General features: G+C 43.7%; 3 protein-coding genes across 4 annotated transcripts; all 3 read left to right on the top strand.

Annotated features, from left to right (window-relative positions):
- The first annotated feature begins 5,693 nt into the window (after positions 1-5,693).
- LOC112570990 (fibrinogen gamma chain-like) lies at positions 5,694-37,055 on the top strand. Of its 2 annotated transcripts, none has more exons than XM_025249759.1 (13): positions 5,694-6,373; positions 16,307-16,482; positions 17,052-17,125; positions 17,499-17,650; positions 19,468-19,620; positions 21,023-21,280; positions 21,863-21,997; positions 22,313-22,465; positions 24,319-24,570; positions 25,318-25,436; positions 26,386-26,482; positions 29,371-29,535; positions 36,385-37,055. In XM_025249759.1, the coding sequence occupies exons 3-13, from the start codon at positions 17,061-17,063 to the stop codon at positions 36,588-36,590; spliced, it is 1,755 nt and encodes a 584-aa protein (XP_025105544.1). In that variant the 5' UTR covers positions 5,694-6,373; positions 16,307-16,482; positions 17,052-17,060; the 3' UTR covers positions 36,591-37,055. The 2 variants fall into 2 exon arrangements, with proteins under 2 accessions (XP_025105544.1, XP_025105543.1); XM_025249758.1 differs by having other exon boundaries at positions 16,307-16,521.
- Positions 37,056-43,929: 6,874 nt separating this feature from the next.
- LOC112571291 (protein dispatched homolog 1-like) lies at positions 43,930-50,903 on the top strand. The gene is made up of 11 exons (XM_025250186.1): positions 43,930-44,063; positions 44,316-44,830; positions 45,042-45,234; positions 45,574-45,798; positions 46,556-46,681; positions 46,841-46,987; positions 47,296-47,425; positions 48,016-48,143; positions 48,403-48,489; positions 48,905-49,074; positions 49,464-50,903. The coding sequence occupies exons 1-10, from the start codon at positions 44,010-44,012 to the stop codon at positions 48,986-48,988; spliced, it is 1,689 nt and encodes a 562-aa protein (XP_025105971.1). The 5' UTR covers positions 43,930-44,009; the 3' UTR covers positions 48,989-49,074; positions 49,464-50,903.
- Positions 50,904-54,328: 3,425 nt separating this feature from the next.
- On the top strand, positions 54,329-57,450 carry LOC112570355. Its single transcript, XM_025248754.1, has 7 exons — positions 54,329-54,440; positions 54,754-54,837; positions 55,013-55,179; positions 55,572-55,688; positions 56,012-56,176; positions 56,629-56,723; positions 57,078-57,450. The coding sequence occupies exons 1-7, from the start codon at positions 54,329-54,331 to the stop codon at positions 57,184-57,186; spliced, it is 849 nt and encodes a 282-aa protein (XP_025104539.1). The 3' UTR covers positions 57,187-57,450.
- The last annotated feature ends 5,014 nt before the right edge of the window (positions 57,451-62,464 follow it).

Here is a 62,464-nt window from a genome sequence, read left to right as displayed (position 1 = left end):
CAACAAAGAAGCCCACACGTGCGTCCACGTGATTCTGCAGCTCCGACCCTTTTCAAAAAAACGATTTGTCAATGTGGGTACAGTCAAAAGCTAAAAAAATAATGCTGGCAGTTAACTTAAACTGGAATTGTTTTCCCTTGTAGGGAATCGAACAGGTTAGGCGCACAGACTGATCTCCTAAAAGGTCTGACCATCTATCGTGGAGCCTCCCCTCGCCCTAGTGGGGTTTCAAGCAGTAGGACAATGAGAAACAGGTTTCTGAGGCTTGTATGAGACAAAACTATTGGTTCTTCCCGGATTTAAATTAAAAAAGGCTATCAGCCAAAATCAAACTAAATTTTCCCTGTCACCTGTGCGTGCGGCAAACAGGAAATCCGGGAGAAGGGGGGAAAGCGACGGGGAGAAGGGGGAACCTTGTGATGATCTATGCGTAGCAGGGACGCGGCCATCTACAAATTGTAAAGTGCAGGAGAAGGGGGAGAAGGAAAACAAAGGGGAATCCACCCGACTTTGCGGCCTCCCGGCTTTGTACTGGGTCCTACCACTTACGAAATAGCGAGGTCTGTAGTAGCAAGGGGGAGAAATAGAAGGTAGAAAGAGTCATATCAATTTCATTAACAGCAGAACTTTCTCGTACCTATTCCTAGAAAGACCGTCACTTCGCGCAAGTCCGTGCCAAGCTCTCACTGTTGCGCTCCTATTCACATTTAAAGTTGGTACTGCCTACTAACCATCCTAGTTTGCATTTTCCAGCCTAAAAGTCAATGATATAAGCCCACCATATGAATTGCAAGTTTAGTAATGCCCGAGAAACTATGTCATTATATAATATAAGATAATATGTAGATCTGTTACCGCATACTCCGTATAGTGGTTAAGGTTTAGGTGATAATTTAGTATATATATTGTATATAGTATGTGTATATAATATTATAATGGGTTAGGGTTTAGGTTAGTAATATTATGTATATAGTATTAAAATAATATTATAATGGTTTAGAGTTAGGGTTAGTAATATTATGTATATAGTATTATAATATTATAATGGATTCCGGTTACGGTTAGGGTTCAGGGCTTCTGCTTACGCAAAAAATTGCGTACAGTACGCATTAAAAGTTTGGAGGACCCCTTCAATTTTTGCCAATGGGGTCCCCTTCAAATTTGGGCAAAGAACAGGGACCCCTTAAAAATCTGAAGAAGGGGTCCTTGGGACCCCAAAGAATTTAGCCTTAGCAGAAGCCCTGGGGTTAGTAATATTTTGTATATACAGTGGAACCTCGGTTAGCGAATATTTCAGATAACGAACTAAAATTTCGTTAAAAATGTGTCTCGGATAGCGAACACCACGTGACCGACCAGCACGTTATTATTCGCGCTCGCGACACATTTCCGATCCTTATTGTGGGCATCCTTCTTACTTAGTGATTTGTGTGCTTTAGTTTAATAAGATAATCCTCAATCACGGCTGCAAAGAAGATTAAGAGCAATGACTAGTAGTGATTAGTAGTGAGGTAGTGATAGACAATAGCAGCCTAAACATGTTCAATGATAATGTGATGTCGTGTAACCCAAGTTTTACAAAAAGACAGAAGCAACAGACACTGCACAAGTTCTTTCCTTCAACCTAAAACCACAGAAAAGGGAAGTCACCCCGATTTTACAGTGTTACGTGTACATGGAGGGGGAATCCAAACAGTCATTTCACTATTTCCTCCCCACACCTCCATTCACCCGCGCCGTCAAAACAAGTTTTCTGATGTTTAAATGCTTTCATTAATGTTTTAATGTTAATTTAACTCCATTTATGTTGTATTATAACTGTTATCATTAAAACCTACTTATATAGCCTGTAACTTTCAAATATTAGCGAGTCAACAGGGGCTGGGAACCAATCAAATCTATTTCCTTTATTTCTTATGGGAAAAATTGTTTCGGATAACAAAGAACTTTCCAGAACGGACTGTGTTCGTTAACCGAGGTTGCAGTGTAGTATTATAATAATATTATAATGTGTAGTCTGTAACCGCATATTCAGTATTCAATGATCTACACTAACAAGGGATTTAACTCTCAGTAAATGTTAACAATAAATGTGAAATTTGTATTGATGAACTAGAGCTGTTTCTGACAACTATTGGTTAGGGGAGACAATCACAAGCTGCGACGTACAAAGGGACGTGAAGATGTAGGGGAGACAATACAGATGTCATCATCTGAGTCATCATCAACACGGTCCATGCAGACGACGACTTTATTTCCAGACCACGAGCAGCCCGTCCATTCGTCACCCACACCACGTCACAGCGGACTGTGACCACGTCCTCGATGACGTCCTCCTTCATCACCCGCACTGGGATACCCGATCCTTCAGCGCCCTCCCCATACCCGAGTTGTCACCGACGTACCCCCCACACACCATCAACACATCTCGCAGGCAGTTGGGGGGAGAGGTGGTTATTGTGCCGCCGACGGTTAGGGGGACGGTTGTTGTTGTCGTCGTGACATCGTCTGTTGGCATTGAAAGCGAAATGTCAAAAATTGAGCGTACACACTGACAAACACAAGGATTAAAACAATGACGACACATCGTTGTAATTAAAAGTTACAGACACACGTGACTAACACACTATCTTCTTCACAAGACTGTTTCTAACGTGTTTATTTATCACACAGATAGTCTCACACACGTTGCCCCGGATACAAGTGACGTCACGACACCCGCTCATCACGACCGTTACACTACGTCACGCTCCAACAGTTTCCAGGATAACAACAAAACGTCGTGTCACACGAAGCGAACACAAGAATACAATTGCTTCACTCGATGGCTCTATTCATTTTCTTTCCTTCACGGGAAACAAAGTTCGGACGTAGAAAGTCAGGGGCAGTAACTCCCCAGTTTATTACATTGTGAAATTGCCTCCCCTGAATGAACTGTAAGAGGTGACAGTGTTTTTCCCTCTCTCCTCTATCATACATATCAAGACATAAGAAGGTGCATGTAGAGAAAGTATCAATATGTTTGGCTATTTTCATTGTACAGAGAAGGAGAAAAAAAATCATAAACAGACAAATGCCCTCCATAAACACACACACACACACAAACACACACAAACACACACACACACACACAAGTACTTCATGCATGGGAGCGTCATGTGTTTGGATCATGTGTATGTAGTGTATGTAGTGTATGTGTGTGTTTAGTCACTGAGTGTGTATCATCACTCAGCGGTCTTGACAATGTACAAAGGCATACTGTGGGAAAAATTGATTAGCCATGGCATAGGCGGGAAAGTGTTAAACATAATAAAAGATATTTACCATAAGGCAGAGTCCTGTGTTAAAACACAGTATGGACTGTCTTCTTTCTTCACCTGTAATGCTGGAGTGCGGCAGGGAGAAAACCTGTCGCCTGTACTTTTCTCATTGTTTTTAAACGACTTAAAAGAATTTCTTTCTCAGTATGTGGATGGACTGGTATTACCTCACACCCTAGCTAATGAACATGATCTTTGCAATGCTGGTCATTATCTGTACTTATTCCTGCTTTTGTATGCTGATGATACTGTTATACTTGCTGAAACTGCCAGCGATATGCAGAAAGCACTAGATGCTTTAAATGTTTACTGCAAACAATATGGCCTTCAACTAAATACTGAAAAAACACAAACTATGATTTTCTCACGTGGAAAGGTTAGAAAAGTTCCACATCTTTCCTTCAATGGAAAAACAATTGAAGTGGTATGGGAGTATAAGTACCTAGGAACAGTTTTTAATTATAACAATAAATTTAATAAAGCTATAAAATTACAGTGTGTACTGGCAAACAAAGCTATGTTTTCATTGATTAAGAAATGTAGAAAACTCGACTTGCCTTTAGACACTCAAATTAACCTATTTGACAGTTGTATAAAACCTATCTTGTTGTATGGAAGTGAAATTTGGGCTTTTGAATCTCTTGATATTTGTGATAGGATGCAACTGAGATTTTTGAAAATGTTATTAAATGTGACAACTAGCACGCCAACATGTATGGTGTTGGGTGAACTGGGCACTTTTCCTGTGTCAATTTTACAAAATGTAGGTTACTGTGTTTTTGGTATAGATTATACATGGAACATAACTCTGGAACCCCTAAACTATCTGTTCTCTTGTTTCATCTGTGCAATTCTCTAGCTGATAGCCCACTATGTAAACCTTCCTGGGTTAGCTATGTACGTTCACTATTAGATTCCTTAGGTCTTTCCACATTTTGGAAATTTGGCTGTAGTTTTTCTCCCTGTAATTTTAAAAACATTGTAATGCAACGTCTAAAGGATCAATTTATTCAAAAATGGAAACAAGAAATATATACAAATGAGATTTGCACCGCTTACCGCATGTTTAAAGAATATTTCAGTTTTGAGAACTATTTAATAGACCTGCCACCAGCTCTTACATCAAACTTAATAAAATTTAGATTAAGCTGTCATAAATTCCTTATTCAGCAATTAAGATATAGCGGTATACCGAGATATTTAAGAACATGTCCACTGTGTAATCTAGATGAGATAGGCGATGAATTTCATTATTTGTTTGTGTGTACCCACCTTTTTTTAACTGCCTCACGGAAAGCGCTACTTCCGGTATATTTTTTATATCATCTAAATGAATTTAAATTTCAGCAGCTAATGAATGTTAAATCCAAGCGTATACTTAATAACTTAAGCAAATTTATCCAAAAGGTATTTTCATTGCTTAAATAATCTCTATATATATTTATATACATAGTGCCATGTATCTATTTACATATATTTGCTATATTGTCACCACCTGTTGTGAGCTTGTTACTGAGATAAAATTGTCAATGTGTTTTTTATAACTGTGATGTTATGGCTAAAAATGCCCCCGGGCTTATAGCCATTAAATAAAATGTTCAAAATGTTCAAATGTTCAAATGGAGAAGACGATGCAATACATACAGTATGTGAGTGAATTCTTGTCACGCTGCCCAGTACCCTTTGACCTCACGTGGTGGTCTGATGTTGTCGGTGCTGTTGTCTCTTGACACCTGGCTAGCTGCCTGACCTCAAAGACTTGTTGACACCGACAAGTCATGTATGTGTGTGGTATGTGAGTGAATTCTTGTCTCGCTGCCAATGCACGTGGTGGTGGGATGTCGGTCCTGTTGTCTGTTGACACCTTGCTCGCTGCCTGACCTCAAAGACTTGTTGACAGACAGGTCATGCACCTGTACATGTACCAGCAAGATGATTTTAAAAATGACAAATGAAGTATTTATGTAAGGTTTGGTGTGAACGAACGAATGAATATTAATTTAACGTCCAAAAAAGTATGTTGTCCTGTATGTTCATTATTTGAACATGGCTCCTCTTGTGATAACAATAAATAAAGAGAGTAAATAAGATGTGTACACAAGCAATGTCTGTAAATATCTAATAACTGTCATACTAAGCTGCCGTACAGTTTGTGTTTCACACCTGAGATACCTGGCTACACAACAACACCATGACCATTGTGTAAACGACAGAAGTAAGGATGAGCTTCATGAGATGTTCTCTGTGCTCACCCACAGCCAGCTGCCAGAGCTCTGTGTCTCAGACACTTGGACACCATTGTCATATCCTGACTGTACCCTGTCTTTGTGTCTTTGTGTGTTTGTGTGTGTGTGAGAGAGAGAGTAACTGAGGGAGGAAATGTGTGTTTATACATTTGTGTGCGTGCTTCTCTATATATGTGTGTCTGTGTGTCCGTACCTTGCGTGTTGCTGGGATGTAAGATATGTATTCAAGCTCATGTTTGTGTGTCTGTGTCAAGGCTTCATGATGTGTGTGTTTGTGTGTTTGTTTGTGTGATTTAGTCGTCAGTACGTGGAGAACGGAATTCACTCCGGTATTTTCTGTTGGCAGGTTGCCAGTTCATTGCGTTCTCCGGTGATGATGTTTTCATTGTCGTCCACGTCTGTTGACACCTGACCCGCTGCCTGACCTCAGTGACCTGTAGACACGTGAGCTTCGTGCATTGGAGCCTCCTGTACTTCATGTATGTGTGGGGGAGGAGCTTGGATACTCATGCATCGTGAGAGCATCGCTGCCTTCATTCCTGTACTTGATGTATGTATGGAGGAGGAGCTTGCATCCTGATGTTGTGAGCATCGCTGCTGTCGTTCCTGTACTTCATGTATGTGTGGGGGAGGGGCTTGCACGCTCATGTGAGCATCGCTGCTGTCGTTGGTTCTTCACTCTCTCCTGGTATATCTCCCTCTCCACACGTGCAGACTACCAGCAGTTGTTAACCTCTCCTCGTCTCAGACGCTGCTTTCCTCGGGATGTACTTCCACTAACAGCTTTCTCACAAAGACCATCTCCGGGTGAGTTACTTTAATCATGATGTGTTTAATCTGCGGTTAATTATTGTACTCACATGGCTTTGATGTAAATGTCAGTTATTTTAGTAACTGTCTCTCGATCTCAAGGTGAATTTACTTAGTCCGCAGGTTTTATGTGAAGAGGATTTATTTTAGAGACTATCGTCGACCTGAAGACATTTTTGTCATTTGATGTTTGACCTATGGGTGAGATATTTAACTCACTGTGTGTTTAAAGTAAAGTAAGTTATTTCTGTCATTATGCTTCTCCAATATTAAGTTCGGTTAGTACATGTACACGGCATATCCCCGTCAAAGGTCGTCTGTTACCTGAGCAAATGGAAATAGTTACAAGAGGTGGCCAGCAAGTCATCCACACCTGAAACCTCGTGTAGACTGTCAGGTGTGGAGATGGCAACTGTTTCTACTGTATTGGTGCAGTCGGAGATGCTCGTCCTGCTGTAAAGACAAATGTCGCAGCCACCCGACCTTGTCAAGCACGCTGACATGGAGGTCTTTGTGCCTACTTGACTATTTATTAATTTACTGTTTCTGTCCAAACTTGCCTCTCTGTCCTCTGTGTACTTGACTCGAGTGCCGTGGCCAGGTAGCACCAGTCACCAATACAGAGAGAAGCAGCTTTACTGGGTTCAGGTCTCGTCTCGGGGTCGCAGCTCTTTTTCTGCATGTGTCATTAGTTTTGCCGCCACGTGGTCTTAGCTGCTGCCTCGGCGTAAACCGCTTTGCCCTCTCACACCTGACAACATCGATGACAGGTAGGAACTGTCAAGCGACGCTTGGTGAGATATCAAAACATTCCAGATCATCAAGAGTCACGTGATCTACATGCTCTCAATATTTACCTCATTTTCATGCCGCAGTCAGCAGCTGTTGACAGGGGAGATAAGAGGTTGTTAGTAGGACAATCAGCGTCACGTGACAAGAATCCTTTGTCCACCATCGCCGCTGTGCTATATTGTTTGTTGTGTTATACATTGCACGTTTACCTGATGATCTGACCCCACCTGGCTGTAGGGTCATGGTCATTGGAGATGTCAGCCACTGTGCATCATCCATTTAGTTTGTCATCGTCTATCTACACACACAGCTAGGGTCAGTTCCAGGATAATCTGTAATAAATATTAATAAGTACACTTGATTGAAGAGCTCTCTGCTCCTTTCTTGCTCGTGTGTGACGGCTTTGTGGACTGTACCTGTTGGACTGAGCTGCAGAAAGATAAAATGTATTTCTTTTCTGTACTTGTTTTAATTCAACATTAGTATTGTTGTTTATTATTTACTAGTTCATATGCTGTCCATGTTTACCTCTTGTTGTTAAGCACTGAGAGCATGGTCCTTAGGAGTGTTCGAACTATTCAGTGACTAGTTGTGATAATAGTTTGGAGTATTTTTGTTATTTGCAAACCCACTGGAAGCTCGTCTGTGTTGAAAGAAGGAAGGCGACAGGTCGTTAGGGCGGTTGGTGAGGATGTAGGAATCCACCAGCAGCAGGAGGCAGCAGCAGTCTTCTCGTTGTTGCTGGGATACAATGTAATCTTAGATTGCAAAGAAATAAAACCAATAGAGATGGAGAGAAAACATAGGAGAATATACAAAACCAAAGAGGCACAAGAAGGCCTCTTCCTCTCTTTATTATTCTTCACAAGATGATCTCCCCTCTAGTCGTTACAACGGTCACAAGCAGACAGTGCGTTGTCTGACGTGCACACGCACGGCATCACGGGAAGATGACAGCAGCGAGCTGACGTCTGATGAAATCATCGGTTATGTCAGACGCCATCTTAGCTCTCTCCTGACAGTTTCTAGATGAAATTAGCCTTATAACTATGTCTTGATATCTTTGTGATTTTCTTCTCAGCATCTGTAACCCACACGTCAAGTGGCTACGTAGAGTGGCTGTCGTACCAGAAATAACACAGAGATTGAATTCCACACTGAAGTTTTCTTTAATTCACTATCTTTTTCTCAGCAGCTGGCCTAACTTCTCTCTCTCTCCAATTCACAAAGGTCCCACACCACTGTCAGCCCTGCTATTTATTCTCCCTACCCTCGAACATTCTAGCACAGACATTCTATTTCGTCGCAATAAAGACGTTTTTGAACATCGCTACATTGTTGAACATCATTTCCTCCCTCACACAAGACATTCTATCTTTTACATTGCTGCCGTGCTGAACATTCTAGAATATAGATGCCAATCTACAACCCAAAGACATTATACTTCGTACACTACGAGTGCTACACTTACCGGGCGAAAGAAAAAAAATGTTTCCTTTCGATTTCCATTCGAAAGAACAGAAACATCAATCTAATACCAAATAAGATTTCCCATTGAACAAGTCTGCAACATTATATACATCAAAGTTTCGTTAACATAACCAGTATTACACCTCCATGTACATCAATTCCATACAAATTTTCAGAACTACCCTTAAAGGTGTCTGTCAAAATAAAGTTATTAAAGAAAAGGATCAACCGATCACACATCAGTTTCCATTACAGGTAAGCTAAACCACCTCTCCAACACCTTCATTACTTCATTTATGGCCAACCATACAGACTGCATCACCTGGTGGGGAGCTTTCTGACTAGAAGATAAAAGACTTGCCATCTCCTGTCGGACACCATGCAACCTCGCCCTGTCCGACTGATTTCCACTGGCACATCGGTGCATTAAGTTCAGTCTGTCCACCGGTCGGCGGATTCTGTCAGAGCGGCGTAGAGGTTGCTGCTCTTCACTGTCGTTCTCTGTTGTCTCCTCTCTTTCATCTTCCCGCTCTACTCCCTCCTGTCGGTTTTCTGTAGGTATCGCTGCTGGGATAAACTCTGGTGCCTCTGGCCTCAACTCAAAACCCCCTTTGATGTCTGGAAATTGCACCAGTTCGTCATCTTCATCATTTCCATCATCGTGAGGTGTGACTGCTGCTTCGTTTGCACGTTGCCTGGGATTGTTGTTTCTGGTGGTTCTTTCCTGGACCAAGGGTGATGCCCAGCCTAATGCACCCACTGGGAGCAATAGATTCCGATGAAGTGTCCATTTTGGTCCAGAGCCATCCTCTCTTTGAACCGCATACACCGGTATATCGTTCAATTTGTCCAATACGACAAAAACTCCTTGCTCCCAGCGATCATCCACTTTGGATGTAATACGTGGCTCCATGTTTTTGACCAGGACTCTGTCTCCCACTTCTAAAGTTGCTGCCAAAGCTCCTGCATCGTACCTTATCTTGTTCTTAAGAGAGGCCTTTTCCATTTGCTCTGTGGCCATTCTGTATGCACTACGGAGTCTTTCTGTCAGGTCCTGCACATCCTGCCTGCAACTCTTCCCTTGTCGCTTCCCTATGTCCAGGCCAAATGCCAGGTCGACTGGCAGTCTTGGGTGTCGTCCGTAGAAGAGGTAGGAGGGTGAGAATCCTGTGCTGCTGTGTATACACGAGTTGTAGGCATGCACCACAGACTTCAAGTGTTTCCTCCAGTCTTTCTTCTGTTCAGTCTCTAAAGTTCGCAGCATACCGATCAGCGTTCTATTCCACCTTTCCACAGGGTTTCCGCAGGGGTGATAGGGCGTGGTCCTGCATTTCTGAATTCCGGCCAGGCTTCACAGTTCTTGGATGAGTTTTGACTCAAAATCCCGACCTTGATCAGACAGAATTCTGCCGGGGAATCCATAAGTCACGAAGAAGTCGTTCCACAGAGTCCTGGCTGTCGTTCTTGCTGTTTGGTCTTTCGTTAGTATTGCTTGCGCGAACTTCGTAAAATGGTCCATGATGACCAGTATGTTCTGCTTTTCACCTTTGACCTCAATGGTAAGAAAATCTATGGTCAGCAGTTCCAGTGGGTGTGATGTCACGATGGTTGACATGGGTGCTTTCTGCGCGTGCGTCCCACTGCCAATACTGGATTTTCCGCTTGAGATCAGCCGCCATGAACGGCCAGAAAAAACGCATTCGTGCGTGTCGATTGGCATCGTCAAAGTGGGTGTGGTAGAGCTCGTCGTGCACACCTCTCATCGCCTCCTGTCGCATGGAGCGGGGTACCACCAGCTGCACCCGGGTTGATGTGGCGTCAGACACACGCCGGTAGAGCACACCATGTTCTAGCACCAGGCTCTTCCTCTCCCTGGCGTATATCCTGGTCTCTGGCCCCGTCACTGTCAGGTCAGTTCCTTCTTTGAGCGCCTGGCAGACAGCGGCTATGTGAGGGTCTTGCTGCTGTAACCTCCGCCAGTCGTCGACTGTCAGGGTGGTGAAGTCTTGCTCCCCGCCCTCCGGCTCTAAGATGCCGTCTGGAATGGTGTTTGGGTCCCTTACGACAGCTTCGACGGCTGGGGTGAAGTTGTCAGTGACGTCATTGTCACGTGACATGGGCGTGGTGTGCCGGGCTGTCTGCTGGATGGACTGTACTGGCCTTCCTGCGCTCTTGGCTGTCAGTATGCTCACAACTGCACTTCGATTTACGACTTGTGGATTGTCGTCTTGAAGTTTCCTCGCTTTCTCCAGGAGGAACCCAACTTTCTCTAAGGTGTCTCTGTATTCTTCATCTGCTTCTGGCGGGTCCTGCGGTCGCCTTGACAACCCGTCCGCATCGGTGTGTGTCGAGCCCTGTTTGTACACGAGGTCGAAGTCGTACAGTGACAGGGATGACAACCATCTGTGGCTAACGGCGTCTAACTTTGCATTCTTCAGCACATGGCAAAGCGGGTTGTTGTCGGTAACCACGGTGACGCGGGAGCCCAAGATGTAGTCGTGAAACTTCTCTGTCATGGCCCATTTCAGAGCGAGAAATTCTCGCTTGTGTGCAGGGTAGTTCACTTCTGTCTTGTTGAGTCCTCTGCTGGCGTATGCAATTATCTTGAGTTCGCCTTGTTGATGTTGGTACAGCACGGCTCCCAGGCCAGTGCCACTGGCATCACAATGCAGGATGAAGGGCTGGGAGTGGTCAGCAATGCCAAGGCCAGTGCCACTGGCATCACAATGCAGGATGAAGGGCTGGGAATGGTCAGCAATGCCAAGGCCAGTGCCACTGGCATCACAATGCAGGATGAAGGGCTGGGAATGGTCAGCAATGCCAAGGCCAGTGCCACTGGCATCACAATGCAGGATGAAGGGCTGGGACTGGTCAGCAATGCCCAGCATCGGCTCTGCAGTCAGTGCTTTGATCAGGGACTCAAATGCACTTTGTTCTCGCTCTCCCCACAGGTGAGATATATCTGACGACAGGTTGAGTGCACCCGCCTTCTTAGTTGTTTTCTTGAGCTTATGTGGTACATATCCAACAGTAAGGTCGTTCACAGGCTTGGCAATTTGCGCGAACTGGGGAACCCAGCGCCTGTAAAATCCTGCAAACCCCAAGAAAGCTTTAACATCTCGAACTGTTTTGGGGACAGGCCAACTGGTCAGAGCCTCGATTTTTTCAGGGTCTGGCCTAATGCCTTCTGCGGAGATGAGGTATCCTAGGTGTCTGACCTCAGTGGTGGCAAAAATACATTTATCGGGGTCAAGTTTCAGCTTAAAACTACGCAACCTCTCCAGAGCTTTAATTGTTCTATCTTCTCACTGCTGGAGGTTAGTGCCATGTATTAAAATGTCATCGAGAAAAATTATCAACTCTGCCAAGTTCATGTCACTCAAGCAACAGTCCATCAAACGCTGAAAGGTCATGGGGGCGTTGACCAACAGGTCCGCTACCACACTTTTCCCTTTGACAGTAACGGGTGAATCAGTGGTGTTTAAAAAAGTCACTCTAATCCGCGGAAGAGTGTTTGTTGCCACTTTACCACTCAGCACACACGCCGTCCGGTAACGCCTCCACTGTCGGCTCCTGGATCAGCACAGCGTCCTTGTTGATGATTGCACCATGACACACAATCCCTCGGACATCGGTCACCGAGCGGGGTGGCAGTGTTATGTCCGGTGTCAGCAGTCGTACCGGGCACAGGCGTCCATTTGGTGCACCTGTCGCCTCCCTGTAGGCGTGAGCGATCATGTCACACAACGGTAGTCTTGTGAAGTTCCGCCCCGCCATACGTTCGCACTGCCGGGCGTATGCTCTCAGGATGTTGGTGCCGGCTATCACTGGCACACGTGACGAATATTCTGTGTCTGGACAGACAAGTAGTAAGGTGTCTACTTTACTGTCCACACCAACGACATCTTTAGGCAGCCACACCGACACACGTACAACACCAATATAGGGCACGGAATGACCGCCTGCTCCTATCACTTGCAGTGTAGAATCCAGGTTTTCCAGCTGTCGATGTCGCATATTTCTGCGGAAAAAAGACTCCGACACAATAGACACCTGCGAGCCGCTGTCTATCAAACAGCGTGACGTCACGCCGTCGATGCGGATGGGTGATTCGCAGCTCGGTCCCACCAACGCCTCGAGGTTCGTGTGATCTGCGCCGGGTGAGTGTAATTCCGAGAGCACCACTCGACTGGTCAGCGTCACAAGTCGTCTGGAAGAGGAGTTTCTCATCGCCACATGACCTCTTGACCCTGTAACACTGGGTGACACTACCGTGATATTTTCCGGTAACCATTCTTGTGAACGCGCGGTGATTGTAACAGGTGCGTTCAGAGTGTTTGTCAGGGTACCACACAGCTCCACAGTTTGCTGCGGAGGAATATCCAGCACTGCACTGTTTAACCGAACTGGCCGTAGTTCTAAAAGGCCCTGTTCGATGGTATTGGCAGCGGTTGAAAGGAGATGATGTTGTTTTCTCACGGTCTCGGCTGGGATCTCACGGTCACCCTCTCGGACCAGCACTCGCCCCTCTGTGGTGTTGCCTTTCACTTCGGGGAGGCCCTGTTTTTTTCGCCACTTGCTTTCCTGTCTCCGCCGCTCTCTCTCTCTCTGCACCACCAGCGCTGCATTCGTCGGATTGTTGCACACACGATAAAAGTGCCCCTCCTCCCCGCACTTGAAACAGTACTTGCTTCTTCTCACCTTACGGGTCGGTCTGTCCTGTTGTACATGGGTGACACGCACCTCTGTACGGGCTTTGGTGCATCTCTCACCCTTCTCACTTGATGAATCACATTTTGAAATTAAACTCTCAATCTGCCGCACATGGCGGTATAACTCTGGGAAGGTGGGTCTACCTTCCCCAGGAATCCCAAACTTATTGCGAACCTCCACGGCGACCATCGGTTCGGAGATTCCCTTGGAGAAAACATAATACAGCCTGCGGTTGCATTCCTCTTCCGCCAGGCTGCCTAATGTTTTTAGCACCGACATCTTTGTGGAGAGTTGCAGAAGGAATTGTGACAGGCACTGCCCTCTGGTCGGTCTTGTCTGGCACAATTCAATGTACATGTCGTCTGCAGATCGTAGCCATCCAAACAGCGCCTGCAAGTCTGCAACCAGTTCGCTGACGGCGCCATACTGTTTGTCTTTGCCCCCGTCAGACTTCGTCTCAGGAAGCCGACCTTCTCCTCCATCAGCGCGTCGTCTTGTACTTCGAGCGCCTGCACTCTCCACTGCTCGAAGGTGACTTCTTGGGGCGATGTAGGTGGAAGTCCTGTGAATGTTCTTAACTCCGGGAGAGGAGCGGGCGGTAGTAATTGCACTTGTGTCGGTCCCGTTGCTTTGTTTCTCGCAATTTCAGACCGGAGCTCTTCCAACTGGCGGAGCAGTTTTTCAACGATGCTTTCTTCTCCTGCTGCTCCGGTGCTGTTTGTGTTGCAGTCAGCCATGGTGTTCTGCTGAGTGATTACAGTTTCTCTAGTACAACTAGTCCCCCATCGGGCGCCAGAAATGTAACCAACACGTCAAGTGGCAACGTAGAGTGGCTGTCGTACCAGAAATAACAGAGATTGAATTCCACACTGAAGTTTTCTTTAATTCAGTATCTTTTTTCTTAGCAGCTGGCCTAACTTCTCTCTCTCTCCAATTCACAAAGGTCCCACACCACTGTCAGCCCTGCTATTTATTCTCCCTACCCTCGAACATTCTGGCACAGACATTCTACTTTGTCGCAATAAAGACATTTTACTGTGAACATCGCTACATTGTTGAACATCATTTCCTCCCTCGCACAAAGACATTCTACCTTTTACATTACTGCCGTGCTGAACATTCTGGAATATAGATGCCAATCTACAACCCAAAGACATTATACTTCGTACACTACTAGAGTGCTACACATCTGCTTGTCATTCAAAAAATACCTGACACCATTTTTTCCCAAGAATACTAATTTTAGTTTGTTAACACCTAGTCTAATAACACATTTCACTGCACTGATTACAGGCTCCATTATTTTCTTGAATACTTTCTGTAAAAGTTTATCACATACTTATCATCAATCTTACCCTTCCTTTTCTCTCTGTGGCCTGTCAGCCATGTTTGTGTTCATGGCCCCTCCCCACCCTGTCCGCAGTTTGGGCGAAAAGCCTTCAGGCGCTGTAGTCACGTGGGTGTTGTGTGCGCTGGCCATTGGTTCCCGCCCCCTGGGGACAATGTAGCGAACCCCACAGCGTAGCGTCCCTTGGGGCATCTACCCGAGACGCTGAGAGGAGCGGGTGGTTGTGACAGGTGAGAGGAAGTCTGGGCAAGGAGTGACCACCAGGCTAGGGGTGGACTGCAAGGCGGGTACTGTGAGTGGACACAGCAGCCAGGAGTGACCACCAGACTAGGGTGGACTGTAAGGCGGGTACTGTTAGTGGACACAACAGCCAGGAGTGACCACCAGGAGCCAGTAGAAATCCGTGGGGCTGGTGCAGGTTCAGTAGCCGGGTGGCGACCACTAGGGTCTGTTGAGACAGGACAGGCTCCCGGTTCTGTTAGTGTGAGCGGATGACCGCCGGACACTATCACAAGCCACGTGGGTCAGTGCGTGATTCTTGGCGACTTTACAATGTTTTCTTGTACAAAGGCCTTGATTTCTGTCTGTGACACTAGGTACATGCTTTTTATTATCGTCTATAATTTACTCTGCATACGTGGTTGTGATAGCTCGGGTAGTAGTATTGCTTGTTGCACATTATTGTGGGCTTTCTGACAGTCTATCAATGCTACTTGTAGCTCCATATTCTGGGATAACTGGTTCTCTACTGCCGCATACAGTGTGAAAATAGGATAAACCAACACAAACCTGCTTCTGTTTCATTGTTCCTGTCAAGGCGTCCTTCCTCTCAGAAACAGACTTAAACTTAACAAATGCAGTTTCATGTACAAAATACTGACAGGTAAACAGTATCATACACTCTCTTTACTATTTTCCTCCAAGAACACTACAACTTCTCCAAAACTTACTCTTTCCATTTCTAGACTCTAGACATTTTTAAATCAAGTTTGAAATACTCTGAAACAGCCTCCCTCTCCATCTTAGGCAATTGAACTTCATGAACTCCTACCTCACATTCAAGAAAATAAGATGAGGCCTCTAGAGATACCTCCTAAGTCTAGGAAATCTTGTAAATATATGTTTTTTTGTAACCACCACTTTTGTACATATTCAGTTTCCACTTACCTTACCTTAATCTCATAATACTTATAATTATTTCAGTTAGTTCTTTCCCTGTAAAGGGCGGAGGCTAAATGGAAAATGCATTTTCTTACTTATTTTACCTCTCATTAATAAGGAATTACCATTGTCATTGTCATTTAATTGGATGCTTTCTGCCCACTTGGTTAATATTTTATTTAGAGAGCATGTAAAGGCTTTACCTAAATGTATTAGTAAGAGAGATACCTCGATAGTTACCTGACTGGTTGTTGTCACCTTTGTTGTATAGTGGGATAGTAATAGACTGAGTTCATTCCTTGGGTCATAGCATTGAACAGTTTAGCAAGGGAGTAATAACCGGGGACAGCGTCTAATATATTATTGACAATACCATCTGGGCCTGCTGATTAACAGTTTTTAACTAATTGCCTCTTTGACCTTTTCTGTGATCTGATTGTCCACAGGTTGGACATACAGGTGCAGTGGACTACTGGTACTTTCACAAGGGTTATCTTGACCATCCACATCCATCATCCCTTTATTTAGTATTGTTTAGAAGTGCTTTACCCACCCTCTTCACTGATTTGGTCCACTACAGGCTGTCTTCTGTATCTCCTCATCACCTCCCAGAAGGCCTTTGGTTTGTTGACTGCATTTTCTAGAGACTTGATTTTTAAAGGTTTGTAGTTTATTTCTTTACTGTTAGAAGAGTTCTATCAGCTTTTCTGTCTCTGCTATAAGCTGTTCTGTCTTCCTGTATTTTCTTCTTTCTACACTTTCTTAGACACTACTAGTCACTTTTTGTCTGTACACTCTTTATGAAATAATGTATCAAAGGGAGAAGCATACCTACTGTGTTGTAACAAGTTACATTACTGACCTTTTCTCTTATTTATTAGTTCCTATCTCTCGAATAGGTTGTCTTTCCTATAAACCTTTGTTGATTGCTATTTGTTGTCACCTTTGACACTGTGTCTTTTGTACTTTCTGTCTTCATGCATGCCAGACACACTAACCTAGTTTTAGTCTTAAGCTTTGAGGGATCGCTTCCTTTTGTGTATGTTTGTACGAGTGATACTTGAAAATTATTTTATTATGAATTTTGTATATTCTAAGTCGTAAATATTTTTCTGATTTAAATTAATATAATAAAGAAATATTACACGAGAAAGACTCACGAAACTTCTCGTTGTTGCATGTGCTTAACAGGTGGATACAATGCTGCGATTATTTATATTTCTACTCTCACTCGCTCCTTTCGTGTCGACGAAGGGGACAGAAAGGTAAACCGTGTTGACTCTTCTTGGCTTTTGCCTTACAATACATGACAAAGGTTTAACAATCAGCTTTTTATGTAGTCAGTAACAAACTGAAACACTGATCGTTTGTTAGTCGTCTAAATAATATGTAAATAATGACAAACATTTAAATAAGAATTGTTGTTTTAGTGACATGTTTCACCATAGTCTATTGTCTCACACTGCGGGCTTCAATTCCCGGAGCGCCCTGTCTTTCTGTTTGTTTATTTTTATGTATTTAACATTTAATGTCTTACTTGAGGTATGATGTGATGTCTGAGGTGCTATAAATAGTATATATAAAATAAATAATTAATAACATTGATTTATTAAGAATTATCAAAAGTACAAATTCTAGTTGCCAAGAAGCAGACTGTCCGCCAAAGACTTGGCACAATGTGGGATGCTCTACAGACGACGACTGCGATGCGCCCTATGTCAAGTGCTACAAACGTGTCTGTAGATGTGAACCCGGGTATTTCTATACCACACACGACACGTGTACTAACAGTGAGTAGACAATGGTTCTGTGTGGTGTGATTGACAGCAACAAACTCCACTTTGTTGTCGGCTTGTTACAGTCAGGGACAGGGCCGCCGAGAGCCAGCCCGGGCCCCGGGACAGACGACCTCTCCGGGCCCCTTGTACTTGTAATCGTAAATTATTTTGCCAGTATATAATGTATGTTTACAATTCGAATCTCAATATCTACACTTCATTCAGTGTCACGACCGGTAGTCGGACATTGCGCATTCTTTACGAAGAACGACAAGAGATCACTTCAGATTGAGACGTTCTGTTATTTATTATACACCACAAAGAAAAAATACTAAAAAAAAAACTAATTGTAATACAAGAATTTCTAGCAGGTCAAATTAAACCATACAGCACAAGTTCACTGTTATCTGTTCTAAATCAGAAAGTATACATCCTAGGTTGGTTCAACATCGACACTACGGCAGCGCGCAGGCTGCTACAACAGTTCTCATACATATGTCCGTTTCAATCCACACCTAACGATAGTCTCTCCGAGCACCTTTCTAGCCACCAGCAATGTCCGTGTGCTCATAAATGTTCATCAAACACATACACACAGTCCGTGTAAACCGTCTTACTCTCCCTCTAACGTTGACGGTGGAGATAAACAATGGGGGATACGACCTTCCCCCCCTCTCTCTCTCTGGAGGTAAACTCAAAAGGCAAAAGTCTTACTTTGCGTTGTCGGCTTCAGCGGACAATCAAATCGTCAGTGTCCTCGACACTACACTGCACAACTTTTAAAGACGACAGCGACGACCCTCCACGCGGTCGGTTTGTCGTCGTCGTTGTCAAGTACGAGAGTGGAGCCCACTTGCTCGACACTCCCCAGCTGTGATGAGATGCTGCCCGCCTATAGTCGTCGGCTCGGGTTGTTCTTCTCTGGAACTTCTCAGCTCGGCGATGTCCACCGCTCCCAGTAGCAGATTCGGCGAGGAACCTTCAGCAGCAGTTCTACTGAAGTTGCGATCCCCAAAACACAGCAACAGCAGCGGCTCCGTAGCAAACGCGGTACAGCGAGTCCGTCATCAATACACTCCACTCACAATTAACACAATTAACAGCCGCCGCTGTATCAATCAGCTTCTCGATCGCTGGATGGCTCTCTCCCCCCCTCAACTCGCTGCTCGATACTTCCTCTTGTTACTCGTTTAACCCTCCCCCCCCCCGACCGACGCTACGGTCCCTTCACCCCCAGTCACCTAGACCAGGTGTCGCATTCTTTCAGCCGCACGTGAGGTCCGAAACTCACGTGGGGTTCACGACCTCTATATCCGTCAACTAATTACGCCGTTGACTGTCCATCGCAGAGGGGCAACACACAGGGCTGGCTACGCCACCCCGCTCCCCCCTCCATTTCCTTTCACCAAACTCAGGCGCAATTGCCACAAAAAAAAAAACAACAAAAAACAAAGGAGGCACGGACTGTTAAAAGACACAAGTTGTGAAATTCCACGCAGTGCTCGATTATTATACTGTACGGTAGTGTGCGACATCGCAGTTAGTGGGGATGGAACCTAGCACGCACACAGGGAGGGTGGAGGCTGGCAATGTGGGGGGTGGTGGTCGCTGGCCGGGTGAATAAAGGAATAAAGTGTAAAACAACATAGCCGCATGTAGATAGACTGAACAAAAGGAACAAAGGATGAAAGAAAACACGTGGGCCGAAAACAAATTGGAAATGTATTCACTTGATTATGCATGTTGTTGGAAATGCGTGTAAATGTAGAACAATTAACTTCAACTTAAACAGTGTGTAAATAGTTGCTGACCACAGTTGTTTACATTAGCTTGTAGCCCAGACGACATGCAGGACAGCTTCACAGAGTATCCTGACAGCGCTCTACGTGCAAACCTCATTGGTAGCCCGGATAGACTCACTGTGGAAGACTGCAAGGGCAGGTGCCAGACTAACAAGCGTTGCCTCACCTTTGATTTCAAAGGTATGTATGGGGAAAAGCTTGAAACATTGGTATACTAACATGATGGTAGAGATGGCAGGTGACTGTGCACTCTACAACTGCTAAAGTCTGCGTCACGTGTCCTGCGCTGTGTTCTATTAATAGCACGCTTTGTCAACAAAATCAACGGAAACCCGTAAACAATGGCAACACTGTTGAAATATGTTGTCTGTATATTTCTACCATCTGTAGTCGCCTACATAAAGACTACAAACACATTTCACAGCAAACTTCACGCGCCATAATCTACAAACATTTTGAATACAAAAGGTGATTAATACATTTAGTGAGGAAACAACAAAGTGAGTGAAATTACATTAATTATACAATTGCTAATGTGCTAATTAATTTGATAGTTGTTAGTTTCTGTAGGAAGAAAGTGTAAAGGTCAAATCACACTGAACCCACGACTATCTAGTTACTACTGCAGTGAGTGTCAATGTCTACACCACATATACAGAGATAAACTCCTGTGTTTACTACACACTTCCACTTTCATTACGACTGAATACAAGTCACAAACGGAAGAATAGCTCAGTCGTCCACCAATGAACTTGTTTTCTTTGGTGTACTGGCCTGAAATGATGCTCAAATAGTTGCAGGTGAACTGGTATAAAGACATAAACAACAAAAGTATGAACCGATGCTAATATCAATTGCTACCTGCACAGTCTGTGGTACTCAGCCCTCCACACAATGACTTACTTTGACTTCTTCAGGTCCCGGAATGTTTACTTGTGTGCAGCTAGACTATTCTACCTATTTATTGTTACTTAATCCACCTTGCAGCTAACCTTTATCTATCTATTGCATACAGTTGTTGTTGCATGAACATTGAATGACAAGTGGTTTAGCTAAACAACAAACAAGTATCGTGACTACTTTAAAGTCTTTAGCTGAAGTACAACGATCTAGAAATATAAAGAACTTGGACAGTGGTTATCGTGTCACACTTATCTCACATTTATCAAGACAATGCTATCTAGGAAACTACACTGTCATCTGTGGAAGATGTCTTGTCATCGCTAATGATAGATAAGTGCCAGACCTCCTCAGCTCGCCCTGCAGCTCTGACACTGACAACAAGACATCCAGGACTCTAGCATCAGGACCATGGACTGACAACACTGGGGAAGCACAGCAGGAATGGAGAAAACATTCCACTTTATAATTATTGTCAAACTAGTGTGTGACAGGCATGCTGCTAGCAAGACAACAGTAAACAATCACAAATAAACAACTACGTACCGCGCCTTTTGCTGAAAACCTTTCAGTAACACAATAACCTTTAGTGAAATGTTCACATAACTTGCTTTCAGTCTTCTGTGTTCAAAATGTTTTGCATCATGTTCACTTATGTCTCTGTCTCTACCTTCTGTACCAGCCAATGGAGGTCTGTGTCGGATTCATAATGTCACCTCTCGTCATTCTCCTTCCGACTGGTCTCCTAAGCAGAGTGAAGGCTGGACCCACTACCAGAAATCCTGCAAGTCCACTTTTGCCTCAAACGATAACTGGCACAACTTGTTGTGTAAAAGCAGGATTGACTGTCCTGACACAAACAGCGACTGTTTGTCAGGGCGATGTTTATGCCGTCCAGGCTTCATGTTCAATCAAGCAAAGAAGGAGTGTGTTGTTGCAAGTAAGTGAGAAGCAGTAGAAGGATGAGTAGTACTCAGCTTGTCCCCACACGTTGTCTACCGTCAGTTTGTCTGTCTCTTACAGTAAAGATACTCTAGTAAGTTGTTTATAGTAATTATTTTAATCAAACAACTGTCATCTCAATGTTTACATAATATTTCGGATTTACAAAGTTTAGCATTCAGTGTTTATTCATGTCCACCAGCTAACGGTTTTCTTCCTTTCTAATAATTGTAAGATGGCAGTTAACCTCAGATACATTGGGTTAATCACTTTAAGGGTTAAAGCGCTAGAGCACCACAGAGGGGAATGTATGGATGAAGAACATCACAGCTGCCACTACCCCATATCTTTGTTGTCTACTCTACGTGCAAGTCGTTACTAACTGTCACTTTATTACTTTAGAACAAAACTGATTGTAAAGGTTAGAGGAGGAAGTGGCTATGAAGATGAGGAGGCAGAAGTGATATTAAGGAGGAGGAATAAAATATGTACACGTGACAGTCAGATACTTGTAGACATAGAGCTAGAATTATGGGATGGCTAGTGTTACCGGCGGTCAGCAAGTGTGACTGTCTTGTAGGCGAGCTGAAGAAGTGGCACAACACAAGCTGCTCGACAGACGACGACTGCGATGCGCCCTACGTCACGTGCTACATACGTGTCTGTCGGTGTGAACCCGGGTATTTCTACACCACACAGGACACGTGTACTAGCAGTGAGTAGACAATGGTTCTGTGGTGTGATTGACAGCAACAAACTCCACTTTGTTGTCGGCTTGTTACAGTTAGGGACGGAAGAGCTTTTCTATGATTTTCGCATTCTTAAAGCAATAAATTGTAAAACAACATAGCCGCATTTAGATGGACTGAATAAAAGGAATAAAGAATGAAAGACAACACGTGGGCCGAAAACAAATTAGAAATGGATTCTCTTGATTATGGATGTTGTTGGAAATGCGTGTAAATGTAGAACAATTAACTTCAACTTAATCAGTCTGTAAATAGTTGCTGACCACAGTTGTTTACATTAGCTTGTAGCCCTGACGACATGCAGGACAGCTTCACAGAGTATCCTGACAGCGCTCTACGTCAAAACCTCATTGGTAGCTGGGATGGACTCACTGTGGAAGCCTGCAAGGACAGGTGCCAGACTTATAAGCCTTGCCTCACCTTTGACTTCAAAGGTCTGTATGGGAAAAGCTTGAAACATTGGTATACTAACATGATGTTAGAGATGGCAGGTGACTGTGCACTCTACAACTGCTAAAGTCTGCGTCACGTGTCCTGCGCTGTGTTCTATTAATAGCACGCTTTGTCAACAAAATCAACGGAAACCAGTAAACAATGGCAACACTGTTGAAATATGTTGTCTGTATATTTCTACCATCTTTAGTCACCTACATAAAGACTACAAACACATTTTGACAGCAAACTTCACGCGCCATAATCTACAAACATTTTGAATACAAAAGGTGATTAATACATTTAGTGAGGAAACAACAAAGTGAGTGAAATTACATTAATTATACAATTGCTAATGTGCTAATTAATACTTGATAGTTGTTAGTTTCTGTAGGAAGAAAGTGTAAAGGTCAAATCACAGTGAACCCACGACTATCTAGTTACTACTGCAGTGAGTGTCAATGTCTACACCACATATACAGAGATAAACTCCTGTGTTTACTACACACTTCCACTTTCATTACGACTGAATACAAGTCACAAACGGAAGAATAGCTCAGTCGTCCACCAATGAACTTGTTTTCTGTGGTGTACTGGCCTGAAATGATGCTCAAACAGTTGCAGGTGAACTGGTATAAAGACATAAATAACAAAAGTATGAACCGATGCTAATATCAATTGCTACCTGCACAGTCTGTGGTACTCAGCCCTCCACACAATGACTTACTTTGACTTCTTCAGGTCACGGAATGTTTACTTCGTGTGCAGCTAAACAATACAACTCTTCTATTCTACTTCCTCACCTGTCCATCATGGAATCTGTTCACTTTGCACTGAAGCCACACCTCACCTTGAGCAATACTCACACAGTCCACATCGTGCTTGTCCTTTGTCAACCACTCCTCTCTCCACTTTTTCCGTTTATTGCTCCTTCCCTCCTCGTCCTCCTCTGTTGAATACCGACACTCTCAGTTCTTATTCTCTTTTTTTTCCTCGCGTTTCCTTCATTTGTTTTTATGACTCATCAGTCGTGTTCATCCTTCTCTTCCTTTGCTGTCCTTGTCTCCTTCTGTCAGCTGTCCGGTGGCGCAACGGTTAGCGCCTGTCACTAATACAGTGAAGGTTGGCGGCCACGAGTTCATTTCTCGTCTCCGGCACGCTGTTCTTTCTCTGCACGTGGCATCTGTTTACAGGGCTGACTGCCTTACCGTGATATAGGCTTATTATTTATTGTTACTTAATCCACCTTGCAGCTAACCTTTATCTATCTGGCACTCCTTGTATACAGTTGTTGTTGCATGAACATTGAATGACAAGTGGTTTAGCTAAACAACAAACAAGTATCGTGACTATTTTAAAGTCTTTAACTGAAGTACAACGATCTAGAAATATATAGAACTTGGATAGTGGTTATCGTGTCACACTTATCTCACATTTATCAAGACAATGCTATCTAGTAAACTACACTGTCATCTGTGGAAGATGTCTTGTCATCGCTAATGATAGATAAGTGCCAGACCTCCTCAGCTCGCCCTGCAGCTCTGACACTGACAACAAGACATCCAGGACTCTAGCATCAGGACCATGGACTGACAACACTGGGGAAGCACAGCAGGAATGGAGAAAACATTCCACTTTATAATTATTGTCAAACTAGTGTGTGACAGGCATGCTGCTAGCAAGACAACAGTAAACAATCACAAATAAACAACTACGTACCGCGCCTTTTGCTGAAAACCTTTCAGTAACACAATAACCTTTAGTGAAATGTTCACATAACTTGCTTTCACTCTTCTGTGTTCAAAATGTTTTGCATCATGTTCACTTATGTCTCTCTCTCTACCTTCTGTGCCAGCCAGTGGAGGTCTGTGTCGGCTTCATGGTGTCACCGCTCATGACTCTCCCTCCAACTGGTCTCCTAAACGGAGTAAAGGCTGGACCCACTACCAGAAATCCTGCAAGTCTACTTTTGCCACACACGATAACTGGTACAACTTGTTGTGTGACAACAAGATGGAGTGTCCTGACCCATACAGCGATTGTTTGTCAGGACGATGTCAATGTCATTTTGGTTTCGATCAAGAAAATAAGGAGTGTGTTCGTGCAGGTAAGTGAGAAGCAGTAGAAGGATGAGTAGTACTCAGCTTGTCCCCACACGTTGTCTATCGTCAGTTTGTCTGTCTCTTACAGTAAAGATACTCTAGTTAGTTGTTTACAGTATTTATTTTCATCAAACAACTGTCATCAATGTTTACATAATATTTCGGATTTACAAAGTTTAGCATTCACTGTTTATTCATGTCCACCAGCTAACGGTTTTCTTCCTTTCTAATCATTGTAAGATGACAGTTAACCTCAGGTACATTGGGTTAATCACTTTAAGGGTTAAAGCACTAGAGCACCACAGAGGGGAATGTGTCGATGAAGAACATCACAGCCGCCACTGCCCCATATCTTTGTTGTCTACTCTAGTGAAAGTCGTTACTAACTGTCACTTTATTACTTATAACAAAACTGATTGTAAAGGTTAGAGGAGGAAGTGGCTATAAAGATGAGGAGGCAGAAGTGACATTAAGGAGGAGGAACAAGAATATGTTATGGGATGGCTAGTGTTACCGGCGGTCAGCAAGTGTGACTGTCTTGTATCAGAGCAGTGTGAACTGTCAGCTGTATTCACATATAAACTGTTTGCCTGAGGGACTCAGTCTTTACCTTGACTGTTGTATGAGTAGCTATTGAAGTTGTCATGGTTATTGCTGTACTTGTCCTCCATTGTTTCGTCTTTGTACCAAGTTCCACTGCGCCCTTTATAACAATTCCTAACGAGCGGAATGATTTGTTTGTGTACAAATAGGGTCTTGTGTAGACTGGCTGGCCAAAGGCGCGAAGAGTGGTGTCTACACCATTGACGTATCATTTAGGGGACCTCGGTCAGTGTGGTGTGATATGGACACTGCGGGCGGCGGCTGGCTGGTAAGTGTGGTCGTGTTTGTCAGTGTGTGTGACTCAGGTAGCATCTCTCCTACACACTGTATCCTGCTCACAACAGTGCGACACCACTTATACCCAGGGTCACATCCTTACAGCTCATAGTATCCACGAAATAATTTGTCTTTGATATCTTTGGACATTTACAACACGAAGCAAGAGAGGATGCTTGTCCACCTTCTGTTTCCAACAGTTTGTCTATGTCGCTGGTAGACTCCGTGGGTTGAGGATGGTTGTAGACAGGCCGACATCTAGTGTGTTGGTGTGCGTGTGTCGGTTGTTTGTAGTCGCATCCTTTAACCCCTTGCATCCATTCCTGCTTCATGATCAGCGACTGTAGGTTTGATAAGGAGTTGAAAGAAAATGCTATTTGTAATGTTTATTATGTTTTAATATAATTGATCACAGCCACTTGATGTCACACATTTACAGCCAGGAAAGTGTACATTGTGTTCACATAACTGTCACTGTATACTATACTATAAACTACACTATATACTACACTGTATACTACATTATATACTACACTATGTACTACACTATATTCTACACTATATACTACACTGTATACTACATTATATAATACACTATGTACTACACTATATACTACACTGTATACTACACTATGTACTTCACTATATACCACACTGTATACTACACTATATACTACACTATATGCTACACTATATACTACACTGTATACTACACTATATACTACACTATATACTATTACACCATGTTCACATAGTTTATTGTAACCGTGAAGTGTTGACATTATAATCATGATCACAGCTAATAAAGTTATAAGTTGTTATATTTTATCAGTTATGACTCATCCTTTGTTAACTCATTAAACTGTAATTAGTGCTGAATCCTGTCGAGCATGCTGCGCTTTGGTACCATAGTAACGACCTTGAACTTGTGTCATGTGCAGGTCATCCAGAGACGTCGCGACGGCTCAGTTGACTTCAACCGGAGCTGGACAGAATATGTAAACGGGTTTGGTAACATCTCTGCAGATTACTGGCTGGGTAAGATGTTGACATATCTCTTGCATTCTCTGGCATTGTCCCTCCTCCTGCATAACTGTAAACTCAACATTTGTTTTTACATTCAAAGTCAGGCTGTAGTCAGAATTGTGTTTTATTGTGTTGTTTGTGTGATGTCTACTGGTTAATACGAAGATTGCTGTTTCTGTTGTTGTATTATATTTGTGTTGTACGATGCTTATTGCTCACTATTTTGTGTACTATTTCCTTAGCATGCTTTGTTTGCTGTGATAATGATGATGCTAGTCATGGAATGAATGGATGGCTGATGATCCTGTAGTGTCTCAGTTGCCAAAGTCTCAAATAGAAAGAAACACGAAGGTTGCGAGGAAATACATCACTGCGGCATATCGTGTGATTTGTTGTTGTTTTGTTTTGTTTTATTTTTGTTTTGTTTATTATTTTTTGTTTTTGAGGTTTTTTGTTTTTTTTTTGTTTGGTTTTCTGTAGGATTATCTGATTGCAGGGTATGGATAGGTTCCGAACTTTATTAATGCACAGTAGCTACAACAGTTCGTGCAGTTGTATTACAGTCTATAACTTTGTGTTGTTGTGAATAAGGATATAGTGTGTAAAAATGTCCGTCAACCTGTCTATTTATTTATATTAGTCTACATGTAGTCTGTGAGAATGGTCTTAAAACTACCTGTGTATATGTGTCATGATCATAGTTTCATACCATTTTAAAGCTATATCGCTTTGCGTGTAAATACAAGTCTGTGTATGTGAGTTGGCACGTGTGTGTGTGTTGACACTTTACCACCCTAGTCTGTGTGTCTGTGTATTGACACCTTACCATCCTAGTCTGTGTCTGTGTGTCTGTGTACTGACACTTTACCACCCTAGTCTGTGTGTGTGTGTCTGTGTATTGACACCTTACCATCCTAGTCTGTGTCTGTGTGTCTGTGTACTGACACCTTACCACCCTAGTCTGTGTGTGTGTGTCTGTGTATTGACACCTTACCATCCTAGTCTGTGTCTGTGTGTCTGTGTACTGACACTTTACCACCCTAGTCTGTGTCTGTGTGTCTGTGTACTGACACTTACCACCTAGTCTGTGTGTGTGTCTGTGTACTGACACTTACCACCCTAGTCTGTGTGTGTGTGTCTGTGTATTACCTTACACCTAGTCTGTGTGTGTGTGTCTGTGTACTGACACCTTACCACCCTAGTCTGTGTGTGTGTGTCTGTGTATTGACACCTTACACCCTAGTCTGTGTGTGTGTCTGTGTACTGACACCTTACCACCCTAGTCTGTGTGTGTGTGTCTGTGTATTGACACCTTACCACCCTAGTCTGTGTCTGTGTGTCTGTGTACTGACACTTTACCACCCTAGTCTGTGTGTGTGTGTGTGTCTGTGTGTACTGACACCTTACCCTAGTCTGTGTGTGTGTGTCTGTGTACTGACACCTTACCACCCTAGTCTGTGTGTGTGTGTCTGTGTACTGACACCTTACCACCCTAGTCTGTGTGTGTGTGTCTGTGTACTGACACCTTACCACCCTAGTCTGTGTGTGTGTCTGTGTACTGACACCTTACCACCCTAGTCTGTGTGTGTGTGTCTGTGTACTGACACCTTACCACCCTAGTCTGTGTGTGTGTGTCTGTGTACTGACACCTTACCACCCTAGTCTGTGTGTGTGTCTGTGTACTGACACATTACCACCCTAGTCTGTGTGTGTCTGTGTACTGACACCTTACCACCCTAGTCTGTGTGTGTGTGTGTGTGTACTGACACCTTACCACCTAGTCTGTGTGTGTGTGTCTGGTGTGACACCTTACCACCCTAGTCTGTGTGTGTGTCTGTGTAGCTGACACCTTACCACCCTAGTCTGTGTGTGTGTGTACTGACACCTTACCACCCTAGTCTGTGTGTGTGTGTCTGTGTACTGACACCTTACCATCCTAGTCTGTGTGTGTGTGTCTGTGTACTGACACCTTACCACCTAGTCTGTGTGTGTGTGTCTGTGTACTGACACCTTACCATCCTAGTCTGTGTGTGTGTGTCTGTGTACTGACACCTTACCACCCTAGTCTGTGTCTGTGTGTGTCTGTGTGTGTGTGTCTGTGTATTGACACATTACCACCCTAGTCTGTGTGTGTGTCTGTGTACTGACACCTTACCACCCTAGTCTGTGTGTGTGTGTGTCTGTGTACTGACACCTTACCACCCTAGTCTGTGTGTGTGTGTCTGTGTACTGACACCTTACTACCCTAGTCTGTGTGTGTGTGTCTGTGTACTGACACCTTATTACCCTAGTCTGTGTCTGTGTGTCTGTGTACTGACACCTTACTACCCTAGTCTGTGTTGCTCTCTTCTCTGTGTCCTACACTAGACCAACAAACTCTCAGTTTCCTACTCAGGTCACACTACTTGACATGTCCTCCCTCTCCTCGCCTTGTGCCTACATCCGAAGCCTTCAAATACTTACTTAAAACCTTTCTCTTTCAGAAATATATTTTGTAATCAGGAGTACAGCTCTACCCACTAATTAATTCTTGTTCCAGTGCTGGTGTTATCTGTTGTACAGTCTGTGTTCGTCTATGCTTTCTGATGTTTATCCTAATGTTTCTGTATGGTTGACTGTACATTTGTTATTGTTTGTATACAGCGCATTGACCTCGTACTTACATGGAGAATACACTTTATTATTGGTAGTAATAACAACAACGCTAAAACCTCAGTAAGTTTGTGATTTACCTTTTTGTCATCTGAAGTCTAGCAATAATGTCAACATTTTATGACATCGTAGGACAGGTAATGACCAGCGACATGTCTGTGTTCATGAGAACTTGAGCAAGATCAACACAAATATTTCACTGCTGGACTTGTCTGTTGACATGAGGTCATTGCCTTGTCTTGTCTCAGGCCTAGACGCGATTGACAAACTAGAGTATATGGATGGTACGCGCTTGAGAGTGGACATGGTGGATTATACAGGGACACATTGCTGGGCGGAGTACAGCTATTTCCGTGTGCACGGTCCTGGGTCAGACTACAAACTTTCCGTGTCCGGCTACTCGGGTAATGCAGGTACGTACTGACCACTCAACAGTAAGAAAGAGTGAGACGCAGGTTAGCTGGCAGGCTGTCTGTCTGGCTGGCTAAGAAATAAGTGGATGACTAGAGTTGTGAGTGTGTAACTTTGCGTGCATGTGTGCGAGGGTGACAGCGCCTCCTATCGCGTGCGTTTCCTTTGATGTAACTTGAAACAACAGGTGTGATGATCAGGGAAAAGAGATTTCTGCATGTGTACATCGTGTCTGCGATTTGTTTGTGTGTTTGTGTGTGTGTTTGTGTGTGTGTATTTGTGTGTGTGTTTGTGTGTTTGTGTGTGTGTTCTTAGGAGCTTCTGACCGTTTTCTTCAGGGCTGTAGTGTGAAGTCGTGACAGACTTGTTTAAAGAGTAATTTCATTATGTACAATCGTGTTTAGTGAGCTGTAGTCATTGTGTTGTTTTTAATCCGTTTTGAGTCTGTCAGGCTTTGACTGCGTGCAAATTATTAATAATTATTGTGAAATGTGAGCCGCCACGACGAAATGAGTCAAGTCGGAAATTTGAGATTTTACAAATTGGATATTTTCCAAATGTACAGGGTTTAGCCTGTGTATTTGATACAAACTTATTCTTCTCGTCCTAAAGTTGAGTTATATGTATTACAAATGTGGAAGTACGGTGGTCGTCTTATTGACAAAAGCGGGTTCAAAGATTTTCAACAAACCCATGTGTCTCCTAGCATCGGATACTTTCATTGTTGACACTGTGCTAATTTTCACATGATGATAAAATTCGGCAAGCTACATCATTTCAGGTAATAAAAATACATAGACATGAATAAGTGCGTGCTATTAGAACCTTGACCTGTTAGCAAACTAAACAGAAATGTTACAACAACTGTTACTGCAATCTACTCAGCATGCACACTCACACAAACAGCACAAAACTCAAACATTATCTACTAGTGTAAGTAGGAAATTACAACAAAATGAAGAAAACTGCATGGTTGACATACCGGAATACTAGGACAAGTGGCAAAACTTTCAAGAAGTCAGGCTGCACTCAGTTGACCGGAACCACCGTCCGGGGCCTGGAGTACCCGACTGCTCTGTGCGACTTGAGACTCGTTTCGTGGCAGGTGGCGAATGTTGTATCACTACTGTGAACTTCATTTGTGTGGCTTTTACATTTTAGAAAACTTATTTTTGTGTCCTGAAATTTGTTTTGAGCGACTACAGGACTGAGAATGGCGAGTGACATGCAGTAGTTGGGTAATGACAGCTACAACAATATCTTTATCACGAGGATGACCACGATGTATCTCTGTCTCTGGCATCCTCTCCACTGTAGCACAGATTATGTCCCCTGTCGTTTGTTGTCTCCCCAAGTCATGACCGTTGACCTGTGCCAGTCCCACAATGCCACACCAGTCCCGTTCTATGGAAGGAATTTTCTCACACTTTGACCTACAGGGCAGTGTGACCTTTCACCTTTGACTTGAGTGGAGGTGGAATTACAAATTCTGATATCTGTCGCTCCATTCATCACATTAGGTGACGGAGGGCTTGTGTTGTCACGTGATGTCACACGTCGGGTGTGGGAGCGACAACCTAAGACCCCCATGGCTTATCGTGGCTTATCATGGCTTATAGTGTGATTAAAAATCTCCAACATCAAAATAACAACACAACACATACAAGTACATCCAAGAAATGTTTGGCATGTTGATACAAGTTGTTTACGCAATAGCAATAAACAATAAACACATTATTTGTCTTTCGTATCACATCATTCAGCAAAGTCATGCTGCAGACAGCACGTGTCCTTATATCGTGTATACAGACATCTGTGGTTCAACCTTTTAGACACAACACAGATCACATCAACAACACCTTTGCTGTGTATGTCGCTCTCCTTTAGTATACACTAAGTACGAGATTAGTGTGTGCACTGTATGTAGCTTACACTAAGTAAGAGATTAGTGTGTAAACTCTATTTAGCTTACACTAAGTAAGAGATTAGTGTGTACACTCTATTTAGCTTACACTAAGTAAGAGATTAGTGTGTAAACTCTATTTAGCTTACACTAAGTAAGAGTGTCACGGACCGTCCGCAGACACGCGCATTCTTTCCACAAACCAAAATATCCTGATCGCTTGAGGGTGGGCGTACCTTCTTAGAGGCACGAATAATTATTCAATTCAAATACAATGTCAAATGAAACAAAGGCAAAGTATCCACACTCATAGATTCAATCCTTCATTCGCCACACAAGATATATTATGATGATGATGATGTAGTTTTATAGCGCGCCAGTATCCGCATCACAAAGATGCGCTCAATGCGCGGTGATCCCAGCAAAAATAAAATGTGGTACAGATCCGTACACAAGGTCGAGTGTTGTCTGACTCAGTGTAGTATGACATGTCACATACTGGTCGTAGTTAGGGAGAACTGATGTCAGATCACAGTGGTTAAAATCTCCCAAAATAAATTTTGGAGCATCAGGACAAAGCGAGTTATATTACCAATATATTATCATTCATCCAACGTACTATTAAAGTTAACAATAAAATCGGCTCTCATAAATATTGTCACTGATGAAGAATAAAAGAAAATGTTCGTTCTTGATGAAACATTAACCTTTTATATTAAAGTCTTTGAGACCCTCCCAAGTCCTCTACTCTAATCAGTCCCACTGATCTTCTTTCCACGAAGTCTATTTATTATTGAAAATAAATGGTTTTTACGGTACCAACAGTTTACAAGCAGACGTCTCGGTCTTGCGCATGCGGCCGCCTCCTCGGTGTTTGGCACGATGATGTTAGATTAGCTGAAGGCCGGGAGGAAACCTTTCCTCCACCGGCGCTTACTCTCCGGCTGTTAAGAACTGTCCCTTCCAGGCGACAGATGGAGGTCGGTGCACCAGTCTTACACCAAGTTTTCTGTTCTGGGACCGTTGTTTTCTCGCTCACGCCAGTGTGTGGTTTCTTGGCCCCACCAAGAAACTGTACTGCGGGATGCCCAAGCCACAGAGCTCCCCCACGGTGCGAACACGGACTACAGTGACTCACGACCTGTGAAGTACATCCACCTGTAGTTTAACCACGGTATTACTTCCCCGGTAATACTTATTCCGCTGTCGCAGCAGTAGCGAGAAAGTCCCGAGAAAAATCCACCAGCTCCAACTCTGTTCCGCCGTTAGCTCTCTGCTTTCCGTTTTTTCTCTAACGTTATTTTACTCTCTCTTTTACGTCACCTTATTTTGACGTCCCAGTTTACGTCATTTGCTCAAGGGCAAACAACTTCCAGCCCACTACGCTAAATCAGATCAACCACGGTTGTCGATCTTCCCTCCTAACCCCCTCTACTAAGTACTTATCCGTTACAAAGAGGTTAGTGTGTACACTCTATTTAGCTTACACTAAGTAAGAATTTAGTGTGTACACTCTATTTAGCTTACACTAAGTAAGAATTTAGTGTGTACACTCTATTTAGCTTACACTAAGTAAGAGATTAGTGTGTGCACTCTATGTAGCTTACACTAAGTAAGAGATTAGTGTGTGCACTGTATGTAGCTTACACTAAGTAAGAGATTAGTGTGTGCACTATATGTAGCTTACACTAAGTAAGAGATTAGTGTGTGCACTCTATGTAGCTTACACTAAGTAAGAGATTAGTGTGTGCACACTATGTAGCTTACACTAAGTAAGAGATTAGTGTGTGCACTGTATGTAGCTTACACTAAGTAAGAGATTAGTGTGTACACTCTATGTAGCTTACACTAAGTAATAGATTAGTGTGCAGATTATAAAGAATACTCTAAACAAGAGATTAGTGTGGACCCTCTGGTTTGAAAGCCATTATTTGGTTGATGTCTTTGTACATTTGTCACATGTGGCAATAAACATCAGGTCCAGAAATATAAGCAATTAAAGTGAAACATGAAGAGAAACAGATAAGCTAATAATCTGAAGACAATCGTCAGGGCCCATGCCGAGCCTCACTCTTTGGATCTTGTTGTTGTCGGTAAACAAAACAGACACCAGACTTTGCTGTTCTTTTGCTGATTCCTACAGACTGGTGTTCACACTAAGACAAGTATAGTGAACTAGGAACAGGAAGGGACGATGCTCGCAGTAGTCCACACGAGGGTAATGCTGGGAAGGCACCTCACTACATTCTCCGTGACCTTAAGATCAACATGTCTACTTCTATACTTTCCTCTCTATACTTTCTCTCTTGTTTCCTTTCATTCTAAAGGCTAAGATGAACTTTTTATTTCCTATTGTAAACTTTACAGTCATTTTAGAGATATTATCTCTCTATCTATTCCTCTTCGTGCATCAGGTTGCACATAAGGCCTCAACCAGAGGCCGCTACCGATGTCGATCGGCTGAAACCCGCTCTAGGTGACCCCATGTCTCTAGGTGACCCCATGTCCAGCCCTTTCCTTTCATCTCCCTTTCCACTGTTCTTCTCCAAGTTTCCTGTGGGCGGCCTCGTTTTCTTCGGCCGTCTGGAGTCCATCGCAGGGCGACTGTGGAGAGGTCTGCTGTCTGCTGGCGGAGCACATGTCCAATCCATCGCCAACGCCTTCGTTGAACCTGCGTGGTTCTTCGGTGGAGTTCTTCGTTGGTGATGGTGTTTGGCCAAAAGATGTGAAGTATGCGCCTGACACATCTGTTTTGGAAGACATCAAGTCTGTTACAGATGGATTTTGCCATCTTCCATGATTGTGACCCGTAAAGGAGGGTGCTGATCACAGTTCTGGAAGATTCTCAGCTTGATCTTCTGACTGATGTTTGTTGCCTTCCATGTGCTCCTGAGTGAGGCGAAGGCCTGGCTGGCTTTCGCCAGTCGGGCTCCAATCTCCACCTCCGCATCCCCGGTGTTTGACATTTTGGACCCAAGATAGGAGAAACTGTCATCTTCCTCAATCTCTTCTCCATTTAGTTTGATGCTGTCTTGGACTCTGGCGTTCACTCTCATACTTTTCGTTTTCTTTGCACTGACCTTCAAGCCAAGGTTTCCAGCTGTTTCTGAGAAGGCCTTTGTTTTTTCCTGCATGTCTTGGTGGCGGTGTGACAGCAGGGCAATGTCATCAGCAAAGTCCAAGTCTTCCAGCGCTGTTGTTGCTGTCATAGTCATGGTCCATCGGATCCCTCTCCTCTCACTGTCGGTGGAAGTCTTCATGATCCAGTCCATGGCCAGGATGAAGAGGAACGGCGACAGAATGCAGCCCTGCTTCACCCCGGTACTGAGTTGAAGGGGTCTGTGAGCTCCGTGTCACACACAACCTGGGATTTGAAATCGCTGTACAGCATTGCAACGACCTGAACAAGTTTTGCAGGGACTCCGTCATGCCATTAACAGCCTAGTATTTTCTCTCCTGTTTCCTGTGAGACTCGATTGAAGTCGTCTACGGTCATCTCTTGTTGGTCTCCTAGTGCCTGGAACCTGTATTCGACTTCTATAGCAAAGGCCCGTTTGGTAGCTTGATCTTTCAGTTTGCCGGAGTCCACTCTCTGCTTCAAGGAAACTGTGGCTATCACAAGAGTGTGGTCACTGGCAATGTCTGCTCCTCTGTAGGTTCTGACATCTTGATGTGAGCTCCTCCATCTTCGGTTGCTGATGACATGGTCTATCTGGTTCTTTCTGATCCCATCTGGTGATGTCCACGTTGACTTGTGGATGTCTTTGTGTGGGAAGAGTGTGCCTCCAATCAGTAGGTTGTTTTCTTCACAAAAGTCTGCCAGTCTCTCTCCGTTGTCATTGATGATAGCAATTCCATGTTTGCCCAAGACATGCTCCCTGCAGGTGTTGTCACTTCCCACCTTGGCATTGAGATCGCCGATGATGAGCAACATGTCGTGGACTGGAACACTTTCTGAGGCTGCCTGGAGCTGATCGTAAAAAGCATCCTTGTCTTCTGCCTCAGAGTCATTTGTTGGTGCATAGCAGGCTAGCACTGTCAGCTTGGTGTACTTTGAATGGAATCTTGCTCTCAAAAGCCTGGGTCCATAAGGCTTCCATTCCAGCAGTGCCTTTTCCGTTTTCTTGTTGAGGAGTAGTGCCACTCCTTCAGAGTGCTGAGCGTCTGATCTTCCTGAGAACAAGATGGTATGTCCTGACGCTAGTCTCCTCTTTCCCGTGCCGGTCCATCTGACCTCACTGACTCCCAGGATGTCCAAGTTGTAGTTGTCAAACTCCTTGACTAATTGGAGCATCCTGCCAGTCTGGTACAAGGTCTGGACGTTCCAGCACCCCACCCTCAACTTTTGCCTCGGCTTCAGTAAATCCGCTGTCGGGGCGCCAGCTCCCTTTCGGGTTTGGCTGTCGTCCGTCATTAGTCCAGTCTCCTGGTGTGCTTCATTACCTCCGCCATGATTGACGAGTTCTCTGGTGTTAGTTTCTGTAACATACTTTTTTGTACATGGTGGGGTTGTTAGCCCTACCACAACCTAGTTTACCTCTAGGTGAGGTGTCCACCTTAGTCGCCTCTTACGACATGCCTGGCTGGACGGCAGGGACCCTGTTCTTACAATGCTCGCTAGGCAAGCTTACCCCGGGGTCCCACAGGGGAGAGTTAGTTATACTCGTTCATTTTTACATATTTTAGCTGAGGCATTCTTGTGTTTAACAACTGTTCTCTTCACTCTTATGTTGATGATAAGCTGGGTGAAGCATCATTAGAAATTAAAAAAAAACTCTTTTTGTATTTGTGTTACGTGGTGTTTGGCTTTGTTATGATGAACAACACAGAAATAACACATTTAATAACAAAAGTTTGTATAGATGTTTTGTAGTGATAATAATTATATTTGTGCTTAGGACTTTGTGTGTCTACTAGTATACAATTGTGTGTGTTTGTGTGTTTACAGGAGATCGGTTGACAAATAGTCACGGATACCCGTTTCAAACCTATGACCGAAACCCGTACGGCTGTGTTAAATCATATGCTGGCGCCTGGTGGTACCCGCCTCGCTGTTACACATGGGCTAACCTCAACAGCCCTAATAAATTTGACATCACTTGGTCTAACATCAACTACGCGAAGTTCTCGGAGATGAAGACAAAGCCAACATGATAACACCACCTTGTCTCCTGTACCAACTGCTTACACCGCCAGTCCACTGTTCACTGTTCACTACAGGTTCCACTGATGATGTGAGCTCAGTGTACATTAATCTTTCTCAATAGTCTAGCATCTGACACTAGTACAGACTACTTACTGTACTTTAATTGTTTACTTTGAGTATATTGCCTGGTGATTCTATTATACACGTGTTGTATTACTTCTTTCACATTTGCATTTGCTTGGATAAACTAATAGGTTTACAAACGTGAAGTCTAAGTTTAATTAATTAATTCAGCATTTAATTGTGCCTAGGTTGTAGTAAAAGTGTCACGAACTACATATTAGCTGAACACCTGATAGTTTATAGTAAACGTGTCATGAACTATATATTAGCTAGACACCAAATAGTTTACAGTAAACGTGTCATGAACTATATATTAGCTATACACCTGATAGTTTATACTGAACGTGTCATGAACTATATATTAGCTATACACCTAATAGTTTATAGTAAACGTGTCATGAACTATATATTAGCTATACACCTGATAGTTTATAGTAAACGTGTCATGAACTATATATTAGCTATACACCTGATAGTTTATAGTAAACGTGTCATGAACTATATATTAGCTATACACCTGATAGTTTATAGTAAACGTGTCATGAACTATATATTAGCTATACACCTGATAGTTTATAGTAAACGTGTCATGAACTATATATTAGCTATACACCTGATAGTTTATAGTAAACGTGTCATGAACTATATATGAGCTATACACCTGATAGTTTATAGTAAACGTGTCATGAACTATATATTAGCTATACACCTAATAGTCTACTCTATACTAAACGTGTCATGAACTGTATATTAGCTATACACCTGATAGTTTATAGTAAATGTGTCATGAACTATATATTAGCTATACACCTAAACACGGATACTGATTGTATCCAACACTGCTGTTCATTATTTGCTTACCGACGATGACTGACCATGACTCAGATTGCTACATTCTCTAATTGTTTGTTATTTAAAAGGCTTCAAGTTTATTTTGTGTTATGTTGTGAAACTTTACCGTATCCTGCAGTTTGCTTTAGACACACAAAAACTGACATTTTCACAAAGCTATCAGCGAAGCTTACTTTTCGTGTAAACAAATAGAACTATTGCGAAGAATGAACAGATATTTTCATGAAAGCAATTACAATAATAAGTAGTATTATAAGTAGTATTGTTGGTATTTGCCGCTTTGACTCGCTGTGTTGTATTCTAAAATGTCACGTGACGCTTTGCTTAATAAGTATTTGTCCTGAACTGAAGCCATCTCCTGTTGTTTATTTTAAAGAGTGCGCATGTCCGCTGGAAGTTCGTGACACTCTGTCTGTCTGTCTGTCTGTCTGTCTGTCTGTCTGTCCTCACTTTTTCCATCTTTCGATTCCTTTATATCTTTTTGTTCACTCGTCACACACACTTTAGTCTTAATATACAGTTTTCAAGAAAATAATATTTCTATAACCTGTACAACCAAACCCGTCCTTTGCTGAAGTTTAATGAGGTGTGCAGTTGTTGTACTGGTCTTTATGTTTATCTGACTTCTACTGGTTTCCTCTACAAACACGTGACTTTGATACACGGGAAGAAAGGAACTCAGAGGTTCGTTAGTCGGTTCTTCCTCTGGCCACCGGATGCCGGCCACCCTCCAAGGTGCCTGGAAGGACAGTTTTCGACAGGGTGTCGTGCCGTGTACACACGCTTCCCTGACACACTGATCACAGTTCATTAAACATGTTTGTAAACATTCGCTGAGATTATAGGGGAGTCAATAAACACATCTGTCATCACTTAGCAACATCACTGTGGATTTCTAGGGCACAAGAACATTCTCTAATGTTCTACAGCAGGGAGGACTAGTGTTTAGTGGAAGGAAAGTATTTCAAACATCAGTGAAGTTGTCCAGCGTGCACTCCATGTTCCAGCTTGCTGTTTCGCCTTCGTTTGTCATTCGCAGTTTGGAAATGTGGCCCTCACAGATAACCTTTGACCTGGTTGATAACATGTACGGTGTGTCGTCTCACTGCCAATCACAAGAGGGAAGAGGCCTGGCCAGGGCCGCCGAGAGCCAGCCCGGGCCCCGGGACAGACGACCTCTCCGGGCCCCTTGCACTTGTAATCGTAAATTATTTTCCCAGTATATAATGTATGTTTACAATTCGAATCTCAATATCTACACTTCATTCAGTGTCACGACCGGTAGTCGGACATTGCGCATTCTTTACGAAGAACGACAAGAGATCACTTCAGATTGAGACGTTCTGTTATTTATTATACACCACAAAGAAAAAATACTAAAAAAAACAACTAATTGTAATACAAGAATTTCCAGCAGGTCAAATTAAACCATACAGCACAAGTTCACTGTTATCTGTTCTAAATCAGAAAGTATGCATCCTAGGTTGGTTCAACATCGACACTACGGCAGCGCGCAGGCTGCTACAACAGTTCTCATACATATGTCCGTTTCAATCCACACCTAACGATAGTCTCTCCGAGCACCTTTCTAGCCACCAGCAATGTCCGTGTGCTCATAAATGTTCATCAAACACATACACACAGTCCGTGTAAACCGTCTTATTCTCCCTCTAACGTTGACGGTGGAGATAAACAATGGGGGATACGACCTTCCCCCTCTCTCTCTCTGGAGGTAAACTCAAAAGGCAAAAGTCTTACTTTGCGTTGTCGGCTTCAGCGGACAATCAAATCGTCAGTGTCCTCGACACTACACTGCACAACTTTTAAAGACGACAGCGACGACCCTCCACGCGGTCGGTTTGTCGTCGTCGTTGTCAAGTACGAGAGTGGAGCCCACTTGCTCGACACTCCCCAGCTGTGACGAGATGCTGCCCGCCTATAGTCGTCGGCTCGGGTTGTTCTTCTCTGGAACTTCTCAGCTCGGCGATGTCCACCGCTCCCAGTAGCAGATTCGGCGAGGAACCTTCAGCAGCAGTTCTACTGAACAGAAGTTGCGATCCCCAAAACACAGCAACAGCAGCGGCTCCGTAGCAAACGCGGTACAGCAAGTCCGTCATCAATCCACTCCACTCACAATTAACACAATTAACAGCCGCCGCTGTATCAATCAGCTTCTCGATCGCTGGATGGCTCTCTCCCCCCCTCAACTCGCTGCTCGATACTTCCTCTTGTTACTCGTTTCCCCCTCCCCCCCCCCCCGACCGACGCTACGGTCCCTTCACCCCCAGTCACCTAGACCAGGTGTCGCATTCTTTCAGCCGCACGTGAGGTCCGAAACTCACGTGGGGTTCACGACCTCTATATCCGTCAACTAATTACGCCGTTGACTGTCCATCGCAGAGGGGCAACACACAGGGCTGGCTACGCCACCCCGCTCCCCCCTCCATTTCCTTTCACCAAACTCAGGCGCAATTGCCACAAAAAAAAAAACAAAAAAAAAACAAAGGAGGCACGGACTGTTAAAAGACACAAGTTGTGAAATTCCACGCAGTGCTCGATTATTATACTGTACGGTAGTGTGCGACATCGCAGTTAGTGGGGATGGAACCTAGCACGCACACAGGGAGGGTGGAGGCTGGCAATGTGGGGGGTGGTGGTCGCTGGCCGGGTGACAGCGGGAGAGCGGGATGGGGTCGACTAGCGACAGGATGCAGGTGCGCGGATGTGGTTGGGAGGGGTGGAGGATGAAGAGGTGAGGGGGAGAATGAGAGGAGACAGCTGGCGCCAGCCGACGATTCTTGAGAGCTTTGGACTGACAAGTAACTTGAGCAAATAAAGCCGTTTTTACGAACCCTCGATACTATGCCACTTTTGCTCGGTCCCGGTAGGTGGCATAGTAGGGAGATTTGACTGTAGTGTCAGACAATAATCACCTTTTAAAAACTGCCTAGGGCTAAGACGTATCTCTCTCGTAATCTCGTTAGTACCTCTTCTAATTGTCTTCTGTCTATCCCAACACTGTGGTATCACATAGCCCTTTTGTACTAAGCTCACTGACGTGCAAGTAAATGTTCTATATGTAAGTGATTTATACTTCTACATGTAAAGAGGAAGAACCGAAGAAGTAAATGCCTAAACAAGTCTTCATCGAGTGTCGTTAATAACCTCATTTAAAAAAGTGTTTGCTGCGACGAGCAGCAGAGCACATCAGTTATCATTTTTATCAACTTACATAACAAACACGCAGCACCTATCGAAAGTCCCTTCCTATATTATTCCTTTAGCAAAACCGCACGCGCGCGCGCGCACACACACACACATTTTGAATTCATCCAACTTTTTACGAAGCATAAACTCGGTCGACTTCAACCCCCATCAGTCACTAGCCGTTAAAATACCTGCTGAGTTTTAGAAGACAAAGCAACTGTTTTAAAGACTAGTTAGCTAGTAAGTGTTAATACTTTTAATATTTAAGGAGATTAGAAGGTTTTGTAAAAATGACAGAAAAATATAAATGTTTAGCATATTTTAGCTGAATCGTAATAGTTCATAGAACAAAGTTATACAAGACTAATATTGTCATTTTACCTGCTGACTAAACACTTGTAACCAACATGTCAAATGGCTACATAGAGGGGGCTGTCGTACCAGAAATAACACCGAGATTGAATTCCGCACTGAAGTTTTTTATTCAGTTTTGCTCAGCGTCTGGCCTAACTGCTCTCTCTCAAATTCACAAAAGCTGCCATCCCACTGTCAGTCCTACTATTTCTTCTCCCTACCCTCGAACATTCTAGCCCTTCTTCGCAGACATTTTACTTTGAACATTGCTACATTGTTGAACATCATTTCCTCCCTCACACAAGACATTCTATCTTTTACATTGCTGCCGTGCTGAACATTCTGGAATATAGATGCAAATCTACAACCCAAAGACATTATACTTCGTACACTACTAGAGTGCTACAAACTTAATGAGCTTTTCTCACAAACTTCATTATTGTCAGTCAATTTGAGACGCTAGTCACTCTCATTGACACTGATGTTCCTGCCTTGTCAAATGCTATTTGCCGATAAACAGAAAATCATAGAAGCATAAATAAAAAACTAGTGTACTGACCATAATAACAAAGTGCCGCGTATCTCGGCTTTTCGAGTCTAGAAGACAGCGTGCGACAGGCAGGAGAGTGCGGTGTGAAGTTAAGTGACTATCGCTATCTCTAAGGTCCAACTGTCCAAGCTTTCTTTGGTCCAATGACTCCGATCGAAAGGGATGGGAAAATTAAGTGTCAGGTCAAACACACGGCGACTTTACCGCTGACTCGTCTATCTCATAAAAATATCAGTCTACACCTCCAATTGCTCCAAACCCCGACCATTTAATTCCCAGTCCATTCCGTGGAGTCTTCCAGAAACTATCACACCCCCACCCCCTTTCCCTTTTGTCGTGTTGTCAGCAACAATGCAATACGGCCCACGATGGCCGGCATGGGTGGAAGTTGCTGTCATCTTAGTCACTGGCCTCTAAACTAAAACATAATTTGCCTCTACCTTGATTGTGGGGTTCAAGACATGGAGAAATTTAATGAAAACGTGGACAAACTAACACTTATGTCATAACTCATAACACATCTGTAAACTTTTCTTTTCTTCCATTCTTCATCGTGAAACAACTATACGTTACACTTTAAAAACACATTCAAATATATGTGATAATTCGAAAAGCAAATGTCGCAGCCACCGCAAAACTCAATATACAGCACCATATATGACAGCTTCCTTGAAGACAACTAGCTCACAATAAGAAAGATTCCGAGGTGGCTTTGGGTGACGGATGGTGGGTAGATAGTATCTCCTTTTTACTGGGAGCTTTGTCGGCAAAGAGCAAAAGAACCACCGTGATCAATTTATAAACCTAATATTTGCGGGACAGCAGTTTTTAAAATGTTTTGCAATAATGTGTTCTATTTTGCTGGCTGAGATAGTATTACAGGATAAAATAGTCTCATTGTATCAAGGATCTACTATGTAGACTAATGTAGTTGTTTGTTTGGTGATGGAGATACGGTTGTAACTACGAAAAAAAGCAGCCTTGATGTCTCTCGCTTACAGGCTGCAGCGCCAGGGGCGGGCCCCCACCATGTCGGTTCACAGACTGGCCAGTGCACACATCAGTAACATACCTGCCTGATCTCCACTGTTAAGTCCGATTTGCTTGCAGGGCCCACCCCCTCCTCCACCCCATCCTTCCCCGTAGTGGCACCTGTAGCCAGCAATCTCATGGCACGAACGTTCTTCAGGGCGGTTGACACGCGATAAAATCTTTGGTGTCCAGCGGCCGTCACCTCTTGGCTTGTCCAGCGAGAATATGATACCCGCTGACTACACTTCTCACGACAGGCCCCGGTACCCCGAAATTGTATTCTACAGACTTGAAACTCAACTTCTGCATGTGTAATGCTTGAGTGTTCTGTCCTTAGACCTTTCTTTAAAAGAAAAAGAAAAGGAGAAGAAGAAAAAAAAATCCACTGACCAAGGCCGGGCCCCCTTGACAGCCGCGGGCCCGGGTACACCAGACCCCCCTGTCCCCCCCTCTCGTCAGGCCTGCATACCAGCTAAAATACTGAAAAATTAGTGTATTGGCTATTGCCAACTTTTAATTCTGTCTACGGTAAGAATTGACGAAACCACCACCGCCACCATCATCATTCACTACTTCATCCGATAATCTATTCCAGGAATCACACTGGGAATCCACGTCGCCATTTTAATTGTCACCTTGGCCTTAGCGATGTGGGACAGCAAAAAGATAGTTAATTTTAAATTCGACGTCGTGCCCCTTGACCTGCAAGATGACCCGACCTTTCTGCGCTCTCTGGCCTGGAAGTATCGAGACGAGGACGGGACAGTGGTGGGCAAAGACACAGACGTCACCACCATCGGGGAACGATCGCAAGTCGCCGACTCCCTGGTGCTGATGTACCTGACAGGCGACTCCACAGTCTTCACCAAGGAGCGCCTTCTGGCGATGAAGCAGCTGGAGGATAGACTCCTCGGCGTGGAGGAGTACAAGAAATTTTGCAGACTGACAGGTGGCAGCGGGACGAGAGAGTGCGCCAAGCCCATTTCCATTCTTCGATTCTTCGACGGAACTTACGGTCACAGGGTTGAACGACACCACCTTCAGCAACATACCAGCGACACTGTTCGGGGCATCCCAAGTGCCCCTGCTCGCTCAGTTACTACAACTCCACCTGGGAGTCGACGGAAGTGTCACCCAGACCGAAGCCAAATCCTCTATCACACGCACCATCTTTCAGTTTGGGCTTCCGCTGGACGGTTACAACCTCAAAGAAGACAACAAGACAGAGCAGCTTCTGAAAATTCGTCGGTTTCAAGCGGATTTCTTTTCGGCTATTCTGAACGAAGCGCTGGACTCCGGAGTCGGGGACATGGACTTCCTGTACTTCGGAACCCAGATTGTCACCTACAATTTATTGCAGCAGGTAACAGGCATCTTCATCTCGCTATCATGCTCTGATCATCTTGCAATGATTTGACCGTAGCGTAGTCTTTGCTGTCCATGTTTACTCTCTACTCAAGCAAACACTTTTCTATCTATTTCCTATCAAAATTTTTAAGTCAAAAAGGTGCCTTACTGACGACACACATTTGACAGTTGTAAATCAGTTACGATATCTCTACTGTCCAGAAAGAAGGGAAATAATTATAGAAAATCATGCTATAAAATGTTGCAGGTGATCTGGGACCTGCTGCTGGCTGTGGGTTCTCTCCTCTTCATCTTCCTCTTCGTCCTTTTCATGACCAAATCGCTCTTCCTAACAAGCTTTGGTATCTTCAGCATTATCTCCAGCTTCGTCATCGCCACGCTCGTCTACAGCTTTATCTTCCAGTACAAGTACTTCGGGATCTTCCACGTCCTCTCAATCTTCATCATCCTCGGCATCGGCGCTGACAACATCTTCGTCTTCGTGGATAACTGGCGCGCGACCGCCCACCTGGAGTACACCTCGCTGGAGGCTCGACTGTCAGCCTGCTACAAAAGGGCGGCCATCGCCACCTTCTGCACCTCCCTCACCACCATGGTGGCCTTCTTCAGCAATGCGCTGTCTCCCTTGCTCGCCGTGCAGTCCTTCGGCCTCTTCTCTGGCATCCTGGTCTTCGTCAACTACATGTCCGTCATCATCTTCTTCCCAGCCGTCCTGATCATGTACCACTACTACTGGGACACGTGGTCCTGGCCCTGCTTCAGGTGAGTCCAACCATACCTGCGGGGTCTGGATACCATTCTATCACTTGGGACAGAAGACGCTTGTCCTTAAATTTTCTCGTTGCCCCAGGGCAACGACTTACTCAAGCTTAATGACTTTCAAAAACTTTCGACTTCTAATAGCCATTTTTTTAAAATGAAAAGAGTATGACAGGTATGCAGTCACATCCACACTGTTCTTCACTTTCCACAGGTGTAAAAAACAGATCAAGGACGCAGCATCTGCTGATGGTGAACGTCGCCATCCTATCGTCAGGTTCTTCCGCGGACCCTTTTACAACCTTGTCAGCCACAGAGTGCTGCGCTGGGCACTACTTGCTCTGTGTCTTGGAATTATAATTGTTTTTTCCGTTTTCGCTGCTAAACTGAAGCCTGACGAAGAATCGGTAAGAACACAGTTTTATGTTTAAGATTTCACCTAAGAAATGCTTAAACGTTAATGATCAAAAGTTCAAAAATGGGTTCTAAAAATTCTGCAAATTTTGCAAAACCTTGATTGCAAATCTTTACCTAGTTAATTTTTGTGTTTGGTCAAACTGTAACAGTTCTGACAAGGTTTGTTGTGCTGATTGATGTCATCGCTTTGTCACGTGACATGTATCCCAGCACACACATCTTTCCTCCAGTAAAGTGGTTCTAGAGTGAATTTGTCGAAATCTTTAAAACAAAATTTAGTTTGTGCTGGTGCCACTAAGTCAAAGACAATATTTCTGTTTTTTGACCAGATAAAGTATTATAAAAATGAACATCACTTTGGCAAGGCCGCTTTGCTGATACGCGATGGCTTCAAGCCCAGCACGGAGGACAAGGTGATCAAAGTGTACATGGTGTGGGGTCTCAGGGAGCAGGACCTGACCACCTGCGCCAAGACTGACATCAACTGTAAAGGGGTCACAGTGTGGGACAAGGGCTTTGACCTCAACCCCAAACGCGCTCAGTCCGCCTTGCTGGTATGCGACTCTCAATCTTGTTCACCCCTCTATGCCCCTAACCAACAAACTTAAAATGAGTTTCAGTCCTCTTGCACTTTTTCTTGTCTTCACAAGTCATTTCTCGTACATTCCTTCTGCATGATGTGACTGTTATCTGCTTCCTGTTTTCTGTTATCTCTCGACATGTGTGTCATGGTGCCACAGAAAATCCATTTATTGTGAGGCCAATGTCCAGGTCGGGTGCACGGGTCCCAGTCAGTACCCGGGTTCTCGTGCAAGGGTCCCTACACAGTGCAACTGTTTCTCTCAGTGTGTTGTGATATGCTGTCGTCTCCAGGCTGGAGGTGTGGGTGTGCCCTGTACACAGATGACGCAAGAAAGCGACCTCTGTGTCTCCTTCTCTGCAGTCTAACGCCAGTTATAAGAATTATAAATAGAAAAATAAAAACTCAAATAGGTAATTATTTCGGTTGATTAATCTAGTTCGCATAGCCACGCCCGCGCACACACTAAGGTACACACGGGTGCGCGCACACACGCACACACTGACATAAACCTTTTAATGATGTTTGTAGGTATCTCGCGAACTGAAAGGTGGGTATACCCTTAGCTTTAGGTAAATAGTATCTTGACCTATACTCTACCGAATTTTTAGGAGAAATGACCGCCATTTTTTTTTTTTATTCTCTGACTTTTTAAGCAAGTTGTTCATAGGATGTGAGTAATGATGGAAGTCAGTTGCAGTACATCAATCTGCCTTTCTGCCCCTGACCAGGATTTCTGTGAGAAACTGAAGAATCTGTCGGCCAGTCAGAACGAAAAACTTCACCTGCGTCGGAACCCGGTCACCGGCAGCATCGAAGTTCAGTGCTTTCTAGAACACATAAATACCTTCATGAAGGTAGAAAATTTCATGGGACCGTTCTCACTCTCTCTGTTTTGTTTTTGTTTTTTAGTGCACGCACACAACAAAACAAGAACCGCACAAAACCCTATTTGTATTAAAGTAGTAATGGTTTATGTTCACAAATATGATTTAATGCAGTGCTGCTATTTGCAGAGCGAAAGAAATAAGACGCAATACCCGGCTAACACACCCGAGTTGACTCTGCCAACGTCAGAAAGTAAAGTGGAGCATCTGATCCTCAACAACTCAGCCGTGTACAACGTGACGTCAGTCAACCCTCTCCTGTACCGACAGTTCGAGGTCAGTCGAGGTCTAGTCACTTTAAGTTCCTCCCACCCTACCCACCCTTTCTCGCTCCGACGATGATCGGGATGACTGTAATGAGGAAAGGAATAGTTATATCGATGAAGACAACACTGATGACAACGACAATGACATCAACGAAGACAGGGGTAACAGCGGCAGCGACAGTGATGATAGAGACGATGATAAGGATGATAATGAGGATGAAAGCAATGATGAGAGTGTTGACGATAACGACTAAGACAGTGATATAAGCAGCGATGACAGCGATGATGATTACTCAACGTCTGCTACTGTCGATGCAGACGATGATGGGATACTGGCTGCACGACACCTACCGTCGCGGTCCCACCAACTACGACTACAGCATCTACTCCCCCTTGCTGGGTGAGGGGAAGGATGAATTCGACACCAGACCTACCGCCATAGATCCAAGTAAGTTCTCGCTTGTTACACGTGGCTCTGGGGTCGACAAGGGTCACCTCCTACATGAATAACATTTCTGTGCTGTATACAAATGTGACATCCGTGGTTATTTTCGTTCTATGCTCCAACGAATGGAGGGGACACCAGAAGTCCCGCGCGTTGGAGGTTCCTTAAACACTCCAGGAGTCTACAGTTTATTTAAGCTACACCATCTGTTGTCATAAAACAACTCATGACATACTTAAACTAGGCAAAGCTCCTCCAAAGTATCCTAAAACCTCATTGTGTTTGGTAAAATTAGCTTACCATGCTGATCTTCAAAGATAAAACAACTTATCCAAACGTGAGGTTTGGAGTAAGATAAAAGATTTCGAAGCGCAGTATAAAACAAAACAAAACGAAACAAAACAAAACAAAACAAAACAAACAAAAAACAAACACAACAAACAAACAAAAACCAAAAAACAAGCAAACAAAAAACAAACAAACAAAAAACAAACAAACACAACAAAAAGTCCAACAAACAAGTATTTAAGTTTTAAAATGTTACCTACCCCTTCTTAACTAAAGCTACTCATGTTCATATTGTGTGCGGGTAGCCAAGGACTGGGGTACCCGTCTAGTGTACGCCGCCATCGTCGTCAACACCACCCTGAAGGTGGGCACCCTCGGCTACAGCACCGGCATCCCCATTGTCGAGGCCTGGGATGACTTCTTCAAAAACCAGGTAAGACAATAACAAACAACGATGTCGATGATGCCTTCTTGCTCTCGATGCCAAGTATTTTGTGAGCTGATGTTTAGCAAGCGTTTTCAACATCCATTTAACGGATAAAATACGAATTCTTGCTTGATACTGGTTTCTCTTGCATCTGTCTGTGTGGTCAAGAGCTCGTTATTTGTCTGTTAGTTTTTGTTGTTCTTTTTCTTTTCTCGTTGATGCGTTTCTGAGTATTTTGTTAAAATCTTGCCACGTGCATCTTCAGGTGTCTGTGATGCCAAGCTCGTTAGCTGGAGGGTTTCAGTGCACACCGGAATCCAGCAACCCGTGGCACGGTTTCTATGTCCAAAAGGTAATGTTGACTACATTAATCAGATTAACATCACTCAGTCTCAGTTTCCAACATTATAGACAATATATTTCCATGCATCAAATGCTTTCAGTGATACAAATACTTTTATGACACAAGCGGCAGTGAATGTCTTCTGCTCCTGGTCAGTGTGTGTGACTCAACAAAAATCTTGTGCAACGCAAATCCTTTGATGAGGAGCGAAAACTGAATATTTTTAAACATCAGTGGATAAAACTAATTTACATGTAGTTCCATCTTATGGGAAATGTCAGTGGAAACACGATGTGAATCCGGAACCTCCCAGCTTGACCCGCTAACATCGCCATTTCTCAGATTAGTGAGCCGATTGTTTGGCTAACAACTATTTTTGTTAAAAACAAATCTCTTATCGCCAGTCTCTTGTCTTCACCACCAGAAACTCACAGACACGGCAGTGCAAGGAATTGCTCTTGGGCTTTCTCTGGCGTTTGTTGTCATCACCCTGGCAACCACAATGTAATCACTGGTTTCCTAGCAACCTTGGACATCGGATTTGTTACCCTAATGGTCGTGGGTCTTATTCCTATGGCTGGTTGGAAACTAGGGGTGAGTATTATCTTCAGACTGACCAGTTTAATCTGAGAGTCACATCAAGCAAGATTTACATAGTTACATAGTGAAAGGACTTTGTGGACTCGGCTTATCTATTGTCAGAGTAAATATATTTGAAAGATCACAAAAATCCTTAAATAGTAAGATTTTGGTTTACGAGACAAAAATAACCAAAAGAGAAAGGAATACAAAAACAATGACAGTGACAATTTCTTTTATTCGGTAGGCTCGTGCCCACAACCGATGTTGGGAGAGTGGGTGGGGGAATAAAGTACAAAATATATAAATAAAATACACTTAAATAATACACAAATATAGTTACAACATACATTAATTGGTTATTAATTGGTTATTATTATTGGTTTACCGTCTGTAATGTGCAGGTACTGGAATCCCTGAACCTCTCCCTCGTGGTCGGCCTGTCTGTGGACTACGTCGTGCACCTGGCGGAAGGATACCACTCATCCACCGCAGCGAACCGCCTGGACCGGACACGTGACATGCTGGATCACGTGGGCATCTCCATCTTGTCGGGGGCCATCACGACGCTGGGCGCCGCCGTCTTCATGTGCGGCGCTGTCATTCTTTTCTTCATGCAGTTCGGAATTTTCATGTTCGCCACCATCGGCTTCTCGCTCTTCTTCGCTCTGCTCGGCTTCAGCGTCATCATGGCGCTGGTGGGTCCGCAGAAACAGACGGGTTCCCTCGTCCCCGTCTTCTGGTGGGTGCGCTTCAAACTGCGGGGCCGGAAGTCTCACCACGTGACATGCAAACAATGCGAGGGCAAAGGTTTCCACGGGGGGTTGGGGGAAGACTCCTCACAGACTAGCGGGGCAGTAGCTGCAGGTTCCAACGTTCCCAAACAACTGTGATGATCCTGTCCATGTTACTATTTATGACTTCAATGATAAATGTTACTCATTATCATTTTGTGACTCTATCAAGGTTTTGTCGATGATGGGAAAGGCTGTTTTTTTTTAAAGATCCGTCCTTTGTTGAGAGAAATGCGACCAGCATCAGATACAGCAGCAGTTGGAGAAAGGGGAAGGGGAGGACGACCGCGAAAGGCGCGTGCGTGAGGTGTTTTATTGCCGACTTTTATTGATATTTGCACGTTGAGCCACTTTCTCGATTCCATATAACACAAAATCAACGCACGGTGGAAGCTGTTTCCCTTGAAAACAAATAAGTCAACCTATTAAGCGAAAGGAGGATGGTAAGAACTTAGTGGAACTAGAAGCCAAGCACTTGCACCAATATTCGTAGCGCAAGTAAGTATGGGTAAGTGACGTGACTGCTTTTAGTTTTGCGACTTAATGCTCACAGACTGGCAGGAACTGACTTTCAAGACAAAAAATCTCATCCTAAGGTCGCTAGTGACAGCAGCATCTGTTACTGAAGCAATATTTGTATATGTACAATTAAGCCACCCGCTTCAGTGTGGGATCTTTTAAGTGAGGGGAGATGAGCTGTAGACATTACCTTCCCCTTGTCATGTGCTGAGAATGTTGCAGTTAGAAATATTTTCAAATGGAATTAAAGCGCGACACCAAAGAAGTGGATTATGGGTGTGAGGGAAGTTAATTAGGGTGGAATCTCGTGCATACTGGATGTTTTTATGTGTGCATATGTTTGTACGTACGCCTTTGTGTATTTGTGTGTGTGTGTGTGAGAGAGAGAGAGAAAGAAGAATTATAAATCTCGAGTTTTAATTGCATGTGTAATCTCATATGAAATGTGATAAGGTGCCCATTTGTTTGATGCACAAACACACAGTTTATACTTTTTTTATTTTCATCTTTTCCGTTCGAGAAATAAACATCTTTTTCAAAAAATTGTTTGTAGAATGATGATTTAGTGTTTCGAAGAATACATCTGTTAATACTAAGCAGAAGCATACAGAGGGCTTGACACTGCCCGCCACACAAAGAGTGACGGTGAGGCTGTCAACATCTTCATGATCATCCTGTCAGACAAGCTAATATTTTCCAGATGGTGTCCACCTCTTTTCGATGGGGCCTTGGTCTGCTAGCAATGTCTTCTACATCTCCGAAACAATTGAATATCTTGAAGAGTAACTCCAGTCTGCTAGTTACACGGTATTACACAAACACCTGGACAAAAGTCCGGCTGCTCCTAACAGGAGTCCACATCTGCTAATGTCCCGGTATTAGTTGCATGATTGTCACATTGAACAAGAGTGGTGCATTTAGTAACCAGGCAGCAACCCAAGGTAGCACAAACTCTTTAACGGACACCTTTGCCTGCTGCCGTGCGACTGTCTTCAGTGAGTGACAGTTGGAGAAAGGTCCAGCCTGATAACCGACCTGCAAATTTGCATCATGCATCGTGAGCACTTGAAGAGGTCTCGTGACAGCCAGGGTACAGGTGGGATCACCTTTAGTAACCATGCACAATCCATGAAAATCCTCCCGCAGATGACCGAACAAACAGAATTTAAAAAGCCTCAGCAAATAAAGTTGATCATCGCAGGCGAAAGTCTTAGAAAGAAGTTTTTTCGTGAGTTAAAGGAACTATCAGTAGGATTCGTGGTCTGTTTTGCTTGATGTCTGGTATCAAAATGTCGCCGTAAATATGACAATAATTTAGGTATTATATATATAGATACTTTCTCTGCCGGTTGTTTTTTGTTTTTTGTTTTTTTGGTTTTTTTTACCAGTCTCTACCAATTTTCTCACAGCAGTCAGCTCCGGAGGCCTAGAGACCTGTGTTTCAGCAAAGGAAAAATACAGGAACGAGTGACTACCAACGTAACAGCAAAACAATCTTTTTAAAAATTAGCATCAAGTCTATTTGTTATAAAGATCGAGTTTGCCAATCCATTTAAAAAAACAACTTATTAATCGCTTTGAGAACTGTTACAATACACAAAGGTAAATTGCCTCAGGGACTATTTCTACGCGAAGAAAAAAAAAACCGAAGTGGTGAAATACATCTCTCATATTCGTCTTTTATAAAAGAGGAATGGAGGAAAACATAGGATGATAATAGGACTGAAGTAGGAGTGATGCCATTAACAGCGAGCAGACGACTCCTGTTGCGCCATTCTCAACGGTCCGGCACATGGCGATGCTACAGCCCGCTGCTTGTTGACCCGCTCACCTGTGTTTATGTTGTTCTGGGAGGTCAAAAGTTCACGTCACAGGAAAGCACAGATGCATTTCAATGACTTTGGTGAGGGTTTGTTTGTTTGCTGTGCTTTAGACTATAACTTGAGATGCGTTCAAATTGTCGGTGTTTGCCTTGAAACTGACCTGTCAACATCTCACGTCTGCTTGAGCTTCAACTGAAAAACGATTTCTCGCCTTGTGATAAAATGGGATTATGGTATTCTAAAATAATTTTATTGGATAATGTGTGTGTGTGGGATGAGTTTCCGACTGAATTTCAGGTGAGGTCAGCAAGAAACACGAGAGAGGTGTAAATCATGTCGGCCCTTAGAGTCTGCATTCGCAATCTGAAAAATGATTTCATGTCGGATGCCGACAACATTTGTTTATACACGTGTTTACGGAAAGTCGTCCACGACTTTATCTGAGTGCAGTGCTTGTCTTCCTGAGCAGCAGCACTGGGCCGATAAATAAATATGTAAAAGGTAGCACAAACATCCAACTCGAATGCAAAAATAAGAGTTCATTAGGATTTTTAGGATTGCAGTAGCAGGCGAGGCATCAGATATAATTTAGACCCTTGATACAACAGTAAGAAAAAAGAATAGAAAAGGAGACTGTCAGTCTCGAGAACATCTTGTTGAACTTCGTAGAGATGGACTTGTAGGTAGTCTACAGTCCTGGATAACCTCAAAGCTCGTTTCTGGTCCCAGACTAGTTTGTGATAATTAATCTGATCCAATGGGGGTGCATGAAATTCTATAAGAATGCATCTTGTAAATCAGCCTTCAGACATTTGCTCTCTGATAAGGCCTGCCATGTGGGGTGGGTAGAGAGTGCTGTCTTTACCTGGAATTTTAGAGACAATCCGCGAAAATGACAGCACGACATACAAACACCTGCGAGACATCAGCAATATTCAATCGCTTTGGACAAGCAAAAAAAACATCAGATTTTTATGCTAATGTTCGAGATCAGCACGTGCTTCAAATACTGTGGTGAGTCTGTTGTGAAATATCCTCTCCAATCATTCACGTCTGTGTCGTGTATCCATGGCAACGTCTTGTTGTCTGGTAATGATCAAGGTCTCTGGTAATGCGAGCTTCTTCTTTGGATACCCCGACTGGCCGCTATTTGATCGAGATTTGCTGACAATCTCAGCAGACGGTCACCTGCCAGAACTCTCACGAACAAGTAGGCAAGGTTCTGGCAAGGGTGCAGGACCTTGCGGACAGTCTTGTTTGCGATGGAATTGTACGATGGGCTGTACAAACAATATCATCTTCCCCTCTACCAACTGCAACCCCAACCCTTCCCTTCTTTTCATTTTTCTCATTCAATTATCGCTCACTTTCATCTCGTCAATATTTGATCACGTGCTAAAATCACTTCTCGCTGTCGATGGATTCCCTCCCCCAGCAACTTACTTTCTCCAGAAGACGGAGACTAATAAGACGACATACACAAAGATGTTTGTCTACGAATTGGAGAAAAGGAAGGTTCGAATGGAGGAAATGCGATAATCACTGTGTGGAAGTGTCGTGCAGTTGTGTACAAATAAGAAGTGTACCTTCTCTTATACAAACACCGACCTGCTTCACGAATGTCAAAAAGATAAACAAATTGGAAAAGCCGTTTTCAAGACGATCAAGGAAATTTATTGTCATTTCGTGTTTAGAGACATTCACAAAATGAGATATTTTGATCGGAGCAGGTGCAGGGCGTGCACGCACCCACCCACGCGATTCAGTCGTAAGGAGTTGAAGGTGTGTGTCACCTATCTACATGTTTACAATGACATCCAAACCTTCACAGATTCTCACCTCTTTAATTTTCCTATTGAGCAGTGTAATAATTTCTTGTGTAGCGAAGATCCAGGATCCCAGCTCCTAATATTACACAGATGTCAATAAACCTTGTTTGTTTGAATCTGGTACCTGGCCATTGTGTATCTAACTCCTCTGGACGTTTGCACACCACTGAAGAAGAAAAAAGTCTTGAGTGAGTGGTCTTGTGCAAACAATGGTCTGGAGAGTGGATATAACCCAGACCCGTCACCAGGACCAGGGTTGTTCTAGCGTGCTTTATCTCAGTGCTCGTCCCCTCGTGATGCCGACATGTTGCTGCAACAAAGAGAGATGCTGGCTGTTAGTTCTGTGGTGTGGACATTGGTACTGACACAGCCAGACCGAGTGTGTCAGTCCGGTGTGTCCAGCGACAGAATATCCGGTGAGTTTTGGGGTTTGATTGTTAGCGAGTTTCTTTTTCTCTTCTTTGCACACTGTTTTTTTTTAACAGGATGCTATTAGTCGCCTCGTCAGTGTTCTACTATACACAAATGCTCATGTAGTATATTTGCAAGTATTTTAATATAGATGCTCGTGTAACCTATTTGCAAATAGCAGATGACAAACAGCAGTGTTTTAAACAAATTATTCCTTAATGAATAGATTGGAAGAAAAAATGTTTCCTGATTTAAAAAAAAATTGCTTTGGTATTGCGAATTCTTATAGAGGTTTTATCATGCTTTTTTTTTTCTTAGCGAGCCAAGCTCTCAGAGAAGTCATCGGACTGCTTGAGTGGTTGGAGGTGACAGTTATCAGTAACAGTCAAATCGGCGATGCGAGTGAGTAGCCATCTTGTTCTCATTCAAGCGCGCTCACGAACACACACACACACACATAAACACATACACACAAACACACACACGGCAACAGAGACAAAGCCGCTTTCTACTGACTAACAGGACAAAGAAACCTAAACCTGTTGACTTTTGTCAAGCGTTTCCCAACATGATGCAGATGTCGATATTAAGGACTTGACCGATGACCTGACTGCGGCGAGCCTGGCGGTGCTGGTGGTGGACGTGGGTTTGTCACAGATCGCTCAGCTGGACTTGGCGACACTGCCAACCCACAATGTTGTCGTTGTTGGTTCTGCTGACTTTGTGACAGGAGTGTTTCATGGAGTAGGTAGAGAATGATTTGTTTTGTTTTTTTGGTCCTGAATTGTTTTTACAATTTTACAATTTTTTAATTTTATTTTACTCTAACGTAAATGAAATTGACCCATTTGCAAACTTGTACTCATTCTTGAAAGAGCATTTTAGACTCGATAACAGACGATATGAAGAACAATAAAATGCTAATAATCATCTACAAAATTAATTACTGTTCCCAGAACGACATAGTAACCACTAGACATAGTCTTTACATGCTTGAGTGTGTGCACATACTTTTATTAGTGTGTGTTCGTATTTTTGTGTAAACGTGTGTGCCTCGGTGTGTACAAAGTATTTGCATGATAAATGACATTCCAGATGCCTGTCTTTTAGTGCTTGCTTTATAATTCTTTGAACAGTTGAGGCACTTTCAGTTCACAACAAGATGGATCACCATTTTGGCGAAAGAAGATCTCCGTCCATTTGAAGCTACAGTCCAAGGTTTTGAAAACGTCTTGGTTGTTGCGAATAAAACGGTAAAAATACTTCTTTTGATTTGTGTCCTGTCTTTATAGAGGTAAGAGAAGCCGACAGTCGGGTGGTTAGAGCAATAGCTTCTAAGTCTTTAGATACCCGTGTGGCGCAGACGGCTTCACCGAGTCGACCCAACTATTAGAAATGGAGTGTCTGACTCCACAGAGGGGTTGGGAAGTTTTTAAACTTTAATTTACGTTCTTAAGGCAATATTACTATCCAAGACTGAGGACAAGAAGCCCTTCCCCATAAAGGGTGGTAAGAACGCGAGAAGGCGAGAACGCGATAGGCTGGCAGACTTTCAATGTTTATTTTATCTCTTCAGACAGGAGGAGCTGAGCTGTGGACTCTACTTCGTGAGGGAGAGAAGTGCAAATTCAGATTCTTGTCCTCGCTGCCCCTCACTACCGTCCGGTTAACCCCACAAGTTATCTTCCCCAACCCTGGACTGGGGCTGGGGGTCAGACAACTCAGGATCGTAGTAATGGAGGTAACTCCCATTCCCTCGCTGCCTTACTAAAAGGCTCTCTCCACGTTCCCGTCTCATTCTGTTTAGTTCATATTTTAAAAACGGAAATGATTTACTTGCTTTCGCTTTGATAAACTGGTTCATTTCTTTTTTTTTTCTTCCTTTCTACTTCATGTTCTGAATGTTTCTGTGCTTTTTTCGTTGAATCTTTGTCTTCATTCTTTTACACTATTGATGGCATACAGGTTATTTCTAGAGAAAGCTGAAACATATCAAAGTAACGACTGTTGGTAAAGTTCAGTTATCAACTGAAAAATATTTTGTATCGTCTTGGCATGTACAGTATTTGGTGTGAAAAACTAGTCAAAAATGTTTAAAACAACACGATGAAGCGGTTGTGGTTGTGATGCTTGTGCTGAAATGATAGATATATTCATGTTCTAAAATATTTGTATCCCTTGTTTGATATTTAGAGATCCTTCTTCCTATTCAAATCCAAAGAGACAGAAGCTTATGAAGGCGTGGTCATGGATATGCTGACTGAAATCGCAAGAAAACTCAATTTCAGGTAAATTGAACATAAACTTTCTTCCTGCTAGTCCTCGAGTTGTGTAGCTTTTACCTTTCACGAATAATTCTTTCTCAAATCAATTCATGAGAAAATACAACTATGCGCTAATAACAAAACTTGCCATCAAAAAGTATCAACAGTGGACAAGGCAAGGGGAATGATTGAGAGATGTGTGACATTTGTGCTTGTGGAGTAGAACATTCTTCTACAGTCTTTCTACAGCTTCCTTTGGCTACTAGCAGGAGTGTTATTTTCCGACAAAGATTATTTGTTTAATCGGTTATTTCAAAGCATTTCAAAATATGAACAGCAATTTTTCTCATGTAAGAATTTCTAACCCTGTGGTGGCAGCTGCGTTCTCTTACAATCGCCAGACGGCACTTGGGGCGAAGTGAATGCGAAGAAAGAGTGGACAGGCGCCATCGGCATGCTGACTCGAAATGTGAGTAGAACTCACTGACCCCAACTACTGATACACTTCTTTCTTCTTAAAACAAACTAAACTCGTAAAATCCCTTGTAGAGATACATGAACAACTTCTTTGAATATTCCGAAAGAAAAACGACCGATGATGTAAGAAAGTGAAATCTCTGAGAGTTAAAGAGAGAATATTATTTTTATATGCTGCCAGGGCCGCCGAGAGCCAGCCCGGGCCCCGGGACAGACGACCTCTCCGGGCCCCTTGTACTTGTAATCGTAAATTATTTCCCCAGTATATAATGTATGTTTACAATTCGAATCTCAATATCTACACTTCATTCAGTGTCACGACCGGTAGTCGGACATTGCGCATTCTTTACGAAGAACGACAAGAGATCACTTCAGATTGAGACGTTCTGTTATTTATTATACACCAAAAAGAAAAAATACTAAAAAAAACAAAACAAATTGTAATACAAGAATTTCCAGCAGGTCAAATTAAACCATACAGCACAAGTTCACTGTTATCCGTTCTAAATCAGAAAGTATACATCCTAGGTTGGTTCAACATCGACACTACGGCAGCACGCAGGCTGCTACAACAGTTCTCATACATATGTCCGTTTCAATCCACACCTAACGATAGTCTCTCCGAGCACCTTTCTAGCCACCAGCAATGTCTGTGTGCCCATAAATGTTTATCAAACACATACACACAGTCCGTGTAAACCGTCTTATTCTCCCTCTAACGTTGACGGTGGAGATAAACAATGGGGGATACGACCTTCCCCCTCTCTCTCTCTCTGGAGGTAAACTCAAAAGGCAAAAGTCTTACTTTGCGTTGTCGGCTTCAGCGGACAATCAAATCGTCAGTGTCCTCGACACTACACTGCACAACTTTTAAAGACGACAGCGACGGCCCTCCACGCGGTCGGTTTGTCGTCGTCGTTGTCAAGTACGAGAGTGGAGCCACTTGCTCGACACTCCCCAGCTGTGATGAGATGCTGCCCGCCTATAGTCGTCGGCTCGGTTTGTTCTTCTCTGGAACTTCTCAGCTCGGCGATGTCCACCGCTCCCAGTAGCAGATTCGGCGAGGAACCTTCAGCAGCAGTTCTACTGAACAGAAGTTGCGATCCCCAAACACAGCAACAGCAGCGGCTCCGTAGCAAACACGGTACAGCAAGTCCGTCATCAATCCACTCCACTCACAATTAACACAATTAACAGCCGCCGCTGTATCAATCAGCTTCTCGATCGCTGGATGGCTCTCCCCCCTCAACTCGCTGCTCGATACTTCCTCTTGTTACTCGTTTCTCCCTCCCCCCCCCCCGACCGACGCTTCACCCCAGTCCCCTAGACCAGGTGTCGCATTCTTTCAGCCGCACGTGAGGTCCGAAACTCACGTGGGGTTCACGACCTCTATATCCGTCAACTAATTACGCCGTTGACTGTCCATGGCATACACACACATAGGCTGGCTACGCCACCCCGCTCCCCTCCATTTCCTTTCACCAAACTCAGGCGCAATTGCACAAAAAAAAAACAAAGGAGGCACGGACTGATCCGTGACATTCAGTAACGAAATATAACTGCAAACGTAGACAAGTGCACTAGGATCTACATTCACTACTTGAACATAAAGTGGTTAGTAAATGAGGACAAATGAGTTAAAGGATCAGACTTGTAGCACCCCGCTCCACAGACCCCCCCCCCTTAGTAAGGACTGTTACGTCAGCAGCGATGTCAAAACCTCGACAGATTAGAACAACGGCTAGAGGTACCACACAGCCTTTTGTTGTAAGTGCTGCGAGTTTGTACTAAGCTCACTGACGTGCATGGAAATGTTCTCTATGTAAGTGATTTATACTTCTACATGTAAAGAGGAAGAACCGAAGAAGTAAATGCCTAAACAAGTCTTCATCGAGTGTCGTTAATAACCTCATTAAAAAAGTGTTTGCTGCGACGAACAGCAGAACACATCAGTTATCATTTTTATCAACTTACATAACAAACACGCAGCACCTATCGAAAGTCCCTTCCTATATTATTCCTTTAGCAAAACCGCACGCGCGCGCACACACACACACACACAATAACTACACACACGCATGCTGTTACACGTAAACAAAATATCTGAACTGAACTGTCGCCTTCAGACTCTTTAAAGCAGACATTTTGAATTCATCCAACTTTTTACGAAGCATAAACTCGGTCGACTTCAAACCCCATCAGTCACTAGCCGTTAAAATACCTGCTGAGTTTTAAAAGACAAAGCAACTGTTTTAAAGACTAGTTAGCTAGTAAGTGTTAATACTTTTAATATTTAAGGAGATTAGAAAGTTTTGTAAAAATGACAGAAAAATATAAATGTTTAGCATATTTTAGCTGAATCGTAATCAAAATCAAATCAAAATCAAATCAAAACAGACTTTATTGTCTGCCCAGGAGGACAGAAATTTGTCTTTGCTCACATACCCATACAGACATTTAACAAACAGTTAGGAGTAAAAGTGAGGAGTAAAATAGTGTTGATTGCACCAGTCCATCAAGGCAGTGTATGTTTATCCTAACAACAAACCTTGGGTGACCAAGGGCCTAAAAGCACTGCTGAACAAAAAGAAACATTTGTTCATCACGGGCAGAAGCCCACGACAGAAGATTAGTACATAGAGAGGACCATGATGCTATCCGTTGGGTGGGCAGAGGCTCTACGAGCATACTAGTTAGTCCGCTTTCAGTAGTTTGCTGGTGGACCAACGAGTGTCGACGAGATTGAAACAGAGGTCGAGTTAGCTCTCGCCATAAACCCGATGTGTCAGAATGCGGCTCGTGGTTACATCTTGAGCTCGCTGGAGGGACCTGCCAGACGTCGAGTGTTGATGCTTCCGCATGACGCAAGAGATACGCCGAGAAAGATCTTGGTGTCCTAGTGGAGGCGTACGGCGAACGGAAGGATGTCGACATCAGTGCCACAGCAACGTGATGAGGTGGTCGACAGTGTTCGCACGGTGAGGTGGATGGCGCCGGATAGGGAGGAGAGTTATGTCACCTGAAAGGGAGGACTCTGACTACTGTAACTAAAGTGTGGACGTCGCACGACCTCAGGCGATGTACCAGCATCGCCCTGTAATAACACATCGTCCTCCGACCTTCTTTTTGCTCTTTGCCTACAAACTAAAAAAGTACCCACCATCCGTCACCCAAAGCCACCTCGGAATCTTTCTTATTGTGCGCTAGTTGTCTTCAAGGAAGCTGTCATATATGATGCTGTATACAGTCAAATCTCGCTACTACCACCTACCGGGACCGAGCGTGGTGGCATAGTAGCGAGGGTTCGTACAAACGGCTTTATACTGCTCAAGTTACTTGTCATTTCCTATGCTCTAAAAATCGTCGGCTGGCGCTGAGCTTTTCTCACCTCTTCATCCAGTCCCAACCACATCCGCGCAGCATCCTGTCGCTAGTCACTCTACCAATTGAGTATTCTTGTTTGACGCGGGCCTTGCCTTGTCAAAACTGTCTATTTATATATTTTTTTAATATTTTTTTTTTATTTTGTATTTTAGCATTTTAGAAGGGATCTATAAAAAAAAAGTAGACCTAGGTGTCGTTATTCGATTTTTCTGAGTTTTTAGTAGTACTCTGTGTGAGTTGGAAGTAAGAATGTAAGCCGGCAGTCCGCTGATTATGTGGTTATCAGGTTGAGTTGTTGAACATTGAAATAATACTGAGAAATATTACAGTGACTGCCACACAGGCTACTTACATGTTCTATCCTCTGTTCAACACTGAAGTGACTTTGTACAGGAAAGTGTGACACCGCAGCTTTTTTTTATAGATCCTTCTAAAATGCTAAAAATACAAAATAAAAAAATAATCGAGTTTATTGGCAAATAGCATGACCTTGACAAGCAAGGAACATCAGTGTCAATGAGAGTGACTAGCGTCTCAAATTGACTGACAGGATAATGAGGCGAGTTTGTGAGAAAGCTAGCGCCATAAAGTTTTTAGAGCAGGTAAAATGACAAATATTGTACAGTATAACTTTTTCTATTGACCACCAGGATAGGAACGTCCTCAGACGCTGGCCGTAAACATGTCCACCACCGCCACTCCTGAGTTTGTTTAGCTGTAAGTCCTGTATTGCCCTCGTGCCCACTCGTCAGTGACCGTCGTTACCTCACTGCCGGTGTCGAGCAACGCCATCACTCAACTGCCATAAATGACAACCTCCGCCGTCGGACCTTTCCAGTCAGGCCAGCTACACTTTATTTCCCTGTCATCCTGTACGGACGACGGGGGCAGTCACTTTCCCTGACCGGTCGGGCTGCAGTCCTCCGAGATGGTGTCAATCGCCGCCACTTCGACGCTCTGCGCCGCCTTCCACCTCGCCTGCTTAAATTACCTTTCTCATGCTAGCCTCCTCTTTATCATCCTCCTCCAGCTCCAAACTTCCCGCGACACCACCGTGATCAATTTATAAACCTAATATTTGCGGGGTTTTTAAAATGTTTTGCAATAATGTGTTCTATTTTGCTGGCTGCGATAGTATTACAGGATAATATAGTCTCATTGTATCAAGGATCTACTGTGTAGACTAATGTAGTTGTTTGTTTGGTGATGGAGATACGGTTAAAAAAAGTCTCAGTGTTGCTTAGTAACTACGAAAAAAAGCAGCCTTGATGTCTCTCGCTTACAGGCTGCAGCGCCAGGGGCGGGCCCCCACCATGTCGGTTCACAGAGTGGCCAGTGCACACATCAGTAACATACCTGCCTGATCTCCACTGTTCATTCCGATTTGCTTGCAGGGCCAGCCCCCTCCTCCACCCCACCCTTCCCCTTAGTGGCACCTGTAGCCAGCAATCTCATGGCACGAACGTTCTTCAGGGCGGTTGACACGCGATAAAATCTTTGGTGTCCAGCGGCCGTCAGCTCTTGGCTTGTCCAGCGAGAATATGATACCCGCTGACTACACTTCTCACGACAGGCCCCAGCACCCCGAAATTGTATTCTACAGACTTGAAACTCAACTTCTGCATATGTAATGCTTGGGTGTTCTGTCCTTAGACCTTTCTTTAAAAGAAAAAGAAAAGGAGAAGAAGAAAAAAAATCCACTGACCAAGGCCGGGCCCCCTTGACAGCCGCGGGCCCGGGTACACCAGACCCCCTGTCCCCCCCTCTCGTCAGGCCTGGAGAAACTATATAATTCTGGATCAGGTCGGCAGACACGCTATCTTTGGTTAAATGGTCAACATCTGCTTTGGAAGCATGTCATTGATATCTTTAACAGAGATGCATCTAGTCAGCTGTACAGAACT

This window comes from Pomacea canaliculata, linkage group LG8 (assembly GCF_003073045.1).
Source record: "Pomacea canaliculata isolate SZHN2017 linkage group LG8, ASM307304v1, whole genome shotgun sequence".
In the NCBI taxonomy this organism is placed as follows: domain Eukaryota; kingdom Metazoa; phylum Mollusca; class Gastropoda; order Architaenioglossa; family Ampullariidae; genus Pomacea; species Pomacea canaliculata.
The sequence above is the reverse complement of the archived record's forward strand: the minus strand, read 5'-3'. Positions and strand labels throughout refer to the sequence as shown.

Excerpts from the sequence above, each read along its gene's own strand:
- LOC112570355 (XM_025248754.1), top strand. The coding sequence starts at position 54,329 with ATGTTGCTGCAACAAAGAGAGATGCTGGCTGTTAGTTCTGTGGTGTGG. Across the intron at positions 55,180-55,571 it reads TGACAGGAGTGTTTCATGGA|TTGAGGCACTTTCAGTTCAC; the intron begins GTAGGTAGAGAA and ends TTCTTTGAACAG. Across the intron at positions 56,724-57,077 it reads GCAAGAAAACTCAATTTCAG|CTGCGTTCTCTTACAATCGC; the intron begins GTAAATTGAACA and ends CTGTGGTGGCAG.
- LOC112570990 (XM_025249759.1), top strand. The coding sequence starts at position 17,061 with ATGCTGCGATTATTTATATTTCTACTCTCACTCGCTCCTTTCGTGTCG. Across the intron at positions 17,651-19,467 it reads ACACGACACGTGTACTAACA|CTTGTAGCCCAGACGACATG; the intron begins GTGAGTAGACAA and ends TGTTTACATTAG. Across the intron at positions 26,483-29,370 it reads CTCTGCAGATTACTGGCTGG|GCCTAGACGCGATTGACAAA; the intron begins GTAAGATGTTGA and ends GTCTTGTCTCAG.
- LOC112571291 (XM_025250186.1), top strand. The coding sequence starts at position 44,010 with ATGGACTTCCTGTACTTCGGAACCCAGATTGTCACCTACAATTTATTG. Across the intron at positions 44,064-44,315 it reads CCTACAATTTATTGCAGCAG|GTGATCTGGGACCTGCTGCT; the intron begins GTAACAGGCATC and ends AAAATGTTGCAG. Across the intron at positions 45,235-45,573 it reads TGAAGCCTGACGAAGAATCG|ATAAAGTATTATAAAAATGA; the intron begins GTAAGAACACAG and ends TTTTTTGACCAG.